Below are 72,089 nucleotides of genomic sequence, written 5' to 3' on the forward strand. Positions count from 1 at the left end.
AAACTAGACCATCAACTTACACCATACACAAAAATAAACTCAAAATGGATAAAAGACTTAAATGTTACCTGTGAATCCATAAAAATTCTAGAAAAAAATGTAGGCAACAAAATTTTGGACATCATATGGAGCAGAATTTTCACTGATACATCACCTAAGGCAACAGAAACAAAGGAAAAAATGAACACATGGGACTACATCAAACTGAAAAGCTTCTGCACAGCAAAAGAAACAATCATCAAAATGGAAAGGCAACCCACTGTATGGGAGAACATCATTGCCAATGATGTATCAGATAAGGGTTAATTTCCAATATATATAGAGTGCTCATACAACTCCAAAAAAGGAAGACAAAGAACCCAATTAAAAAATGGGCAGAGGAGCTGAATAGACACCTCTCCAAACAGGACATACAAATGGCCAAGAGACATATGAAGAAATACTCAACATCACTAATCATCAGAGAGATGCAAATTAAAACAACAATGAGGTATCACCTCACACCTGTCAGAATGGCCGCCATCAACAAATCATCAAACAACAAGTGTTGGCGAGGCTGTGGAGAAAAGGGGACTCTAATACACTGCTGGTGGGAATGCAGACTGGTGCAACCACTATGGAAAACAATATGGTGTTACCTCAAAAAATTAAAAATTGACCTTCCATTTGACCCAGTGATCCCACTTCTAGGAATATACCCTAAGAAGCCTGAAACACCAATCAGGAAGAATATATGTACCCCCATGTTCATAGCAGCACTATTTACAATAGCTAAGATCTGGAAACAGCCCAAGTGTCCATCAGTAGACGAATGGATCAAAAAGCTGTGGTACATATACACAATGGAGTACTATGCAGCGGTAAGAAAGAAAGATCTCTTATCCTTTGAGACTACATGGAGGGATCTGGAGAGTATCATCCTGAGTGAGGCAAGCCAAAAAGAGAAGGACAAGTATCATATGATCTCACTTATTTGTGGAATATAATGAACATAACAGTCTGAGGAATGGAGTAGTCCCAGAGACGTGGAAGTAGGGTACAGACTAACAACCCCCAGAAGAGGGGGTTGTGGGAGAGAAATAAACCACAGAACTTATATGCATGTATGCATTACCAATGGACATGGACAACTAAGCTGGGGATGGGGTGGGGGTGGGGTGGGGAGGGGGTTGCCAATGGGGTAAAAAAGGTAAAATATCTGTAACAAAAAAATAAATAAAAAATTATAAAAAACAGAGTACAAAAAAAATATCATATAATCATATCAATAGATGCTGAAAAGCATTTGACCAAATCCAGCACCTATTTCTTTTTTTTAATTAATTTATTTTTTATTAATTAATTTTTGTTACAGATATTTCTCTTTTTCCCCTCACTGATTCCCCCCTCCTCCTCCCTCCCTGCCCTTTCCCCAGTTTGTTGTCCATGTCCACTGTTCATGCATACATGCATATAAATTCTGTGGTTTATCTCTTCCCCACAACCCCCCTATTTAGGGGATTGTCAGTCTGTATCCCACTTCTGTGTCTCTGGGACTACCCCCTTCCTCAGACTGTTATGTTCATTATATTCCACAAATAAGTGAGATCATATGAAACTTGTCTTTCTCTGTTTGGCTTGTTTCACTTAGGATGATACTTTCCAGGTCGCTCCATGTAGTCTCAAATGATAAGAGGTCTTTCTTTCTTACAGCCAGCACCTATTTCTGATAAAAAACAAAAACAAAAACGCTCAGCAATCTGGGAATAGAGGAATCATAACTCGACATAATAAAGGCCATATATGAAAGACCTACAGTCAACATCATACTCAATGAGCAAAAATTAAAAGCATTTTCCTTAAAAACAAAAACAAGAAAAGGATGCCCACATTCACCACTCTTATTTAACATAGTACTGGAAGTCTTAGCCACAGCAATCAGACAGGAAGAATAATTAAAAGGGATCCGAATTGGAAAGGAGGAAATGAAACTGTTATTATTTGCAGATGACATGATATTATATGTAGAAAACCCCAAAGACTCCATCAAAAGTTTACTAGACTTAATAAATGAATTTGGCAAAGTAGCAGGATACAAAATTAACGTCAAGACATCAACAGCATTTAAACACCAATGAAGAACACACAGAAAGAGAAACTAAAATAAACAATCCGATTTACCATCGCAGCAAAAAAAATTAATATACCTAGAAAAAACTTAACCAAAGAAATAAAGAACCTATTCACAGAAAACTACAGGTCATTAAGAAATGAAATAGAGAAAGATATTTTTTTATCCTCACCTGAGGACATTTTTCCATTTTTTGTTCAGATAGAGCAGGAGGGAGAGAGAGGAAGAGAGAGAGAAAGAAACATCGTTGTGAAGGGACACATCGAGTGGCTGCCACCCGCACGACCAACCAGGGCCGGGGACAAACTGCAACCGAGGTACATGCCCTTAGCGGGAACCGAACCCGGGTCTCTCTGTACCGCAGGCCGACGCTCTAACCGCTGAGCCAAACCGGCCAGGGCGAGAAAGATATTTTTAAAAATGGAATTACATACCTTGTTCATGGATTGGAAGAATTAACATCATTAAAATGTCCATACTACCCAAAACATTCTATAGATTCAATGCAATCCCCATCAAAATACCAATGACATACTTCACAGAACTAGAACAAATACTTCAAAAGTTTATATGGAACCAAAAAGACCCCATATAGCCATAGCAATCTTGAAAAAGAGAAACAAAGTTGAAGAGATCACATTACCAGATTTCAGGTTATACTACAAAGCGACTGTAATCAAAACAGACTGGTACTAGCACAAGAACAGTCAGGTAGACCAGTGGGACAGAATAAAGAACTCAGAAATGGACTCAAGACAGTATGCTCAATTAATATTTGACAAAGGTGGCAAGAGCATACAGTGGAGTAAAGACAGCCTCTTTAATAAATGGTGTTGGCAAAACTGGACAGCTACATGCAAAAAAATAAAATAAAAATTGACCATCAACTTACACCCTACACAAGAATAAACTCAAAATGGATAAAAAACTTAAATGTGACTTATGAATCCATAAAGATCCCAGAAGAAACTGTAGGCAACAAAATTTCAGACATCATACACAGCGAAATTTTCACTGATACATCACCTAAGGCAACACAAACAAAAGAGAAAATGAAAACATGGGACTACATCAAACTCAAAAGCTTCTGCACAGCAAAAACAAAAAACAAAACAAACAAACAAAAAAACAACCATCAAAATAGAAAGGCAACTTACTGTATGGGAGAGCATAATTACCAATGATTCCTCAGATAAGGGGTTAATGTCCAATAAATATAGAGTGCTCAAACAGCTCAATAAGAGGAAGACTAAGAACCCAATTAAAAAATGGGCAGAGGAAATAGACACCTCTCCAAACAGGACATAGAAATGGCTAAGAGACATATGAAGAAATGCTCAACATCACTAATCATCAGAGAGATGCAAATTAAAACAACAATGTGGTATCACCTCACACCTGTCAGAATGGCCGCCATCAACAAATCATCAAACAAGTGTTGGTGAGGGTGGGGAGAAAAGGGGACTCTAGTACATTGCTGGTGGGAATAAAGTCTGGTTCAGCCACTATGGAAAACAATATGGTGTTACCTCAAAAAATTAAAAATTGAACTTCCATTTGACCCAATGATCCCACTTCTAGTAATATACCCTAAGAAGCCTGAAACACCAATCTCAAAAAAATATATGTACCCTCATGTTTGTAGCAGCACTATTTACAATAGCTAAGATTGGAAACAACCCAAATGTCCATCAGTACAGGAATGGATAAAAAAGCAGTGGTACATATACACAATGGAGTACTATGCAGTTGTAAGAAAGAATGATCTCTTATCCTTTGAGACAACATGGAGGGACTCAGAGAGTATTATCCTAAGCTAAGCAGAGAAAGATAAATGGCATGATCTCACTTATTTGTGGAATGTGATGAACATAATAGTCTGAGGAATAGGGTAGTCCCAGAGTTGTGGAAGTGGGGTACATACTGGCAATCCCCAGAAGAGGGGGTGGTGGGTGAGAGATAAATCACAGAACTTATATGCATGTATGCATGAACAATGGACATGGACAACAAAGTTGGGGACAGGGTGGTGAGGGTGGGGGAGGGGGTATCAGTGGGGAATATAGGAGAAATATCTGTAACAAAAATTAATTAATTAATCAATTAAAAAATAAAAATATATAAAAATATAATGAATGTCATAACCCGGTATTTATTTATTTATTTATTTATTCATTTATTTATTTTATTACAGATGTTCTTCTTTCTTCCCCCATTGACATCCTCCTCCCAATCCCACGACCCTCCCCCCCCCACAAGCATTATTGTCTATGTCCTGGTTTACCCATACATGCATATAAGTTTTGTAGTATCTCTTCCCTCCCTCCACATCTACATTTCCTGAGGTTTGTCAGTCTGCACCCCACTTCCATGTCTCTGTGTCTATTTTGTTCCTCAGCTTTTTTTGTTTATTATATTCCACAAATAAAGAAGATCATGTGATACTTGTCTTTCTCTGACTGGCTTATTTCGTTTAGCATAGTACTCTCCAGGTCCCTCCATGTTGACACAAAAGAAAAGAGATCTTTCTTTTTTTTTTGTTTTTACTCATCTCTATTGTTGAATGTATTACAGATGTTTCTCCCTTTCATCCCCATTGACCCCCTCCTCCACAATCCTACCCTCCTCCTGCCTTCCCCACACTATTGTCGGTGTCCATTGGTTATTCATATATGCATAGAAGTTCTTTGGTTTATCTCATCCCACCCTCCCTCTCCCCTTCCCTTTGAGGTTCGTCTAACAACCAATTTGTACTTAATTCCTTCATCTTTTTCACCCACCCCCCAGCCACCACCCATCTGGCAAGCAACAAAAAGTTCTCTGTATCTATTAGTCTATTTCTGTTTGCTCATTTTGTTTGTAGATTCAAATGTTGATAGAGATATGTATTAATTGCCATTTTATTATTCATATTTTTGTTCTTCACCTTCAAGAAGACTTTATATAATTTAGGTTTGGTGCTGATAAATTCCTTAGCTTTTTCTTGTCTGGGAAACTCTTGATATGCTCATCGATTCTAAATAATAGCTTTGCAGGATAGAGTAATCTTGGTTGTATGTAGGTCATTGCTATTCATCACCTTGAATATCTCTTGCCACTTCTTTCTGGCCTGCAAAATTTCTCTTGTGAAATCAGCTGACAGTCTTACAGGAGCTCTTTTGTAGACAATGGACTGCTTTTCTCTTGCTGATTTTAGGATTCTCTCTTTGGCATTTTGATGATGATGTATCTTGGTGTGGACCTCTTTGGGTTCAACTTGTTTGGGACTCTCTTTGCTTCCTGGACTTGTATGTCTGATTCCTTCACCAAATTAGGAAAATTTTCTATCATTATTGTTTCAAATATGTTTTCAATTTCTTGCTCTCTCTCTTCTCCTTCAGGCACCTCTATGATGCAAATGTTGGCACGCTTAAAGTTGTCCCAGAGGCTCCTTACACTATCCTCATTTTTTGGATTTTTTTTTCTTTTTGCTGTTCTGGTTGGGTGTTTTCTGCTTTGTTGTATTCCAAATCCATGATTTGCTTTTTGACTTTACCTACTCTACTATTGATTCGCTGTAAATTATTCTTCATTTCACTTAGTGCATCCTTAATTTCTGACTGGCCCTTTTTTATTTTGTTGATGTTTTCACTTAGTTCCTCAGAGGTCTCCTTAAGTTTCTTGAAGGTCTCCCTAAGTCCCTTGAATGTCTCACCAAGTTCCTTGAGCAACCTTATAAACTGTGTTTTGAACCCTGCATCTGTTAGATTGCTTATCTCTATTTTGTTTAGTTTTTTTCCTGAAGTTTTGTTCTTTTCTTTCATTTGGGACATGTTTATTTGTCTCCTCGTTTTGGCTGCTTCCCTGTGATTGTTTCTATGTGTTAGGCAGAGTCGGACTGTCTCCTAGGCTTTGTAGTGTGGCCTACTATTGTAGGTGTCCTGTAGGATCCACAGTGGCACAGTCTCCCTTATCATCCCAGCTGGGTCCTCAAGGTGCACTCCTAGTGTAGACTGTACACCCTTCTGTTGTATTTTATTGCTGTTAGCACATCAATGGGAGAGATTTACTCAAGCTGATCAGCTGCAAAGACTGGCTGTGCCCACTAGCCACTGGCCTCTGACTACCTTGGAGAATCAGCTGTGTAGGGGCCCACCACACAGAGAAAGACTTACTTCAGCAGGGCTCTGGTACTCAATGAGTCCACTCATTGAGTGTGCCACTTGAGGATGTGGTTGTGTAGTGGTGTTTTGATGTGGTCTGAAGCTATCCACCAGGTGTGCTGGCTCTGGGGCAAGGTCAGCCACTACCTGTGCTCTATCCAGGGTCACCCAGCATAAGCTACAAAGTGATCGCCAGATTGCTGCTTCTTGTGCTGGGCTTGGAGGTGTCCAGGAAAAGTTGTGAACCAAGGCTGTCTGCTTCTAGTGCCACACCAGGGGCCACTTAATAAGAGATATGGGGCTCACTGAGACCAGATGCTTCCTGTTCGAGAGATTTTAGGAAACTCTGAAGCAGGATCCAAAACAGGCCAATTGTATGGTAAAGCCTTTGGAAACAGCTTGGGTGGGCCTGAAAGTTGAGTGGGGTGGGGCCTCAGGGAATCACCAGGGTGGGGCCAACAGTGTGAGCCAGATTGCTGGAGTCCAGATATGGCAGCAGCCTGCCTGTCCTGTGTGGAATAGGGCTCACCAAAGGAACAATGACTTCCGCCAGCATGTCTGTCCAGGAGAAAGCTGCCCCTCCAGCCCTCATCTGAGGCCAAACAGCTTAGTTTTCCCCCATATGTTTCTGGTGCCCCTCAAGCTGCCTCCTCTCTGAGCCCAGAGGGAACAAGTCCAAGTTAAGTCTGTGTGCAGGCCCTTTAAGTGGAGCTGCCTGGGGCTCCAGAAACCTCAGCTTCCCTCTGCCTCAGTTCCCACTGGTTTTACAGCCAGAAGTTATGGGGACTTTTCTTCCTTGCACTGGGAACCTGAGCTGGGCGCCTGGTGTGGTATGGGGACCCCTCACTCCTCAGGGAGGACCTTCTCAGCCGAGGTGTCCCTCCTGGTTTTTATCCACCACACATGGGTGTGGGACAAGCCCATCAGCGCCTCCACCCCTCCTACCAGTCTCAATGTGGTGGCTGTTTTAATTTTGTAGTTGTAGGATTTCCATTCAGCTCGATTTCAGGCCATTATAAATGATGGTTGTGTTGTACTTTTTTTATAATTTTGATGTGGTTGTGGGAGGAGGTGATACCACGTTTACCTACGCGGGCATCTTGACTGGAAGTCCGAGATCTTTCTTTCTTATAGCTGCATAGTATTTCACTGTGTATATGTACCACAGCTTTTTTATCCACTCATCTATTGATGGACACTTGGGCTGTTTCCAGGTCTCAGCTATTGTAAATAGTGCTGCTACAAACATGGGGGTACATATATTCTTTCTGATTGGTGTTTCAGGCTTCTTAGGGTATATTCCTAGAAGTGGGATCACTAGATCAAATGGCAGTTCAATTTTATACTGGCTGCACCAGTCTCCATTCCCACCAGCAGTATACTAGAGCCCCCTTTTCTCCACACCCTCACCAACACTTGTTTGATGATTTGTTGATGGCAGCCATTCTGGCAGGTGTGAGGTGATACCTCATTGTAGTTTTAATTTGCATCTCTTTTATGATTAGTGATGTTGAGCATTTCTTCATATGTCTCTTGGCCATTTGTATGTCCTGTTTGGAGAGGTGCTTATTTAGTTCCTCTGCCCATTTTTTAATTGGGTTCTTTGTCTTCCTTTTGTTAAGTTGTATGACTACTCTATATATTTTGAAAATCAGCCCCTTTCTGAGGTATTGTTGGCAATTATGCTCTCCCATATAGTGGGTTCCCTTTCCATTTTGACGTTTGTTTCTTTTGCTGTGCAGAAGCATTTTACTTTGATGTAGTCCCATGTGTTCATATTTTCCTTTTTTTCTGTTGCTTTAGGCATTGTATCAGTGAAAATTCTGCTGCGTGTGATGTCTGAAATTTTGTTGCCTACATTTTCTTCTAGGATTTTTATGGATTCATTGGTCACATTGAAGTCTTTAATCTATTTTGAGTTTATTCTTGTGTATGGTGTAGGTTAGTGATCTAGTTTTATTTTTTTGCATGTAGCTGTCCAATTTTCCAACACCATTTATTGAAGAAGCTGTCTTTACTCCACTGTATGCTCTTGCCACCTTTGTCAAATATTAATTGAGCATAATGACTTCCCTCTCAGGACTGCTTTCACTGCATCCCATGAATATTGTGTTGTTGTGTGTTCATTTTCATTGGTTTCCAGGAAGTTTTTAATTTCTTCCTTGATCTCCTTGGTAACCCATTTATTGTTTAATAACATACTATTTAACCTCCATGTGTTTGAATGTTTTTGCATGTTTTTGTTGTAATTGATTACTAGTTTCATTCCATTGTGATCTGAGAAGATGCTTGATATGATTTCAATCTTCTTGAATTTGTAGAGATTTACTTTGTGTCCTAACATGTGGTCTATCTTTGAGAATGTCCTGTGTGCACTTGAGAAGAATTTATATTCTTCAGCTTTGGGGTAAAATGTTCTGTAAATATCAATTAAGTCCAGCTGATCTAGTTCATCATTTAAGAACTCGGTGTCCCTGTTAATTTTTTGTTTAGAAGATCTATTTAGTGGTGTCAGTGGTGAGTTAAAGTCACCTACTAAGATTGTATTGCTATTGATCTCTCCTTTGAAGTCGTCCGTAAGTTTTTAAACATATTTTGGTGCTTCTGTGTTTGTTGCATATATGTTTACCAGGGTTATATCCTCTTATTGGATTGTTCCCTTTAATATTATATAATGACCTTTGTCTTTTATTGTGGCCCTAGTTTTGAAGTCTATCTTATCAAATATGAGTATTGCTACACCAGCGTTTTTTCCATTTCCATTTGCTTGGAAAATTTTTTTCCATCCCTTCACTTTCATCCCATGTGAGTCTTTTGTTGTGAGGTGTGTCTCTTGTAGACAGCATATATATGGGTCATGTTTTCTTATCCATTCAGCTACCCTATGTCTTTTGATTGGGGCATTTCAGCCATTTATATTTAAGATTATTATTGATAGATACTTATTAGCTACCATTTTTATTTTATGCCTGTGTTCCTCTCTCTCTCTCTCTCTCTCTAAATATTTCTTCTTCTTACAGCAGTCCTTTAGCATTTTGCAGTGCTGGTTTGGTGGTGGTAAATTTCTTTAGGTTTTTTTTTTTTTGTCTGTGAAGCTTTTTATTTCTCCTTCAATTTTGAACGACAGCCTCGCTTGATAGAGTAGTCTTATTCAGACCCTTGCCTTTCATTATTTTGTACACTCCATGCCCCTACCTCTTGCCTGCAGTGTTTCTATTGAGAAATTAGCTGACAGTCTAATAGGAGCTCCCTTGTAGGTAACTTTCTGTCTCTTTCTTGCTTCCTTTAAAATTCTTTGTCTTTCATGTTTGCCATTTTAATTATGATGTGTCTAGCTGTGTGTCTTTTGGGGTTCCTCTTGCTTGGGATTCTGTGTTTCCTGGACTTGTGTGACTTTTTCCTTTTCCAAATTAGAGAATTTTTCTCTCATTATTTCTTCAAACAGGTTCTGTATTCCCTTCTCTGATTCTTCTTCTTCTGGTACTTCTATGACGCAAATGTTGTTGTGCTTTGTGTTGTCCCAAGGCTCCCTTAAACTCTCCTCCTGTTTTTTAATTTTTTCCCCTATTTACTGCTCTATTTGGGTGTTTTTTTCTACCTTGTCTTCTAAGTCACTGATTTGGTCTTCAGTTTCTTCTAATCTACTATTGAATCCTTCTAAGGTATTTTTTATATTAGCTATGTCATTCTTTATCTTCTCTTGATATTTATTTATAGCTTCTACCTTTTTTTTAAACTGCTGTAGTTCCCACTGAGCTCTATAATCTCATTAAGTTGCTTGTAGTTCTCACTGAATTGTTTGAGCACCCTTAAAATCATTGCAATCTGACAAATTGCTTTCTTCCATTTCATGTAGTTATTCTTCTGATGTTTCCTCCTTTTCTTTCATTTGGGTGTTATTTCTTTGTCTCCCCATTTTAGCCATCTGGTAGTTCTACACCTGGTGAGGGACATTGGGATGTGTAGGCAGGTCAGTGTGTATCAATTAAGGCTGCTGTGCCTCCCAGATAGTTCTGGTGTGTGTCGCTTCTTGCCTGCTGTGGGTCCTGGAGGGTTCACTACTGGCAGCTGGTATTGGTCTGTTCTGGTAGGTGCTGCTTCTGTATTTCAAAGGCCCCACTGAAGCCATGTTCCCCACTGGTGCCACAGGCAGCTGTATCGCACAGGCCCTGCTGTATCACGTGGGCTCCACTGAAGCTTGGGTCCCACCACTGGTGGCTGGGCAGTGCTGCTGCCTGGTGGAGTTCAGCTCCTGCTAATACTTTTGGGGATGAGTGTCAGCTGCCAATCTGTGCTGCTGCTGCCTGGGGATTGATGTCTGCTCCCAAGCCTCCATTGCTGGGGGTGTGTCTGGGCTCTGATCAGCCTGCTGCTGTGGGGGATGGTGCTGGGCTCCCAGCCGCTTGCAGCTTCTGCAGCAGGCACCTTGAAAGTGCAACTACTGTGCACTGGTCTGTGTTAACACAGCTGGGTCCATTGGTCCAATGGTGTGAGGTGCACTGGTTGCTGGGGCCCTAGCTGCTTCCACTGCCTCCTCCCAGAAAAGACTGGGGATCTTTCAAAATGGTGGGGCCGCCTGGCCACGCAGGGAGAAGTGCCCAGAAGAGCCACTTACATTAGCTGGTTGCTCCCAATCCACAGCACAGAAACCTTCTGCCCCATGTTTCTGCCCTGCTTGAAGTTGCTTGTCCACACTCATATACACTCATACTCTCTCTCACACTTGCTTACTCTCTCACACACTCACCCTCCCTCCAGTCCTGCCCACCACCATCTTTTAACCCAGTATTTAAGGGTATAAAATGGGGAATAAGAATGACATAGGAGTAGAATAAATTTCACCAAAAGAAAAAAAAGGGGGGATTTATGTCTTATGGGGAAAGGGTTGATGCATTTTATTCCTCTTCTTGAGAAAAGATTAACATGTTGGGGCTGTATATGAGATAAATTGTATCATGTTAAGTGGAAGGTAACTTGGTATTGTCTTTGTTTGAAGATTAACTATGGCTTAAAGAAGTGCATATGAGTGCCAAGTTTACACATAACAAAGCCACAATACTTATATATTTGGAAGCCATCAAGAGATATGTTCTGGGTAGATTTGAGAGCCTTCAAGTTACACACCAGGCTGATTAAGGTGGTATTATAACATTTAATTAGTCAATTTTTCCAATTAGCTCTTTATTTCTCACATGAATACTAATCAGAATGAGAGCTTAATCTCCATGGTGAAACCTAACTCAAAAAAATAATCTAAATAAATCCCCAAAATATCCACCCTATCCCTCTTTGCGTTTTTCCTCTGAAACATCATTACAGATCTTTATGCATTCCAGATTGCCTACTTACTTTTTTCAGATACAGAACTAAATGTATTCTTCAAAGTATAGACCATTAAGAAAAAGGTCACATTTACTACCTCTCTCCTTATTAATGCAGACTAGTATCTCATCGTTTTGGCTGTCTCCTCACACTATTATATCAAGCTCAGGTTCCTGTGAACTAACAGCCCAATTTTCCCCATGGTCCCCTGTTCATGTCAACCCAGTAGAGACATCCCCACATTTCCATTTTAGGTAAGTATCCATATACTTCCCTATCCTTTTCCTCATTAATTTCCATCTTTCTCTGTAAATCTCCAGGGAGTAAAATTTTTCATCATTGATTCATCTCTCTCTTTCTCCCTTAAGCAAGTTTTCTAATAACTTCCCATTCTGATTTGTACTCTCAAGTAATTTTTTTCCTCTGCTTTCTCAGGAAGATTTCCTCATGGACTGACCAAATATCACCCTCTGGCTTAAAGGATGGGAAAATATACTGATAATGCTAAAGGATGCCCTAGTTTCTAATCTAGTTCCTGGATACATCAATCCCTAATATTACCTTACCTGACATTTTCTCCACAGAGACTTATAGGCAGAACAAGTATATAAGTGAAATGGAAAGGGCAGGATAGGCCTACCCTGACTCATACATTGGCTACTGATGAGAAATTGCTCATCATTCTTCCTTCTCTGATCCTGGAAATCTCCATTTACTTGGAGAATGGCATAGAAGATATTGCCCATACACAATCATCATTGTTCACGCTAATTATCCTAATGACAGAGCATCTCTAGGAGTACATGTATACAGTACATGTGATTCTGTAATGTTCTTGCAGTCTGTGCTCAGATTTTGAATTCCATCAGCACATATCAGAACAGATTAAGTAACTGAATTTCTTTAACCTCTATTATTTGGGTTTTTGAATTATACATATACTTTCTCTGCCTCTAAACATATATATGAGCTGCCTCTGCATCCCAAAATAGCAATGAGAGCTTGGGCAATATGACTTCCCATTAATGTTACCTGATTAAAAAGCTAAATTTAATACTAGCTTAATCATCAATGAGTCCAGAGTTTAAAGAAAACCTATTTTGGGTTTTCTGCTATTTTGGACCACTCAAGGCACTGTCTTCTTAGCTTTACATCCCCTTCCCTACTTAATAAAATATGAATTTGGCTCTGGCACTGGTGTTTTTACAATAAACCCCTTTCTACATTTTTCCTTAGCAGCAATGATAGGGATTAGAGTGAGGACACATTTGGCCTGACGTGAGCAATCATGAAGGAAGAGAAGCACCATCCGTGAGAAATAAAACATTTCTAACCTTAACCCTGAGAACCTAAGGTGTCAGCTGGAGTGAATTGAGGACACTATATATTTGATTAGGGATTGCAACCCAGAGGACACATCCTAAATCTCTTCTGGAAACTATTTCTCAAAATGCCAATTAGGCTGTGCATTGAGATAAACATTCCCAAGGGGCTTTGTTTAGAGCTGGTTTGCTGGGGTCAGGGGAATGAAATATTTTGGGGAGTGTGGCTTTAAAGATAACATGGGATTATTATCTCCCAGGGCCAATTAACTGTGGAGAGAAACCATACTTAGGGCCTTATGGCTTATTTTTCATCTTGAAACCCACATTTCTCTAGCCCCTTTTCATCCAACCCTTTTGAGACAGTCTGAGGAATATCTAGTTTTGGATGTCCACACAACCCTTTTGAGGGTTTTCCCATATGCCATATCCATAAAAAAAGAAATCAAAGAATGGAGACAGGCAATTACCACTAGTATATCCCACCTTAGCTGTTCATCATACTCCAATTTTATAAACTATATTAATATAACATTAATAATGTCAAGAGATTTCAGATACAGAAGTAAAAAAAGAAAATGCGTGTCCCTATTATCTCCTTCTTATTTATTCTCATATCATTCTTATACCCTGCCATTCCTCACCATTATAAGGAAATGTTTAACTATTCTTTGTTTCTCTATCTCAACTCATATACTGAAATGTCATGCTCACTGAACTTATCTTGGCTTTATATTGCAGCTTAGTTCCAGGGCAGATTCCATGTATCATCACTTTCTTCAAAACCTACTATCTAATTCCTTTACCTGGTGCTCTCCTCACCAGACTTTAATATTTCTATATTATATTTATATAATTTACTCATTTATTTGACAAATATTTGATGAGTATCTGCTACATCTCAAGCACTATATTTGGTAGGTGGATAGTGCCCCAATGGTATTTACAGATAAAACAAATAAATATTGTATATCTAATTATGTTAAGAATTTGTATAAATCAATATTATAAATGAAAATGACATAAAGCAAAACTATACCATCTTAAAAGAAGGTTGTGAAGTTGTACAAATAAATGGGGTAGAAATGATCTCAAAATAAACTACATCCAGCCCGACTGATGTGGCTCAGTGGTTGAGCATCTCGACCCATTCACCAGGAGGTCACCAGTTCAGTTCCTCGTAGGGACACATGCCCAGGTTGTGGGACAAATCCCCAGTGGGGAGCATGCAGGAGGTGGCCAACTGATGTTCCCTCTCATTGATGCTTCTCTCTCTCTCTCTCCCTCTTTCTTCCTCTCTCTCTAAAATCAATAAAGAAAAAAATAAAAATAAGCTAGATCTAGTAACTTGAATGTCAGTGTCTTATTTTTTCCAACTCTTCATGTATTTCTTTTCTTTGATTTCTAATATTATTTACTTTGGTCCTCTCTTTTTGTCTTAATGAGTCTGGTTAAAGGTTTGTCAATCTTGTTTATCTTTTCAAAGAACCAGCTCTTGGTTTCAGAGCATGCATCATGGAAATGTACACTTGAAGTCTATATGATCATATTAACAAATGTCACCCCAATAAATTTAATAAAAATTGATTAATTAAATATAAACAAAGTATCTTTTAATGTTTCAACTTTGGAAAAAATAAAATAAACAGCGTGTGTAAAGTTTTTAGCATTAAATTTGGTACCCCAAATCAGTGAAAGCTGCTTTCTTCTTTTCTTCCTCCTACCTCCTCAATAGACTATGAGGTTCGATATCTTTTTGAGACAGAGACAGTGTTATGTGCTTAACAAGTCATTTCACTTTCCTCCTGATTCCTAGGAAGACTATACTTGTCAGCCCCTGTGCAGCTGGGTAGGGTCATGTGACTAGCTCTAGCCAATGGAATATGAACCAAACCAATGCATGTCGCTTCCAGATTGAGAGGTTAAGAATCTGATTTTCTCCTCCTCTATTGCTAATTACATGATATCAGGATGACACCGAAGCAAGAAGATGGTAGCTGCCTCATTCCCTGAGCCATTGTTTGGAGAAGAGTAGCCCCAAGAACTATATTAGATGGTGATTAAAAAGAAAACTCAATCTTTGTTGAGATTTGGGGGATGGTTTACATAAATTAGCATTAATTATGCCAATTAATTATACTGTTGGATGTTTAAAAACTTACATTTACCTTCTGAAAATTATATTTGTTATAATATTCTAAATATTTTATGATTTATATGAACTACAGGAAATACATTAGAAAGCATGCAAGCAATTCAGTAGAAGGCTATAGCATTAGGAGATATTCCTTTGTGGTGAATAAAACATTTTTTTCAAGCAAAAAAAAAGGAAACAATTGACACCACAAAAAATGCAAAGGATAATAAGAAAATATTATGAACAACTGTATGCCAACAAACTGGACAATCTGGAAGAAATAAATAAATCCCTAGAAACATAAATCTTCAAAAACTGAATCAAGAAAAAACAAAGAATCTGAACAAACTGATTACAACTAAAAAATCAAAGCACTAGTTCAAAACTCCCAACAAAGAGAAGTCCTGGGCCAGATGACTTCACAGGTGAATTTTACAAAGTTTTCAAAGAACTAACACTTCTCCAAAGAGGAGATACAGATAGTCAACTAGACATATGAAAAGATGTTCAACATCACTAATCATCATAGAAATACAAATTAATGCCCTGGCTGGTTTTGCTCAATGGTTAGAGCATCTGCCCATGGACCAAAGAGTTGCAGGTTTGATTCCAGTCAAGGGCACATACCTCGGTTGCAGTTCAGTCCCCGGCCCTGGTCAGGTTGTGCAGTAGGCAACCAGAGATCTCACCTCTCTCTCTCTCTCTCTCTCTCTCTCTCTCTCTCTCTCTCTCTCCCCCTCCCTCTTTTTGTCTCCCTCCCTCCTTCCGTCTCACTCTTTCTGAAGCTAAATAGAAACTATCCTCAGGTAAGGATTAAAAAAATAATTAAAGAAAACTTGTTCAACATGACTAATCATTAGGGAAATGCAAATCAAAACTACAATGAGATATCACCTCACACTTGTTTAGATGGCTATGATAAAAAAAAAAAAAAAGCAAAAGATTATGGTAAACATTACAGAGGTTCCTCAAAAAATTAAAAATGGAACTTCCATTTCTGACTATATCAAAAGGACTTGAAATAAGAATCTCAAAGAGATAACCACACTCCCATGTTCACTGCAGCATTATTCACAATTGCCAAGACATGAAAGAAATTTAAATGTTTATTATTAGGTGAATGGATAAAGAAAATGTATGTGCATACAGTGGAATACTGTTCAGCCTTAAAAAGGAAATGCCACCATTTGTGAAAACATGAATAAACCCGGAGGATATTAACTAAGTGAAATAAGCCAGACAAAAAGACAAATACTACATAGTATCATTTATATAAGGTATCTAACATAGTCAAATTCATAGAAGCAGAGATTAGAATGGTGGTTGCAGGGGCAGGAGGAGGGAGAAATGGGGAGGTGTTAGTCAAAGGGTACAAAGGTTTAGTTATGCAAGATAAGTACATCCTAGAGATCTCCTATACATAAATTCTATAGTTAACAATACTGTAATGTGTACTTAAAAATTTGCTAAGAAGAGATCTTATGTCATGTGTTCTTATCAATAACAACAATAATAATAGTAATAATAATGATAAAAAAGAAACTTGTATGCCAATCATACCTCAATAAAGTGGTTTAAAAATACCTTATTTCTCTTTTGATTTCTCCTTTGATACTGGTTATTTAGTTTACAAATATTTGGTATTTTTCAAGAGATATTTTTGCTATAATTTCTAATTCTATTGTGTTCTGAGAAAATACTTTGTATGACAAATTTTTTTTTAATTTATTGATACTTTTTTTTTGTTTTTTTATGATGTGTTCGTACATTTATATAAATTTCATTAATAGTCAATGGGATTAGAAGCATAAACAGTGGTTATTTGTGGCTGGTGGTTATGACCAGGAGTACTGAAGCAGGATTTCTGCAGTACTGGTAATGTACCAGTACTTTACACAGCACACTACTGTGTAAAGACAATAGTTACACAGGCGTGTTTGTTTTTTTAAATTTTTTGTTTATTAATTTGTTTTTGTTACAGCTGTTTCTCATTTTTTTCCCATTGACACCCTCCTCCCCTCTCCCCCCCTCATCCCCAGCTTTGTTGTCTATATTCATTGATACTTTTATTATGACCCAGAATATGGTCCATCTTGATAAGCATTTTATATGCACTTTGAGTGAAGTGTTCTGTGTCAAATGGGTTTAGTTAATAGTATCCTATTATTTCTTTGATATTTTTCTGTGCAGTCTGTCTCCACTATATCAGGACTTCAATTATATGTATGAAAGGCTGTTTGAGGTTGTCCTAAAACTCATAGATGCTCTGTTCATTATTTTTTTAGACTTTTTTCATTTTGAATAGTTTCTATTCCTATGTCTTTATGCACCAATATTTTCTTTTGCCATGTCCAATCTGCTGCTAATTCCTGCTAGTGTCATTCCAGACATTACAGTTTTAAATTCTAGAAAGGTGTGTGTGTTATCTTCCTTGTTTCTAATAACATGTTTAATCTTTCCTCTAGCATTTTGAATATATGGAATACAGTTGTAATAAGGGTTTAATGTCCTTGTCTGCTGATTCTGTCTGACCTAAACAACATAATCAATCTCAAATTAGTCTATTAAGTATCAGTTCTGGGTTGGCTTCAAGTCACAGATTTTTAAAATTAATTATGGGTAATATTTTCTTGTTTCTTCGCATGGTAATTTTATATTAGATGCTAGACATTGTTAATTTTACCTTGTTGTGTGCTAGATATTTTTGTATTACTCCATGTATTCTTGAGATTTGTTCTGGAATGCAGTTAAGTTATTGGGAATCTGATTCTTCAAGATTTGTAGGTAGAACCATAACAGGGTTTAACCTAGTTCTAATTATTCCTCACTACTGAGGCAAAACCCTTCTGAGTATTTCCCCCAGTACTTCAAAATTTTTTGGCTGGTGGGGCCAGGTACTGTTTCTGGCCTGGTCTAGGTCCACATCTGTTTCCTCAATATTTTCAGGTAGATCTTTTTTCTAGCCTTTGGAAATTTTTTCAAGCAAATGTGCTGATCAATACCCTGGCTAAATACCTGGGGGAGAACTCCTGCACAACTCTGCATTTCTTTTTCTGTGAAGCTTTCTTCTCTCCATGACTCTGCCCTGCAAGTTCCAGTAAGCTAGGAATTTGCAGACTCTTAACTCTATCTTTTCAACTCCGGGAGTTGGTTTGGTTCCACTGGTTTCCTCATCCCAGCCTGGAAACTCTCAAGGCAGAGATTATATTCTTTTTTTTTTTTTTTAAGTTCAGTGTTCTAAACTGTTGGTTCATACATTTGCACAGTTTTTTCTTTGTTCCAGGCAGAAGGGGAAATCTCACCCATGTTACTCCATTTTGGTCAGAAGCAGAAGTCCCTAATAGTATGTTTTAAACAATTATAAAAGGATTTGTTTCTCACATTTAAATCACCTCTTTCCCACTTGTTCTTTTACATTTTATTTTTCAATTACAATTTATATTTAATATTATTTTGTATTAGTTTCAGGTGTATAGCATAGTAGTCAGATAATCATACACTTCACAAAGTGCTCCCCTGGTATTTCCATTACCTTCCTGGCACAATACATAATTATTAAAATATTATTGACTATATCCATATTCCGTACTTTACATCCCCATGACTATTTTGTAACTATCAATTTGTACTTCTTAATTCCTTCACCTTTTTCACCCAGTCCCCCAACACCCTCCCCTCTGGCAACCATCAGTATGTTCTCTGTGTCTATGAGTCCATTTCATTTTGTTTCTTCATTTATTTTGTTCTTTAGAGTCCACATATGGGTGAAATCACATGGTATTTGTCTTTCTCTGTGTGACTTATTTCACTTAGCATAATATCCCGTAGGCCCATCCATGCTGTTTCAAATGGTAAGATTTCATTCTTTATAATGGTCAATAGTCCGCTGTATATACATATCACTACTTCTTTTATCTACTCATCTACTGATGGGCACTTGGATGGCTTCCATACATTGGCTATTGTAAATAATATTACAATGAACATAGAGGTGCATATATTCTTTCAACTTAGTGTTTTGGTTTTCTTCAAATATATACCCAGAAGTAGAATTTCCGGGTCATAAGGCTGTTGCATTTTTAATTTTTTGAGGACCCTCCATACCATTTTCCATAATAGCTACACCAATCTGCATTCTCACCAACAGTGCACAAGGGTTCCCCTTTTCCCCACATCCCCACCCATTTTTTTTTTGATTGATTTATTGATGATAGCAATTCTGACAGGTGTAAGGAGATATCTCATTGTGGTATTAATTTGCATTTATCTGATGATTAGTGACATTGAGCATCTTTTCATATGTCTATTGGTCACCTCTATGTCCTCTTTGGAGAAGTGTCTACTTAGGTCCTCTGTCCACTTTTTAATTGAATTTTGTTGTTGAGTTGTATGAGTTCTTTATAAATTTTGGTAATAAACCCTCTTATCAGATGTATCATTGCAAAATATCTTCTCCCATTCAGTAGGTTGTCTTTTTGTTTTGTTGGTTTACTTTGCTGTGCAAAAATGTTTTCGTTTGATACTTCCATTTGTTCTTTTTTTTTTTTTCTTTTGTTTTCCTTGACCAAGGAGATATATCAGAAAAAATATATATATTGCTAAGAGAGATGTCATAGATTTTACTGCCTGTTTTCTTCTAGGATTTTTATGGTTTTGAGTCTTACATTTAAGTCTTTAATACATTTTTAGTTTATTCTTTTATATGGTGTAAGAAGGAGGTCTAGTTTTTTGACCCCCATGTATCTGTCCAATTTTCCCAGCACCATTTATTGCCTAGACTGTCTTTACCTCATTGTATGTTCTTGTCTCCTTTGTGAGATTTTAATTGCCCAAATAGGCATGGGTTTATTTCTGGGCTTTCTATTGTGTTCCATTAATCTATGTGCTTGTTTTTATTCCAGTACCATGCTGTCTGACTATAGCCTTGTAATATAGTTTGATATCAAGTAGTGTGATACCTCCAATTTTGTTCTTCTTTCTCAAATTTGCTGTGGCTATTCAGGGTCTTTTGTGGTTCCACATAAGTTTTCGAATTATTTGTTCTAGTTCATGAAAGACACCATTCGTATTTTGATAGGAAATGTATTGAAGCTATAGATTTCATTGGGTAGTATGGACATTTTAACAATGTTAATTCCTTATTTTCATGAGCATGGCATATGATTCCATTTATTTGTATCTTTTTCCATTTTTTTCTTTGGTGTCTTATAATTTTCTGAGTATGGGTTTTTACGTCCCTGGTTAAATTTGTTTTAGGTATTTTATTTTTCTTGATGCAATTGTCAATGGTACTGTTTACTTTTTGTTGTTGTAGTTGTTAATCCTCACCCAAGGATATTTTTACATTGATTTTCAGAGAGTGAGGGTGAAAAGAAACATCAATGTGAGACACATTAGTTGACTGCCTCCCAAACACACCCCAACTGGCACTGGAGATAGAACCTGCAACCCAAGTATGTGCCCTTGACCGGGAAACAAACCCATGACCCTTAGATGCAGGCCAATGCTCTAACCACAGTGCCACACCAGCCAGGGCAAGACATTGTTTTCTTAGTTTCCCTTTCTGATTGCTCATTATTGGTATATAAAAATGCAACTGATTTCTGAATGTTTATTTTGTATCCTTATCATTTACTGAATCATTTATTAGTTCTAATAGTGTTTGGGTGGAATATTTAGGGTTATCTATATATAGTATCAAGCCATCTACAAATAGTGACAGTTTACTTCTTCCTTTTTCTGGCGGGGGCGGGGTGTACATGCCCCTAGTGGGAACTGAACCTGGGAGTCTCTGGTCCACAGGCCGACGCTCCAACCACTGAGCCAAACCAGCCAGGACTACTTCTTCCTTTCTAATGTAGATGCCTTTTATTTCTTCTTATTTTATTGCTGTGGCTAGGACTTCCAGTGCTATGTTGAATAACAGTGGTGAAAGTGGATATCCTTGTCTTGTTCTTGATCCTAAGGGAAACATTTTTCGTTTGCCCTGGTTGACTATAATGTAAGCTGTGGGTTTGTCATATATGGCCTTTATTATGTTGAGGTATGTTCCCTTTATTCCCACTTTGCTGAGAGTTTTTATAATAAATAAGTGCTGGATTTTGCCAAATGGTTTTTATGTATCTATTGATATGATCATGTGATTTTTATCTTTCATTTTGTTTATGTGGTATATCAGGTTAATTGATTGGCAGATATTAAACCAATCTTGCATCAGAAAGCATAAATTTTAAAAAGTTGATTTAAACTCAACTATACCATTTATGTCATTAAGTATAAATAGATCAGAGTTCAATTGAAAGCCAGAGATTTTTACAATGGATGAAGGAAGACCTGAAAGTGTGTGTGTCATGCTAAATGAAAGAAACAAAAACAAAAACAAAAACAAACCAGGATGGTCTTGTCAAGCATTCTGTAGGTCTGCACCATGATACCAATGATGGTAAAACTGTGAGGAAGAGCTGACAAACTGTGCTTCAGTTTTATTCAGAGAACCCTAATCCCTTTGACTCTGAAAATCATTTTCACTTTATAATTACCTATCTCCTACATTATTGAAGCCCAGGTCACCAAGAATTGAAGGCTGTACTAAGCACCCAGACTCCAGAGGAGCAGTGATTTTCTTGATCTTTCCTGTGACTCTCTCTTGGCTGCCTGAATGTAGTCTATAGCTTCTAATTCATTAGTGTCAGTATTCTATGATAAATATTTCCAAAATCTTCTTATAAGTCTTCAGTTACCTGGGTTTCTTCATTGTCTTTTTTCCACATTGTCATTTCATACTTCCTTATACTTTTCTATACTATATTTGTTTAAAGCAAATACGCCTTTAAAGTATTAATAGTAACAATGTGTTAATATTTATTACCTATTTATTACATATGTAAAAGTGAAATGTGTGACAATGAAACAAGGACTGGGAATCAAGGTCATATTGATTAATTGTTATAAAATCTTTCACCATACATGAAGTGACATACAGAGAGCTGAACAAAACACTAAATTGGAATCTGAATGGATAGTACGTACTGATTACTTCCAAGGACCAGTATGAAGTGAAAGAAGAGGGCCAAGAAATGGATGTCCATGGGCTGGAATATATAGGTGGGGATTCTTGGGCAGATGAAGAATAGCCTCATTTCCCACCAGTAACTGGTGGGATGACTAAAGATGCTAATGAGCTCAACCAAAAAAATGGCCGGAGACGTGAGACAAAAGAACAAGAAAAAGTGTGTAGGTGCACTCCATCCACAGCATTGTAGAATGAGATATCCCCAGCCCCATAATCTAGGAAAACTCCTACCCGGTGAAGAGCTGGCTCTGGCTTGGTGGGACTTATAGGAGAGTCTGTTAGGGGACAATAGCTGGTGGGACTCCAACAAATAGCCCAGATGCCCACACGAGGAGACATTTCTGAATTATCATCAATTCCCATGATGTCCTCCTGACATACCCCCACAGCAATCTCCAGGCTATCTCGGTTCTCAACTTCCCAGTAATGTTTCCCTGAAGTGAAAACATTTTTTCCCAAAACACACGGTAAGTGTTGAAATCTCTTCACAGAGTCGGTGGTCTGCTGAGGAGGCCTCCATCCAGTAAAGTAGCTCCATGCTGTAGAAAGTAATGGCCTAGAACTGGCTGGTACTCCATTTTTCATGTACCTCCCTTCCTGGGAGAAGACAAGTTGGGAATGAGCTGTGTCTTCAGCTACACTGATAGCCACTGCAGAGAAAATGAGAGCTGAGATAAATATGCAACAGTTTATCACCAGCCCTCCTCCAGAAATACCCATATTTTCCAGCTTCAGCTCCATCTTTCTCCTCCTAACAAGTACTGTCAGGGATGAGACTTCTCATTGCCTGCCAACTATTCCTCAGGTGGGCCTAGTGGGCCATAGTATGGCCTGCAGCAACCTGAAATACTCATTTCTCTTCTGCTACAAAAGACTAACACCTAGAAAATGGGGAGCTCATTAGATCATGGCCCTAACTCTTCAAAATCAGCACAAAATTTGGAGAAACACTAACAAATTCTAACTTGTTGAATCAGAACTAGAACAAGGCTGTTGACTGGCTGGTTCTTTGTACAGGTACACATGTATGTCATTATTAACAAGGTTTCCCTTCACTGGTTCCAGTTGCTCACTGGGCATTTCCACAAGCTCCCAAAAGATAACTTAAAACAGAACTTATTATCCTAAGTCCCCTTCCACCCACTTGGGACTAGTCCCCTGACAAATGTATATCATTGTCTTCTATGTTGTCTACGGTATAAGAGTATACCTCCACCCAAACACTCATACTTTGAAATCTTGAGGTTATTTGAGTCTTCTTTCCCTCTGAACCGCAATAACTAATTACTCACCAAGTCCTACCAATTCTACCTCTGATGTATCAGTCAAGTTATTTTTCTCCTCTCCATTCCCATGCCACTGCTTTTACTCAGACCTTCAGCATCTCTCACTTTAAGTCTGTCTATAACATTCTTCCCTGTCCTCCCTGCCTCCAAATTCTCTTCCCTCGGACTCTTATTTCTCTCTAGTTTGTCCTCTTTTTTTTTAATCAGGAATGGATGTTAGGTTTTGACAAATGCTTTTCTGCATCTACTGAGTTAATCATGGTTTTCCTTTTTTAATTTGCTAATGTGGTGGATTACATTCAAATGTTAAATCAACCCTGCTTTTCTGGGATAAATCCCATTTGGTTGTGATGTATTATCCTTTTAATATGTTGTTAGATTCAGTCTGCTAAAATTATTAAAATTATTCTATGTTCATGGGAAACACTGATCTATAGTTCTCTTCTCTAGTAACACCTTTGATTTTGGTATGGTAATACAGGCCTCATAGAATGAATTGGGAAATATTCTCTCCTCTTCAATTTTTTTGGTAAGAATTCATGTAGAATAGATATTTATTTCTTAAATGTTTGAATTCACAACTGAGGCCATCTGGGAAGGTTTTTAACTACAACACCAGTATCTTTAATAGAAGTTAAGTTATGCCAGTTATCTATTTATTTTTAAGCTTTGCTTATTTGTCTTTTAAGGACTTTGTCCATTTCACCTGTGTTGTCAAGTTTATCTGCATAAAGTTGCTTGTAATATTCACTTATTACCCTGTTAATATTGTAGAATCTGTAATGATGTTGCCTTTCTCTTTTTTTTTAATTGAATTTATTGGGGTGACATTGGTCAGTAAAATTATATAGGTTTCAGGTGTAGCCTCTCTCATTCTTGATATTAGCAATAGGTGTTCTCTTTTTCCTGGTCATTCTGGTTAAAGGTTTATTAATAAAATCAATCTTCTCCAAAAATCAGCTTTTGGTTTCATCAATTTTTCTGCTGTTTTTCTCTATTCTATTACAATGATTTCTATTTCTATTCTTTTGATTACTTGCTTAATTTGTTTGTCTTTTTCCAGTGTCTTAAGGTGGAAACTGTTCACTGATTTGAGAACTTTCTTCTTTTCTAATATAAGTTAGTGCTATAAATTTCTCCTTAAGGATTGCTTTAGGGCATCCCAAAAATTCTGATATGTTGTGTTTTCCTTTTCATTCAGTTCAAAGTACTTTCTATTTCCCTTTTGATTTCTCCTTTAATTCTTGGGTTATCTAGAAGTGTGTTATTTAGGTTCCTAACATTTATGAATTTTCCATGGACATTTTTGTTACTGATATCTAACTTAAACACATTATGGTCAGAAAACATACTTATGTAAGTTCAATTCTTTTAAATTTAGTGAGATTTGTTTTATAGCCTGTCTTGGTCTATCTAGTAAAAACGTTCTATGTACACTTTTTAAAAATGTATATTGTAGTGTTCTATATATATCAGTAAGGTAAAGTTGGTACCTAGTGGTCTTCAAGTCTACTATATCCTTGCTGATTTCCTGTCTACTTGTTCTAAAAATTACTGAAAGTATTAAAACTCCAGCTATACTTGTAGATTAGTCTTTTCCTCCTTACAGCTTTATTAGTTTTTGCTTAATATATTTTGAAGCTGCTACTAGGTATATAAGTGTCTAGAACTGTTATGTCTTCTTGATGAATTAACCTCTTTATCATTAGGAAATAACCTTTATCATCTCTGATAATATTCTTTGCTCTGAAATCTTTGGTGTTAATATAGTCACTCCAGATTTCTTTTGACTAATGTTAGCATAGTATATCTTTGTCCATTGTTTTACTTTTAACATATATGAATCTTTATTTTTAATGTATTTCTTGCAGAATATAGTTGAATCTTGCTTTTTTATCCAATCCAATTAATCTCCATCTTTTAATTAGAATATTCAGATAATTTTTATTTATTATGATTAATATGATTAGATTTGCATCTATCACCTTGCTATATGTTTTCTTTTCATTTTACTTTTCAATTACAGTTTACATTCAATATTAGTGTGTATTAGTTTCATTTCTAGTGTATAGTATAATGGTTAAATAATCATATACTTTACAAAGTGTTCCCCCTGATATTTCAGTACCCACCTGGCACACCATACACATTTACTACAGTATTAGTGATTATATTCCTATGCTGTACTTCATATCCACAATTTTGTAACTCTCAATTTCTACTTATTAATCCCTTTACCTTTTCACCCAGTCTATCCCCCAATACCCTCCCCTCTGGCAACCATCAGTCCATTCTGGGTCTATGAGTCTCAGTTTTGTTGGTTTTGTTTTTTAGATTCCACATATAAATAAAATCAAATGGTATTTGTCTTCCTCTGACTTATTTTACTTTGTATAATACCCTCTAGGTCCATTCATGCTGTTGCAAATGGTAAGATTTCATTCTTTTTATGGCTGAGTAATATTCCATTGTATATATGTACCAATACTTTTTCATCCACTCATCTATTGATAGGTACTCAGGTTACTTCCGTAGCTTGCTATTTAAATAATGTTACAATGAACATAGGGGTGCATATATTCTTTCAAGTTTGTGTTTTGGGTTTCTTTGGATATATACCCAGAAGTGGAATATCTGGGTCATAAGACAGTTCCATTTTTAATTTTTTGAGGACCCTCTACACTGTTTTCCATAGTACCAATTTGCATTCCTACCAACAGTGCACGAGGGTTCCCTTTTCTCTACATCCTCACCAATACTTGTTGTTTGTTGATTTATTGATGAAAGCCACTCTGACAGGTATGAGATGAGATCTCATTGTGTTTTTAATTTGCATTTCTCTGACAATTAGTGACACTGAGCATCTTTTCATGTTTTTGGCAATCTTTGGGATGACTGATTGAGTTGTATGAATTCCTTATAAATTGTGGGTATTAACCCCTTATTGAATGCATCATTTGCAAATATCTTCTCCTGTTCAATAGATTGTCTGTTTTATTGATGGTTTCCTTTGTTGTACAAAAACTTTTTAGTTTGATGTATTCCCATTTGTTCACTTTTTTTTCTTTTGTTTTCCTTGCCCAAGGAGCTATAGCAGAAAAAAATATTGCTAAAAGAGGTGCCGAGATTTTACTGCCTATGTTTTCTTCAAAGAGTTTTATGATTTTGATTCTTACATTTAAGTCTTTAATATATTTCGAGTTTATTCTTGTATATGGTATAAGAAGGTGGTCTAATTTCACTTTTTGCCATATATCTGTCCAATTTTCCCAACACCATTTATTAATAGACTGTCTTTACTCCATTGTATGTTCTGTCTCCTTTGTGAAATTGTAATTGCCCATATAGGTGTAGGCTTATTTCTGTGCTCTCTATTCTGCTCCATTGATCTCTATGTGTTTTTATGCCAGTACCATGCTGTTCTGATTACTATGGCCTTGTAGTATAGTTTGATATTAGGTAGTGTGATACCTCCAATATGTTTTCTTTTTGTCCTATTTATTCTTTTTTTCTGCCTTCTTTTTGATTTATCAAATATTTTTTTATGTTTCCATTTTATCTCCTTTGTTCTAACTTTTATTTTAGTGGTTGCTGTGAGGCTTACCAGAATCTACCTTTAAGTGATATTATATCACTTCATATAATAACTGTATAAATAGTATACTTCCATTCTCCCCTCCCAACATTCTTTTTTTTAAATTCTCACCTGAAGATACTTTTCCATTTTTCTTCAGATAAAGTTGGATGGAGGGAGAGAGAAACATCAATGTGAGAGAGACACATCAACTGGTTGCCTCCCACATAACCCCGATGGGGGCCAGGTATCAAACCTGCAACCCAGGTCTGTGTCCTTGACTGGGAATTGAACCCCGAGACCCTTTGGTCCTCAGGCCAATGTTCTAACCTCTGAGCCAAACCAGCCAGGGCAAGTCACTATAGTTTTTATGTCTAGAAGTTAGTTTGATCTGGGATTTTTTTTTTATATCTTCTATGTCTCCATATGCCTATTTATAGAACAGTTACAATGACTGTAATAATGCCCTATGTTTATACTAACCTGGTCAATCCTGGGTCAGTTTCAATTGCTTATTCTCATTATGAGTCATGTTTTCCTACCTTTTTGCATGCCTGGTAATCCTTGATTGGATGCCAAACATTGTGCATTTACATTGTTGAATATGTACTCATTTTTAAAAATTCTAATCAATCTTCTTGAGTTTGTCCTGGAATGCAGTATTTGGGAATAATTTGATCATTTGGGGTCTTCATTCATGATTTTTAGGGTGGGTCCAAAGCACTGCTCAGGGTTGATTATTCCCCACTAATGAAACAAGATGTTCCTGAGTACTCTATCCAGTAACCCATGAATTAAGAGTGTTCCAGTCTGGCTGGTAGAAACAGACACTGTCCCTAGCCCTGTGTGAGCACCAGGAACTATTCCTTAGAATCATTCTGGAAACTTCTTTCCTCAACCTCAGGTAGTTCTTCACAGGCATGTGCTGATCAGTACTCTGCTGAAAACTCAGGGGGTGCCTCTATAGATCATCAGAGTTCTCTCTATGTACAGCTCTCTCTTCTCCAGTACTCTGCAAATTCTAACTTTTTTTGTTCTCCCTGGGCTCTAAGTTCCATTGCTCAGCTCAGGGAGTCTACCTGGCTACGCCTCTGTTAACCCTCCCTAAGATGGCCTGGAAACTCTCTCAAGAATATAGGCTAGAACAATCATAGGGCTCTCCTTATCTGTTTCACATTTCTCAGGGATCATTGGCTGATGCCTGGTGTTTTGAAAACTGTTGTTTTGTTGTTTCTAGTGCTGTGTCTTTTTTTTTTTTTTAATTAACTAAAACAGTTTCAGGCAAAAGTCCCTGTTACTTCATTTTAACCAGACGGGAACATCCACAACATGGTTCTTAAGCAGGGATGTGCACGAGAATTGCCTACATAGCTTTCACAACATGTTCATGTTGGTACTTTCCTAGAGATCCCATAAGTTTACCTTCAGCTTTTCCTACACTCATCTTCTCAGCCTCAGTTCCTGCCTTTCCTCATGATGCACCTTATGGTTTAGACACAATGAATACCCTTCCCTTCATTTTCCACACCTTTAGCTTATGCTGCTACCTCTGTGTAAAAAGTACACTCACTTTTTCCACGTGGCAAGCTCCTACTCATCCTTCAAATCCCAAAAGTGTCACCTATGCTATGAAAATTTCCCTACTTCAACCCCCAACAGAGATCTTCCTCTGTAATTCTGTAATATGTTATTCATACCATTGATAAACAATGAATCACACAATATTACAGAGATATGTGTCTGTCTCTCCAATTTGCTTATGAATTCTTAGAAGGAATAGGTCTTTTTCTTTCTGTATCACTAGTGGCTTAAAAAAACAAATAGTATGTGTTAAATAAATGTTTCTTGAATGAAGCATATATTCATTTATTCCTAAGTAGTTACCATTTTTCCTGACCCTCATGTTAGCGGCATATCCTGTTTCCTCATTCCTTTCCAGACCTCTCTGTTTATTCTTATTTTAAAGATTTATAGGAAGCTCCAACTCCTAGATATTCTGCTCACCTTGGAATCGCTTCAGCATTTCCTTTAGCATTGGTATACGGCACAAAGTCTTCACCTCTAGAACTTCAAGGGAATAGTTTACATCCTGGTTCTTACTCCTAAAAAAAAGCACAGAAGGCTACTCTTCTTATGGGGGCAGCTAAGACCCCCAACTCCCATGTGAAGGTTCCAAGCCCAAAGCTTAGACAACTTCTCTTCTATCCCTTGCAAAAGTGAACAGAATTCCTCCTCCACAGACCCTTCCAGGTGTGCCCAGATCAATCTATGGAGCTGGGCCTTGTTTCCCCTTTGCTCAAGCTGTATCTTTATCATTCCACTCAGGCCCCCATAAGAAAGAAGGAGTTCATACCTGGTCAAAAGATCTTTTGGATTCTGTGAAAAGAGAAGAAAGAAATAAGTAAGTTACATACCTTCCTCTTGAGATCTGGTACTCAACTTAGGGAGCATGTATTTTTCTGCTTTTGTTTATGTCACATGTGATTTCATGCTGCCAAAGCTAGTGAACTGACACAAAGTAGTTTTTTTCTTATATGACCCCTCTGTACTATTTAATAATGTCAATCAATCCCTTTCTTAAAGCCCTATTCTTTCTCTTTTAGCACTATGACATTAACTCTCTCCTGTTTTTTGCCAACTTCTCCATCTCTCTTCTTTCAATCATAGACAATAACAAATATTGGTGAGGGTCTGGTAAGAATATAAAATGGTTCAGCCACTTTGGAAGAGTTTGGCAGTTTCTTAAAAAGTTAAATATAAGTATACCAGACAGCCCAGCAATTCTGCTCCTACTATCTACCCAAGAGAAATGAAAACATATGTTCATGCAAAGAATGGCAGACAAATGTTCATAGAAGCATTATTTATAATAGTCAAAAGGTAGAAACAACCCCAATGCCCAACAACTGGTGAAAAGACAAACAAAATGTGGTATATTCTACAATGGAATACTATTCAGAAATTTAAAAAGGAATGCAAATGCAATGCTAATACATGCTACAATATAAACGAAGCTCAAAAACATTATCCTAGATAAAAGAATACATACACAAAAGACCATATATTATATGATTGTTTGTGTGATACAGTCAAAAAAGTAAAATCTATAGAGTTAGACAGTAGGTTGTCTGAGGAGGAAGTAAGAACAGATTAACTGTAAACAAATACAAACAGATTTAATGGAAATGTTCTAAAGCTGGATTGTGGTAAGGATTAAACAACTTGATAAAATTATAAATATCACTCAATTGTACACTTAAAATGGGTGAATTATGTCTCAAGAAAACTATTTTTTTTTTTAAAAAGGAATATATCAAAAAGGTTAATTACCATTTAAAAAGGTACTCAATGATCCCACTTCTAGGAATATACCCTAAGAAGCCTGAAACACCAATCAGAAAGAATACATGTACCCCCATGTTTGTAGCAGCACTATTTACAATAGCTAAGATCTGGAAACAGCCCAAGTGTCCATCAGTAGACAAATGAATTAAAAAAGCTGTGGTACATATACACAATGGAGTACTACGCAGCTGTAAGAAAGAAAGATCTCTTATCCTTTGAGACTACATGGAGGGACCTGGAAAGCATCATCCTAAGTGAAACAAGCCAAACAGAGAAAGACAAGTATCATATGATCTCACTTATTTGTGGAATATAATAAACATAACAGTGTGAGGAAAAGAAGCCAGACACAAAAGAGTGCATACTGAAAGAATCTTATTCAAAAACAGGCAAAACAAAGCGTGTTAGAAGTCTGAAAGGAGAATTGCTTTAAGGAGGAGGTAAGGGATATTGACTGGGGGCATGAGGAGAGCTTCTGAGATGCTACTTGAGCTTGCTCTACTTCTTGACTTGGGTGGTGGTTACATGGGTGGGTCACTTGGTGATAATTTGTCAAGTTTATGATTTACTTATTTTTCTCTGTGGATTTTATACTTAAAATGTTTTAAAACATGTTTATTTTACTATCACAATAAAAATAATATTGTCAAAATCTGTGGACACAGTTAAGCAATACTTAAAGACAAAAGTATAGCTTAAATATAGCTATGGTATCTAAATGTAATGATCTCCAAGAATTGTCTAGAATTTTTATAACTTGCTTGAGTAAGGAAGTTCCAATTACAAACCCAAACATGTACTCTAGCAGAATCTTTGAAATAATACATTTAAATACTTTTAAAAATACAGGTTTAATATCTATTTAGAGTCTGAAACCTCAAAGATATACATGAGCCAGCAGAGTGCTTACAAAAAAATGTATCAGCCAACATACGTGCAAAGTTAGACAAATGATTAAAGAAGATATAATTGGATCATAGAATCTTAGAGCCTCAGAGAACTTATTTTACTGACACTCATCCCTCCATCCTTTTGTTTTTCATTTATTCCTTCATTTTTAGCTCATAACTCACTTCCATTCTTCTTAGAAACATTGAAAATAAAAACCATTTTGTTGTGCTTAATATTTTTAAATGTGTTCTTGCAAAATACATAGTATTGCTTAGGTTTATATATTTTTAATTTATACAATGAATTAGAGTTCTTATTGCATTCTGTTCCTTGCTTTTTTTCCATGGGCATTATGTTTTTAAGATCCATTCCCATCTCTATGTATACATTTCATCCATCTGTCCACTTTTTGCCAGTCCCCTCTTTGAGTAGTGGATACCCGGGTTGTCCCCAACACCATTACCACTACAAATAATGTTACAGTAAAATCATTATCTGCCCTTATAATTTTTTTTTCCTTACTAGTTCTTGGGTTTGCTCTGTAGCTCTTCCTCCCACCCTCCCTTCTTGAGTTGGCATGCTTAGCTCATTTATATTTATCCTTTTGTTTGCTGGTGAATACAAGGTGGGGCAAAAGTAGGTTTACAGTTCTGAGTACAAGAAACACAGTTTATCCTTGTATTACAAACTGTAAACCTACTCTTGCCCCACCCTGTACAAATGTGTAAATAAGACAAATAGAAAAGTCTTAGATGTGCTTCAGACCCTAGATAACCTATTGGACCAAGTGAATCATATCTATATTTTACATTAATTTCCTTTGAATAGTAAATCCTTGATTCTTACATTTGGGGGGGGGGGGTAATCCTTACCCAAGGACATTTTTCCATTTATCTTCAGGTAGAGTGAGAGGGACGAAGAGAGAGAGAGACATCAATGTGAGAAAGACACATTGATTGGCTGCCCCTGGCACCACCCCAGCTGGGGCTGGGGACAAACTGCAATGGAGTTAGTTACATGCCCTTGGCTGGAATCGAACCTGTGACTTTTTGGTCTGTGGGCCAATGCTCTAAATGCTGAGCCAAACTGGCCAGGGCTCCATTGACTTTTAGATAGAGTGGAAGGGAGGGAGGAAGGGAGAAACATCGACATGAGAGAGACACACATCTATTGGTTGCCTCCTGTACGACCTTGACTGGGGCCAGGGATCAAATCTACAACCCTTGAGCAGGAATTGAACCTATGACCCTTAGGTCCCTGGGCCAACACTCTAACCACTGAGACAAACCAGCCATGGTTGATTCTTTCATTGTAAAATGACAGTAGTAATACAATCATCAACAGAGGGAAAACATTTCTTCTATTAAACCCACTCACCAAGAAAGTCAATCAGCTCTAAAGACAACAGAGTTCAGTTAGTAATATTAACTAATCCCTCCCTTGCCTGTCTCACCTGAAGCAACTCCAGGGTGGAGCCCTGGCTCTTCTCCTTGACTTCTAAGATGAGCGTCTTCAAGGAAGTGATTATTTGATGGAGCCGTAATGTATTCTCAGTCCGTTTCTTCTTAGTCTCTTCTTCTTCTTTGCTCAGCCTCTGAAGAAACAATTGCTCTTCTTCATCCAGGAAGTTGTGCAGCTTTGTAAACTCTGCACGGAATCTCAATTTCTGATTCTTCATCTTGTCCTAGAGCCACATGAGATTTGCTCAGTCCTTGTTTCTGCCTAGTCTCACTCGAAATTCCTAGCACATAACATCCCAAAAATTCACAGTCCTTCCATTTTAATCACCACCTCCAGAAAAGCTCCAGCCCACTCCCTACACTTTTCCACTACTCCTCTATCTACACTTATTTAATATCTTTATACTAGTCTTTATAGTATTCATTCATTCTTTGTAACATCTGAGTCTCTACTATTGCTAGCAATGCCTGTTTGTATACTTTTTAAACTAAACTGCACTTTCACATCTACTATTTACTTTAGCCCTTAGAACACCTACTGTTCAGTTTTGTTAAATCTTGAGATGGGTGTGTGTGTGCACATACATCATGTCTCAGAACTAGATTAGCATCTCTGAAAACACAGTCCATTTAATTTCTACACTGCCATAAACCCAAACCAATTCCAACCTTAGAAAAAAGTGGGAAAGAAGGCAGCACTACCTTAAAGTAGAGATGGGGATGAAGTATATGGAACAGGTCAGTAGGGACAGATACGTACTTCTGTTCTATCACCTCATCTGCAAGGGACCTGACAACTGATGGCATCCTATAAGCTCATCCCAGTGAAACTACATAAGCAGCTGCAGATTGAAAGGGCCTCAGGGACAAGAAATGTCCAACCACTTCTGCTGTTACCTTCCATTCTGTAGCATTCTTCCTTTCCGTGTCCTGTAAACACATGGCTGTCTTCAACTTTTCTGTTAGACTACATTGAGTCTCAAGAAGTTTGTCCTGCCAGCAAAAACACATATTAGACAGAAATCATCTCTCCAAGCAACTTCCTTGTTCAAGAGCTAAAAGTCACCTAATCCAAACAGGCAATGATATTGAGAAAATGTTGAAGACTGTCACAGGCCATCTTCAGAATAAGAAATACTCTGGTCTTAAATCGTCACAACACCATATAGAGTTTGCCTATTAAGTTAGTAAAAACTGAACATTCTTAGATGATTAATAAATACCTAGTTTTGGCAAAGTAGAAAAAGCCTCTGGCACTGGAATAATAGGAAAATATAAAGTTGCCATCTTTTTGAAGGGCACTGGCAAGATGTAACAAAACTTAAAATGTGCATAATCCTATTTTTAATAATCTATGCAACAAAACTCTACTAACATGTACAGGAATATATATGAATATTCACTGCAGCATTATTCATTATCCATCAATGGGAAATTATTAAATAAACTATGATATATTAATATGCTACATCAATTTCAGGTAGTTCTCTATATATTGACATATTAAGTTAAAACTTAGCTGTAAAACAACAGTATTGTATAATTCTGTTTCACAAAGAATCTATATGCATATGTGTATACGTGTTTGAAGAGAAGGAAAATACTGGAGTGTATACACCAAAGTATTATCAACAGTGGTTATTTCTGAAGGATAGAAATGGCTTGAAAGTTGGGGGAAGGGGAGACCAGAAATTTTATAAATTTGTTTTGTTTGAATTTCTATAAGAGGCATATACCATTTTTGTCATTTAAAAACCCGAATAAGCTATTAAAAAATAAAACAAGTCAGTCAGCATTAACAGAGTGGGCTGTAGAGGGGAAGCACCTGACAGCAGCATGTCAGACTTGGCCTTAGAGACAGATGCAGGCAGGTTAGAGACACACACAAGAAGAAAGCCAACAGGAACTGATGAACCAAATGGCTACAGAAAGAAGTCCAGACTTAGCCCCTGGGTTCTGGCTTGAATAACTAGATAAATTGTAGGTTATTGACCAAATTAGAAAATACAGGAAGATGAGCAATATGTAAATGAATGGAAAGAAAATAAATTCAACTTGAATAAATTAAGCTTCAGATAACTGTGGAACACCCAAGTAGATATAGTTAGAGGTCAAGAATCAAGAAAGATCTGAGCTAAAGAAGCAGACTTAGGGGTTAGAGCACAGGTAGTAGTTGAAGCCATGGGTATGAGTAAAAAAAGCATCAAGACTAAAATTCGGAAGAACTACAAGGGGTCTGCAAAGAGTGAAGATCACGCAGAGAAGCTGCAATGAGTGACTGGTGAAAAACCATGAGATAATGATGTCTTATACACAAAGCAAAAGAATATGTAAATTAAAAACTGGTAAAAACTGTCAAATGCTAAAGAATGGTCTAGGACAGCTTTCTGTAAGAAATCTGCATGTATGTCAAAAGTTTAAAAGAAATTAATAGAACAAAGAAATAAGCAGTATAATTAATTTTTAATTCTTCCCTAGGAGAATAATAAAAACGAACAGGTATCTCTTTTCTTCCAATCACTTATAAATGATGATGCTTAAAGTTAAATGATTTATAAACATTTACAACACCAAAGTTGACAAGGACATGGGGCAACCAAAACTTTCATACAATGTGTGTGAAATGGTACAACCACTTCAGAAAAAGGTCTAGCATAAAACTAATCATATAGTAATCCTAGAGTCCAGCAATTCTACTCCTTATCCCAGAAAAAATTAAAACGTGTCTACAAAAAGACTTGTACGAGAATATTCATAGCAGCTTCAGAAGAGCCAAAAACTAGAAACAGCCCAGGTATCCATTAACAGAAAGATAAACAAACTGAAGTATGGTCATATGAGGAATACTATTCAGCAGTAAAAAGTAACAGACTACTGATACACACAAATGGATGAATTTCAAAATCAGTATGCTGAGCAAAAGGAGCCTGTATAGAAGAGTACAAACTATATGATTCCAGATCAATACAGATTATATGAAGTTCTAGAACAGGCAAAACTAATCTGTGGTAAAAAAAAAAACAACAACAACAAAAACAGAATAGTGGTTGCATTGGATAGGGGGAGGGAGCAGAGACTAACTGAGAAGGAGCATGAAGGAGCTTTCTGGAGTGATGGTAATGTTCTTCATCTTGAGAAGGGCTTTGTGGTATGCATTTGTCAAAGCTCAGCAAATGTGCACTTAAGATGTGTGTATTTAATTGCATTAAATTTTACCTCAAAAAATACTATAAACAAATGTTAACTCTGGTTAATGATAGGCATGCTAAAATATAGGAGGAAGTGTACTATCTGCAATTTTAACTTTAAAATGATTCAAAATGAAATAAGAATTGATGGATGCAGAGAAGATATAGTCAGATGAATAGATAGGTGATAAACAAATAGAATAAAATGTTAATGACAGGACCTAGATGTGGATATACTGGTGTTATTATAAAATTCTTCCAATTTTGATGTATACTTGAAAATTGCATAGTAAAATGTTGGGGGAAAATAACATTAGGTTTTAAAGGAATTTATATACTAGTTCTGTTATAGATCACAAAGTCCCTTGTGCTATTTTCTAACACAATATTTCTAGCATTATAAAATCCACTTATTACCCCTAGCTGTTCACTTAAATAGGTATATAATCTTGCTACTCAGTAAGCAAGTTATCTCAATTAACTTTATTCCTTTATTCAATCATATAACTGCCACTTTGTGATCACTGTCTAATTTGATAAATTGAGGCTTGTAATGAGTTAAAAAGCTCCTTTGTATGTGACCAAGATTTTTTTTAAGTTTTCGCTTTTGTTTGATAATGAAAACAAATTAAATAATCTTTTAAATAAAATTTTTCAATTTTTAAAAACCTTTAACAATTCTAGTATGCATGAATTATCCTGCATGGTTGGTTCTATTATCCAAGACTCTAAGTCTTTCTGAATCTTGCCAAAGTTGGGATATAAACAGGGTCCCTGAGTAAATTTGGGAACCCTTTGGGGAGATTAGAAAACTCCTTCCCTGCAATAACAGAAACTGTCAGGAGGTGGCAGGAGGGCAACATCAAGCATTCCAAAGCTGGCTAGTTTTGTTTTGTTTTGTTTTTAATAATTTTCTCTTCATTTAACATCAGAAAATTTTATGTATACAAAACCATACGTATAATAAAAGTGCATACACTTACAGAGTGAAGATATTTGCTGCTTGTTATCATGTAGTTCAAATAACATTAAAATTCACATTAGATATGAGTTTGAATCTAGACCTTCACAAACTAGTTATATATCTGAGGAAGTCAGCCTCACATATTTCCTGGGTCACAGCTGAAGACAACTGGATCAGATGGTCTCTTAAATACCATCCCAGCTCTTATGTTTGGTATATTTTAGTCACTGTAACCTCCGCATTTAAGCCAAGCAGGTAGATGTACCTCCAAAACAGACATCAAATCAGCCCACTTACTGTCTCCACTGCCACCCTCTAGTTCAAGTCACCATCATCTCATGTTTGGATATCTATAATAACCCCATGACCGGTTTCCTACTTCCAGCCTTGTCGTTCTCTCATCCCATTACCACAAAGCAGACAGAATACTCTTTCTAAAAATCAAGCAGATCATGTCACTACCCTGCTTAAGTGTCTTTCTTAATTTTTTTTCTTTATTGATTAGAGACAGAGAAAGGGAGAGAGAGAGATAGAAACATCGATGAGAGAGAACATCAACTGGCCACCTCCTGCATGTCCCCTATCAGAGATCAGGCCTACAACCTGGGCATGTGTCCTGACCGGAAATTGAACCGGTGACCTCTTGGTGCATGGGTCCATGCTCAACCACTCAGCCACACCAGCTGGGCCTGCTTAAGATTCTTCATTGGCTTTCCTCATCACCAGGATAATTCAAACACCCTATTATGGCCTGATATAACCCCACCCTTGCCTACATCTCCCAACTCATTTTATGCTACTTTTCCCCTTGCTCATGATGCTCCTGGCACCTGTACCTTCTTTCAGTTCCATAGATATGTCCAGCTCTTCCCAGCCTCAGGGTCTTTGAATTTGCTATCCACTGCATGGAATATGTTTTCCACTCTTCCTCAGATGGCTGGATCCTTCTCATCCACCAAGTCTCAACTGAAATGTCATCTCCTCAGAGAAAGCTACCCTGTTACTTCTCTGGCATGGAACATTATTTCGTTTATAGCATATCACAATCTCATTATTTCACTTATTTGTCTGTCTACTGTCTACCTCCCACCCCTAGCCCAACTAGACTATGTGCTCCATGAAACGATTTACCTGTCTTGTTCACCATTCTATTCCAAGTACTATGTCTCATGCTGTAGTACACACACACACACACACAAAATGTGTTCAAGAAATATTTGTTAAATGAATTAATAGCAACAAAGGGATTAGCACTGAGAATCAGCAGACTAAATATTGGCATAAGGGTAAGAAGACCAGTGCTTGAAAGCCTTTTTCGTGGAAATAATCTGCTCCCTCACGTTTATGAAGCTATTTCTCTTTCTCTGTTCTCTCTTTCTCTTCCACCACCAATGACTCTCTTAAAAACAACCTGTGTTCTACCCTGTTCGTGGATTGGAAGAATTAACATCATTAAAATGTCCAAACTACCCAAAGCAATCTATAGATTCAACACAATCCCCATCAAAATACCAATGACATATTTCACAGAACTAGAACAGAAATACTGCAAAAGTTTATATGGAACCAAAAAAAAACCTCGAATAGCTACAGCAATCTTGAAAAATAAGAACAAAGTAGGAGGGATCACAATACCAGATACCAGGTTATACTGTAACGCCACAGTAATCAAAACAGCCTGGTACTGGCACAAAAACAGGCATATAGACCAATGGAACAGAAAACCCAAAAATTGACCCAAGTCATTATGCTCAATTAATATTTGACAAAGGGGGCAAGAGCACATAGTAGAGTAAAGACAGCCTCTTCAATAAATGGTGTTGGGAAATTTGGAGTGCTACATGCAAAATGAAGCTAGACCACCAACTAACACCATACACAAGAATTAACTCAAAATGGATAAAAGACCTAAATGTGACCCATGAATCCATAAAAACCCTAGAACAAAATGCAGGCAACAAAATTTCAGACATCACATGCAGCAGAATTTTCACTGATACAATGCCTAAGGCAATAGAAACAAAAGAAAAAAATAAAATATGGGACTACATCAAACTCAAAAGATTCTGCACAGCAAAAGAAACAATCATCAAAACGGAAAGAAAACCCACTATATGGGAGAGCATAACTGCCAACGATACATCAGATAAGTAGCTAATTTCCAAAATATATAGAATACTCATGCAACTCAAAAAAAGGAAAACAAAGAACCCAATTAAAAAATGGGGAGAGCCCTGGCCGGTTTTGCTCAGTGGTTAGAGCATTGGCCCATGGACCAATGAGGCCCAGGTTCGGTTCCCGCTAAGGGCATGTACCTTGGTTGCAGTTAATCCCCGGCCCTGGTTGGGGTCGTGTGGGTGGCAGCCATTTGATGTGTCCCTCTCATATCAATGTTTCTTTCTCCCTCTTCCTCCTTCTCTCCCTCCTGCTGTATCTAAAGATAAATGCAAAAAAAAAAGGGGGGGGGGAGGACCTAAATAGACACCTCTCCAAAGAGGACATACAAATGGCCAACAGACATATGAAAAATTACTCAACATCACTAATCATCAGAACTATGCAAATTAAAACAACTATGAAGTATCACCTCACACCTACCAAAATGGCTACCATCAACAAATCCTCAAACAACAAGTGCTGACAAGGGTGTGGAGAAAAGGGGATTTTAGTACACTGCGAATGCAGACTGGTGCAGCCACTACGAAAAACAACATGGTGTTTCCTCAAAAAATTAAAAATTGAACTGCCATTTGATCCAGTGATCCTACTTCTAGGAATATACCCTAAAAAGCCTGAAACACCAATCAGAAAGAATATATGTACCCCTATGTTTATAGCAGCACTATTTACAATCACTAAGATCTAGAAACAGCCCAAGTATCCATCAATAGATGAGTGGATAAAAATCTGTGGTACATATACACAATGGAGCACTGTGTAGCCATAAGAAGAGAAGATCTCTTATCCTTTGAGATGACATGGAGGGACCTTGAGAGTACTAAGCTAAGCGAAATAAGCCAGTCAGAGAAAAACAAGTATCACATCATCTCACTTATTTGTGGAATATAATGAACAAAACAAGCTGAGGAACAAAATAGACCCAGAGACAAGGTAGTGCTATACAGACTGACAAACCTCAGAAGAGGTGGATGTGGAGGGAGGGAAGAGATAAACCACAGAACTTATATGCATGTATGTGTAAACAAGGACACAGACAATAATGCTGGGGGAGTGGGGAGGACAGGGTTGGGAGGAGGGTGTCAATGGGGGAAAAAGGAGAAACATCTGTAACAAAATTAAAACATAGAAAAAATCTTGTGTTCTAAAAGACTTTTTGAGATTTCCCTCTGTTAAGAGTATTAAGAAGATGTAGAACTATGGTTCTGAACCCTACATGTAAATTAGAATCATTTAGAGAACTTTTCAATAACGCTGATGTCAAGGGCCCTACCAAGTGAATCAAAATGCCTGGAGGTTGGGGGGCACAGGGGAGCCTGGCTTTGGTGTTTCTTAAAATGTTCCCAGGTCATTCTAATGTGTATCCTGAGCCATTGCTGTGGCCCAAGAGAGAAGCAGAGTGGACTAGGAATTCATCAAAGCTGGTTTTCTGGATGCCGTGCTCAGGAGTTCAGATCCTGAGAGGAAGGATCTGGCACACTGTGGGGCTCAGATGTAGGCATAGGATGGGGGATATTTTCCATGGATTAGGGAACTCCCAACTTTTTTAAAAAATATTTTTTATTGATTTTTTTTTTTGAGAGAGAAACATTGATGAGAGAGAAACATCAATCAGCTGCCTCCTGCACGCCCCCTACTGGAGATCAAGTCCAAAACCCAGGCATGTGCCCCGACTGGGAATTGAACCCAGACCTCTCAGTCTATGATACAACCCTCAATCCGTTGAGCCACGCTGGCCAGGCAGGGAACTTCCAACCTTCAAGACACAGTACACCCATCTGAGTATGTGCTAGAAATGGTATGCTTGGAAACAGGGTAGCTCCACCCAAGAGCAACTTAATGTTTTTCTAACTAACTGGGGATAGGGATGGAGTTGTAGATGGCTAAATACAGCAGTGACTAAGCAGAGAGTGCAGAGGAGGACAGATACCAGGGAATTGCACCTAATGATTGTGACTCCTGAACACCCACCTAGTCAATTTCGTGATATTCAGGCCATCCCAATGTTACTCTAACCTACTCACTCCCCACCTGTTGGACATTTTTTAATTGGATCGTTTGTCTTCCTTTTGTTGAGCTGTATGAGTACTTTACATATCTTGGATATTAATCCCTTTGTCTTCCTTTTGTTGAGCTGTATGAAAACTTTACGTATCTTGGATATTAATCCCTTATCCAATTGGACATATTATTTAATCCTGAAATCCCACCTCTTCCAAGAAGTCTTCTCAGCTAGACTAGATGTGACATAGTGAAAAGTGCATTGCACTAGGAATTAGAGGACCTCAATTTTTATAGTATTTTTAATCTTTATTGTTGAAAAAAATTATAGATGTCCTCTTTCTTTCCCCATTAACCCCCTCCTCCCCACTCCCACCCCCTTCTGCCTTCCCACACTATGGTCTGTGTCCATTGGTTATACATATATGCATTTAAGTTCTTTGGTTTATCTCTTCCCACCTTCCATCCCTTCCCTCTGAGGTTTGTCAGTCTGTTCCCTACTTCCATGTCTCTGGATCTATTTTGATCGTCAGCTTATTTTGTTCATTATATTCCATAAATAAGTGAGATCATGTGGTATTTGTCTTTCTCTGACTGGCTTATTTCACTTAGCACAAATACTCTCCAAGTCCCTCCATGTCATCTCAAAGGGTAAGAGATTCTTCTTTCTTACAGCTGCATAGTATTCCATTGTGTAAATGTAACAGTTTTTTTTATCCACGCATCAACTGATGGACACTTGGGTTGTTTCCAGATCTTAGATATTGTAAATAGTACTGCTATAAATATAGGGGTGCATATATTCTTTCTGATTGGTGTTTCAGACTTCTTAGGATATATTCTGAGAAGTGGGATCACGAGGTCAAATGGCAGTTCCATTTTTAATTTTTTGAGGAAACAACACGTTGTTTTCTGTAGTAGCTGCACCAGTCTGCATTCCCACCAGCAGTGTACTAGAGTCCCCTTTTCTCCACACCCTCGCCAGCACTTGTTGTTTGATGATTTGTTGATGGCAGCCATTCTGGAAGGTGTGAGGTGATACCTCATTGTTGTTTTAATTTGCATCTCTCTGATGATTAGTGATGTTGAGCATTTTTTCATATGTCTCTTGGCCATTTGTATGTCCTGTTTGGAGAGGTGTCTATTCAGGTCCTCTGCCCATTTTTTAATTGGATCGTTTGTCTTCCTTTTGTTGAGCTGTATGAGTACTTTACATATCTTAGATATTAATCCCTTATCCAATTGGCAAATATGTTCTCCCAAAGAGTGGGTTCCCTTTTCATTTTGATGGTTGTTTCTTTTGCTGTGCAGAAGCTTTTTAGTTTGATGTAGTCCCATTTATTTTTTCCTTTGTTTCTCTTGCCCCAGGCAATGTATCAGTGAAAATTTTGGCTCAGTGGTTAAGCATCAACCCATGCACTAAGAGGTTGCCAGTTCAGGTTTGATTCCCAGTCACGACACATGCCTAGGTTGTGGGCCCGATCCCTAGTGGGGAGCATGCAGGAGGCAGCCAATCGATGTTCTCTCTCATCGATGTTTCTCTCTTTCCCTCTCACTTTCTCTCTCTCTAAAATCAATAAAGGAAAGAAAAGACACAGAGACATTATAGAGAGAAAAGCTGGGGCCAGGTGGGACATTGCTCTCTGATTGAGAAACAGTGAACCTGAGCTAGCTCAGCATGTTTATTATATAGCAATAATGAAGGGGGGAGTTCAAAAGCTTCATTATCTTCAAACACCAGATGTTTCCACCAGCCTCTAAGATCAAGGTCGAGACTCAGACTCGATACATTCTTGCCCGTGGCTCAGAAGGCTCCTGTGTGGGCCTTGCCAGCACACAGGATCAACAAGAGGCCTTGGGCAGAAAGCTCCAGGGTGAACCTTGCATACACCACAGGACCTTGTTCCTGGGTAAGCCTTGTAAACACTACAGGGTCTTGCCCCTGGCACAGAATGCTCCTGGGTGAGCTTTGCAAACACCACAAGAGGAACAAGAGACCCTGGTTCAGCTGCCCTCCACAATTAATATTATTATTATTGCTAAAGATTTAAGATTAGGAGCTATGTTCCCCTTTCATACCCATCCACTTTATTTGCCTCAGCCCTCATCCACAAATGTATTTTCCCTTCCATTTCTCTAATGGATCCTTTCAATCTCTTTTGCTGGTTACTAAGCACTGGTATTTCCCAAGCTTCTCTTTATGTCCCCTTTTTCTATGTGGTTCTCCTGAGGGAATTTCATCTGTTTACTTCTATGACTTTAAGGATTGCCTGACAATTCTAAAATAGTGTTTCGAGCCTCTGATGCCCTCTGCCTCCTGTCCTTCTTCTTTGGACTTCCTGTCACAGTTATTTCACACTCAATATGTCCCAAAATGAGCACTAGAAACTTGGACTGCCGTCCTAGACTCTTTTGTTTCCCTCACCCACCAAGTTCAATTAGTCACCACATCATTCAACTCCAGTGCTCATAAAGAATCCATCTCCTCTTCGCCATCCTCCCTGCCCTGCACTAATTTAAGCCCTTGTTACCTCCTGCTTGAAATGGTGCAACAGCAGTCTAATTGGTCTTCTCCATCCACATAGATACCAAAGTGACCTTTCTAAAGCAAAAAAACTGACGGAGCCATTCCCTCCCTTTAAATCCTTCAATGACTCCCCATTGCTCAAAGAGAAAGCTGTAAACAAGATATTCATTACATGGCCCTTGGCTCTTTCTTCAGCCTCAACTCCCATCATCCTCCCTCCCATGATTTACACTTCAGAAATACCAAGCAACCTCGAGTCCTCTTACATATCACATAATATCACATATCACATATCACATATCACACTGAATATGCTGTTCCCTTGGCTTGAATATCCTCTCCCCTCCCTTGCTGTTCTTGCCCTTCAAGACTGAACTCATGTTTAACACCTCTGCAAAGCCATCCCTCACTCCTCACAGATCACTCTGACCTCCGACTTTCTGTGTATTTGGTACGAACTTGGATAATTGTCACATAATGAAATTACTGGTGTGCATGCTTATGTACCCTACAAGACAAGGCCTATATCTTTCTCATTTGTTTATATCCAGATTTTAGAACAATGCCTGGCATACCGTAAGCATCAATAAATATTACTGAATGAAGGAATTACTGTATACTTCATTGTCCAGCTTTAATCTGTTTCCTGTTTATAGTCAGCTGATAAAACTGTACAGTATTTTATAGTTTACAAAACACTTTAACTTGTATCACTAAATTAGTACATTCAACCAGTACTTACTAGATACCAATTCTGTTGGAGACCACTGGAGTTACACCATCAGTAATGGAAGAAAGTAGGGCTACTCTGGAAAAGATGATCAAGGAAGGTCTTCGATCTAAAAGCAAGTAAGATCTAAAGGATGGGAGGTATGGGTAGAGAAAGAGAACAGCCTTGAAACAAAAGCAGGAAGACCAGTGTGGCTGGAGCAGAGTAGGATAAACTGATTTATTAAACTGAAGCTTCTTAACTAACTCATGAGATAGTACAAATAATCTACAATTCAAACATTAAGTGATTTTTCCCAACTGATGAAGGATGCTAGTAACAAAATCCAGCCTCACCACTATAAACCATGCTTTTCCCAAATCATCGGTTGTCTATGACATCCATGGGATAGACCTGCACTGTCCAATACAACATCCATTAGCCACATGAACACCTGAAATGTGGATAATTTGAATAGATATGTGCTGTTAATGAAGTATACACAGATTTTAAAGACCTACTATAAAAAAAAAAAGTAAAATATCTCACTGATAATTCTTCATAACAGTGTTAATCAGTATTTTGGATAATTGGGCTAAATAAAATACATGATTAAAAATGAACATTCTTTTTACCACTATACAAATGTTTAATTGTAAATATGGTTTGCCTGTTTCTATTGGACAGCACTGGTATACCAACCCCCCTCAGTGTGTTTGTCTTAAACTAGAAGATCCCCAGGGCCAGTTGCTTGAAAATTCTGCAGTAGTGATGAGCCTTGCACCGTTCCTCCCCACTCCCAGTTTTAACTTCTGCTCTAAGATTCGAGTAGCAAAACTTCTTTGGGCCTCGAGGAGGGTGTTTCTTGCTTCCAATGGCACTAGGAGCCTCCCCGTGGGTCTTTTATGAGAAAGTTAAGTAAACGGTAAACATTCCCGGGTGGCAGCCCCCTATCGGCCAGCTCACCAGGTAGCTCTCGAAGGCCTCGTCGACCGGCGCCATGGAGTGGTCCTGGTGCTCCTGGGACTCTCTACACACCAAGCACACGGGCAGCTGGTCGTCCTCGCAGAAGAGCCGCAGCGGCTCCCAGTGGCGGCCGCACAGGCCGGAGGGCCGGCGCCGCGTCCGCTCCGTCAGCCGGGCCAGGGCCCTGTTGGGCCGCAGCGAGGCGGGCGACGACGGCTGCCGGCACTCGGGGCAGGGGAACGCGCCGCCGTCCGGGGCCCAGCTGCGGCGCAGGCAGCTGCGGCAGAAGTTGTGCCCGCACTCCATGGACACCGGATCTTCAAAATACTCCAAACAGATGGGGCAGGTCAGCTCCTCCTGAAGGTCCTTGGATTCCATGGCGTCTCCTTCCCCAGAACCCGAATCGGGTCCGGCACGAGGCGCGGAAGTGGCCGGCAGGCTGCGGGCGGGCCCAGGCGGGGGCGGCCTTGGGAACGGCGACCTCACTTCAGGGGCTGGGGACTCGGTCGGCGCGGTACGGCCCGGAGGGGAGGCGGCGGTTCCCCCCGCGGAGGTCCGGTGCGTGACTACCCAGGCCTGACGGGCGTGGGCTGCTCCGGCAGACAACAGAGATGCGGAAATCCGGGGAAGCTAGAAAGAATGCGAGACAATTTGAGGTTGGGGGGGGGGGGCGCCCGAGGGCAGCGACTGCGCCTGTGCAGCCGGAGCTGGTGGCACTCAGCCCTAGGCGCTAACGAACTGAACTTGGCTGTCCGTGGGGTTTGAGAGAGGGAACTAGGAGTCGCTGGCTGCTCGGGCGATTTAATGCTGGGGTCCTAGGCGAGCTGCACCCAGAAGGGTGTAGTGGCGCTCCGGGAGGACTGTGTAGCTGGGCCCTGGATGGGACTAAGGAGGCGCTGGGCCCGTTAGGTTTGCTCTCCCAGAAGTTCCTTCTTCTTCAGCCTCATTCTCCCGGGAAAGAAACCAGTTCTCAGCCTCCAGCCCTAAGGTCTACTTGAGTTTCTAGAAAAGCAGGATATCCTGCTCCCCACCAAAGCCCCACCAACTCTCGGGGGTCTGGTGAACCTGAGAGCCGTGATGTGAGAAGGGCGTGTTTAGCCCCACAAGCTAGTGGAGAGCTTGTCATCCTGATTTCCCTCTTTCTTCCCAAGCGTAGGAAACGGACTCCAGGCCGAGGAAGCCCATTCTCATGACGGGGCACACTCACCCGGTGCTGAGAGGGGTTCTAGTAGTTAAGTTAGGGGAAGGAATTCAGGGTTAGAAAGTCTTCCCCAGATCTGACTTCTCACAAGTGTTTTCAGATAGTTCAACTCCCAGGAGGTCTGCGGACTATAAGATGTACTTAGCCAACTCTGGGTGATCTCTTATGAGTGGCTGTCATCTAAGATGCTGGGAAGGAGCAAATCCGGTAGCTGCTGGTGCTGGAACAGTTTCTGATCCTCCTACCTGAGGAGGTCAAGACTAGGGTGTGAGCCCTGGCCGGTTTCGCTCAGCGGTTAGAGCGTTGGCCTGTGGTCCAGAGAGACCGGGGTTCGGTTCCCGCTAAGGGCACGTACCTACCTGGTGCCTCCGCTGCAGTTTGTCCCCGGCCCTGATTGGGTCGTGCGGGAGGGAGGCAGCCACTGGATGTGTCCCTTTCACACGGATGTTCCTCTCTCTCTCTCTCTCTCTCTCTCTCTCTCTCTCTCCCTCTCTCACTCTTCTCTCTCCCTCCCACTCTATCTGAACAAAAAATGGGAAAATATCCTCGGGTGAGGATAAAAAAAAAAGACCAGGGTGTGAAAGCAATGCTTCGAGAGTGCAGCTGAAGCTGTAGTAGTTGTGCAAACATTGTGAAAGAACCGGAGAGTGGGTGAAAAGCATATGAAGTTTGTTAAGTGAGAGTGGTTAAGATTCAGAAGCACAGATACATTGCCTTTTGGTATCCAGCTTAAAGACAGCAACCATTTTGCTATCCCAAGGAACATCCTTGAGGCTTTCAACAAATAATATGCTTGCCTGTTTCAGGGAATTATTTTTTTCTCTTCAATGGATTTTTGATCTTCTGTTTCTGAGGTGGTTTGTTTTTTAGTCTTCCCACTTTATTTCTTTACATATGAAGTCTTTACTTTTTCTTGTGCCCAAGATCAGACACTGCCTTTCCCATAATATGCTCAATGAGTATTTATTTACTGGATGTACGATTAAATAACTTGAAAAGGTGGTTTCTGCAATTTCTGTTTTGGGGGTTTTTTATAGAAGTCCCGTAGAATATCTAGTTTTAAAATGTTTAAATTATAGTCCTGCAGGGTAGCTTAGTTGGTTATCCCTCTGTGTCTAGGTTGCAGGTTTGATCCCTGGTCAGGGCACATACAAGAATCAACCAAGGAATGCACAAATAAGTGGAACAACAAATCTCTCTCTCACCTCTCAAAATAAATTAATTAAATTAATAAAATGTTTAAATTATCCAACGAATAAGTGTATGTCTTTGTAAACTGGGATACTATATTGAAAAGGACTCCAAGTCTTAATATGGACCAAGAAGGAAGAAGTGCTATTTTCACTTACTGATGTTTGTCATGAGTGTTTGTGGTGGGAGTGTGTGTCTATATGTCTGTCTATGTATTGAGTGACAGAAATGAGGCCCTGTGTCTCATTAAAGTCCTTATGTCTTCAATCCTGCCATACTCCTAAGATGAATGTCCTTTTTTACTGAAAATATTGAGGCTTCCTAATTCACCATTTTATTCATCTGGAATTTCACGGGGCCCCAAATAGCCAAACAATCTTGAAAAAGAAGAACAAAGTAGGACTCACACTTCTCAATTTCAAACGTGTTACAAAGCTACAATAATCAAAACATGATACTGGCATACAGATAGACACATACATCAATGGAATAGTGTTAGGAAAGTTTCCTGGGGCCAAGAGGCTAGAGAAAGAGGCTGACAACTCCAGCATTATATTAAGAGCTTATTAAGGGAACTTACATACAAGACATATCTTGGGCAGCAGCAAGACAACATGGATATCCTCCATGCCACATGGCAGGTACTAAAGGGCATATAACACAGAGCAGTATGAATATTGGTACTGGGGTTTGACCAGCTCCAGATAAGGGGAAAATGTATTACATGCTTGTCCAGGGCAGGGCAAAGTCCTGTTCCAGGAATCAGCATGCTGGGGCATAGGGTAAAGGTTGATCACTCTCTGAGGGGATTTATGGGAAGCATTCTCTGTTCTGGCCTGGATCTAACTGGATCTAGCTAAGAGTCCACAGCTGTCACATCATGGGACAGTCTCTCCTCCACAAATAAAATTGAGAGTCCAAAAAAAAATGTCACATAACTATAAGCAATTGATTTTCAACAAGGTGCCAAAGCAATGTTGGGGGTTATAGCTGAGGGTCAGGGTTTCCTTTTGAGTTAATGAAAATACTTTAAAATTGTTTGTGTTAATTGATGCACAACTCTGACTATTCTAAAGCCATTGAATTGTATACTTTAAATGGGTGATTATATGGTACACGAAATTATACACACACACACACACACAGCTGTTTACAAAGGGATGCTATCAAGTATCAAGGAGGAATTTCAAATGCTGGCATTTGCTTTTTTCCATCTTTTGTCACTTGGCTAGGCTGTAGCTATAGCAGATAAGGGATTCTTTATGAAAACTTCTGTAGCAGAAAGAAAAATTAGTAGTGGTTTGTTACTAGTTATTGCCAAAGTGTCTCTTGAGGAACCAAATATCTTTCCTTAGGGATGCAGCTTCTTAATTTATTTGGGGATAATTTGGGATTCAAGAGAAAACAAAACTAGCTAACTGCTTTTGCTGAGAATTTGAGGGCAAGGAAGAACTGAGGAAAGAAGTGTTTCTGCAAAAAGTGGGAGGCTAGAGTGCTCTTGGACAGAAATGACTGAAAGACTCAAGAAAAGAGAAACCTACCATTCAGTTTTAAATTATCTCCAGAATCACACTCTGATGTAAGTACCCCTTCCTGTTACCTCTGGATCAGCAGTAGAACACTACTGTCTTTTCTGTGTGTATTGAAGGGTATAAGTTTAAAAAGTAGGAACTTAGCTTCACATTTAAGGTGCTGTATACTGGAGCCAAGAGAGCAGCTACCATGAACAAAGAAGAAAATGAGAATTGAGCAGAAATCAGAGCTGTCAGTGGTTCAGGGGACATAAGCCTCTGAATTCACAGTAATCTTACTAAAGGATGTGGCCAAGTGTTTGAATAGATCTGATCTATATATTAAAGGACACTGGGTTATATATGCTTGGAAAGCCAGTGTATATATATGACATATACTGCAAGGCTGGGGGTATTCAGGGTTACAGGACTTTGAAACTGGGGTTGCAGAGAATGTGGAACAATAGGAGAGAGAAGTAGAATTACTGAGACAGGTAGGAGGATTGTCTTTAACAACAAGAATGCTACCAACAGTAGTCGATCTTTATTGTGAAGGACAAGGGTGAGGCATAGTTTTATGGAGGTTGCTGCTGGCTGATTCTGGAACAAAGCCCATGAAAATTGTGATACTGACACCAGAGATTTCTTAGGAGAAGGCACAAGCAGGAGTTCTTCAAGGAAATGCTTTAGGCAGGATGGCCCACTATGGCCCTTAGAGATGCTTCAACAGCCTCTAACTTGTCACGGACGTGAATCTCCACTCACTGGATGTTGGGGGAAAGATCCAGTCACAGGTTTTCTTCAGAGTTGAGCCAGGTGTCTTTATAATTCTGCAAAGTAGAGAATTGAGCAGAAGCTGAGACTTTTTCTAAATGGGAAGAGATGTCAGTGAGAGGACAAGAAGGTACAACCGAGTGAGCACTCTGGCCCTGGTGCATCAGAAGGAGCTGTCAAATTGACAGGGATGGGGTTTGGGTTGGAAGTAGTGGTCAGAACATCTACCTAGAACCTGGTTTTCTCTTTTTTTTTTAATTGAATGTATTGGAGTGACATTGGTTAATAAAATTATATAGGTTTCAGGTATACAATTCTATAATACATCATCTGTATATTGTATTGTGTGTTCACCATCCCAAGTCAAGTCTCCTTCCGTAACCATTTATCCTCCCTTTACCCTCCTCTGCCTGCTCCCATCCCCCTTTCCCTCTGGTAATCACCATACTGTTGTCTGTCTGTGTCTAGAAGGTGTTTTTTGTTGTTGTTGTTTTGTTTAATCCCTTCACTTTTTTCTATTTTGTAACATGTGGGAATTATACTTCCCAGAGGGTAAGGGACCTGCCAAGAGGGGATCATCAGGACAGAGACCTTAGGCAAAAAAGAAAGAGGGATATCAGTGCCCTTCTCACCTGCTACTTGGAACTGATCTTTTGATTCCACCACTGGAAAATTATCAATTGGTTCCTTGTGTTTTCTGGTGCTCTCTGAAGTTGTGAAGTAGTTAGAAGAGGAAGATTTTTGCTTCCACATCTGCCACCATCTCCCCAGGCCCAGGAGCACAAGTTCCAAAAGAGTAAAGAAGAGACAGAGCCCACTGACTCCAAACATAGTCTTTAGGAAGATGGTCTTCTCAGAGGGGCGGGACAGATGACAGGTTATACTACCAAGGCAAGGCTCTCGACGACATGCAAAGGAGCTGGGCATCTTGAACCCATATAGGTGGTACTGCCCTCCCAAGGCTGCCCCTTCAAGGACCAGTCGTACCCCCAGCTGTGTCACATAGGCCCAGAGCAGCCTGGGGCTTTCCGCCCCTGAGGCATCTGTGCTGCCCTGTGTTTGTTGGATCAGGGTCTCCTCCTCCTTCTTTACTTTTCTTGAGTCTTCCCAATGCCAGATACCATGATACATGGTGAAACCCATGTAGAGGACACTGGGCACTGCCACCAAGATGACCTGGAAGGCCCAGAAGCGCAGTGGGGAGAGGGGGTGGAAGGCATCATAGCAGGCAGCCTTGCAACCTGGCTCCTGGGTGTGACACACAAATTCGCTCTGCTCATCACCATAGACTCCTGTCCCACTGGCAGCCAGCAGCACGAGGCGGAATCCCAGGAGCACAGGAAGAAGGAGGCGCCCCACAGGGGTGGAGTGCCAGCTCTCCTCAGCCACCAGCCGCCTCAGGAACCTGCCACACATCCTGTTATGAAGCAGAGGACAATGATGAGTGTAGGTGTGGTGCTCGCTGTCCTTTTGGAGGAGCTGTGGCCACCTCGTCACTCCTAATCCAAAGATGGGTAAGGCAAGCCTTCTTGCTCCTCTCCAAGGATCTGGTTGATCAAATACTAAGACTCTGGTTTTCTTATTTATTGAGTTAATGGACTCATCTATGTAAAATAATAATAGTAAGTATGGGTATGACTCTCTTCCATCCTCCTCTGTCCCCTGGTGCAGTGGAGAGGAACTCTCAGTGTTGGTTAGAGACCAGGGTCTGTCTTTATCTCTCTTTCCCTCCTTCCCTCTCACCCTAAATAGGCTGACTAGTAAGAGACCAGTGTCCTCTGAAAACTGATCTATCCCCAGGTGATGGCTGCCAGATTTGGTGCTACTGTCAGCATCAACTGAACAAAATTAGTGCTTACCTTGGGACAAATTTGCATTCTCTTGTTGTCTGCTTCTCTCTGGCTCCATGCCCTCAGGTGCTCACAGGTGTGTTGGGCTGCCCTCTTTCCCATTACAAAGTAAAACTGAGATGTGGTTAGGTTAGGGGGCTCCATGGGGACTAAGTGAAGAGAGTGAGCATCAAGGTTTGCTTTAGACTAATGTTCTTTAGACATAGGAAAGGAGAATGTGGTGTGGTTTTTGTTTTTTGTTTTTTAAGAAAACAGCTGAATCTACTAGTTAAATATAATGGGGTTGGGGTTTGAGGTCAAAGCCAGAACAGATTGGAAAAAAAATGTAAATTTGACTCTCTTTTGCCATTGTTCCTTGGGTTCATATCTCCCTCACAATGAGAGGTGGCCATGGTCAGTAACAGCTTTCAGCAATTCCTCAATTCTTGAACAAAATGTTACATACTACCAGGCCAGTTTGTCATCTTTACTTTTGTTCCAATTAGCAGCCTTTCTCAATGCCCAGTTATTATTTCTAACCATCACCATGAAGCCCAAACTCTTACACCTGGTCCCCCTCACTCCTAGAAGACCATGCAAACTTTTTATTCTACAGAGGAAATAGAGACTCTTGGTGTGAAACCTTGAAGCTACTACTTCTCTTATCTTCATAGTCACTTCCTTCTATAGCAGTGGTTCTCAACCTTCCTAATGCCGCAACTCTTTAATACTGTTCCTTATATTGTGGTGACCCCCAACCATAAAATGATTTTCGTTGCTACTTCATAACTGTAATTTTGCTACTGTTATGAATCGCCATCGGAAATATGTGTTTTCTGATGGTCTTAGGCAACCCCTGTGTAAGGGTCATTCAACCCCCAAAGGGGTCGCGACCCACAGGTTGAGAACCGCTGTTCAATAGCATCTTAGAAAAAGAAGCAGCCCTACCCTTGTCCAAGGCTACTTTCCTTTCCAAATCTATGTCCTTGGGTCTCTCCTTTCTGGTTTCTTCAAGGATTTGATCTCTAAATTATCTTTCCTATAATTCAGACCACCTTATTTTCTCTCTGATTATGAACTTGCTTAGGTTTCTCCCTCTTAACTCTAATAATAGTAACCTAATTCTTATATTAATATTGGAAGTAAATGAAACATGCTTAGCCTTGTATCAGCTTCCCAATTATAATACCCACAAAGATGCACAAAACAATTTTAAATGGGCATTAGAGTCAAATTATATATAACAACAGGCTACATGCCAAAAACTTAGGCAGAATGGTCACTTCTATGCAATTGGAAGAGACAAATTAAAAGCTTCCAAAGATTTCAAGTTGACCAGAAAAAAAATATGTCTCCATCCACCAACTGTGAGAAACTGTATTTTGAGCCATTAGGAATCAAAAGTTTGAACCTCTGCTCACTCCTCCATCATATTGTGAAGATTCAAAAGTATATCAGGCTGCCCTGGCCGGTTTGGCTCAGCGGTTGGAGCGTCCGCCTGTGATCCGGAGAGGCCCGGGTTCGGTTCCCGCTAAGGGCATGTGCCTCGGTTGCAGTTTGTCCCCGGCCCTGGTTGGTCGTGCGGGTGGCAGCCACTCGATGTGTCCCTTTCACATCAATGTTTCCCTCTCTCTCTCTTTTTCTCTCTCCCTCCCACTCTGTCTGTGCAAAAAATGGAAAAATGTCCTCAGATGAGGATAAAAATAAATAAATAAATAAATAAATAAATAAATAAATAAATAAATAAATAAAGTATATCAGGCCACTAAAAATTCTCTATAATATTGGGTTAAGATTTTTAGAAGAAACTAATTTTCAGTCTCTAGAAAGATGCAAAATTATCCTTATGAATAGAGATGGAAAATTGAAGATAGAGATTTATCTCCTCTCAAGACTCTTCAAAAATGAGAGTAAAGGGATCCTTAAATTTATAAACCCACCAGGAGTAGAGTAGGAGAAAGATCATCAGTGGCACAGCTAAACTCTACAGATTCTGAGGGAAATCAAATTGTGGTGCTAAAAGCACACTGGGTAATTCTTCAGAATTCAGGAGAAGAGGCTGACTAGTTGAAAATAATAAAAGGTAAATAGATAAACAAAATCTGTTCTCTACCTTGAAAATTAAGACAATAAAACGAAATCACTAGCTTACGTAATGGATGAAAAAGCACTTAGTGAAGTGCCTGGGAGGTGGGGGGGAGGGAGGGGTAACAGTTTTTCTCCAGTCCATGGGCCGCTCCAACCGATGAGCCAAACTGGCCAGGGCAACAGTTTCTCAATCAATGTTTAATAAAATTTTGTTTGGAGAGATATTGAACTCCATAGAGACCAAAAGGAAGGTCAAGTTCCAATGCAGGTTCTGGGTTTCTCAACCTTGGCACTACTGACAGTTGGGGCCTGATAATTTTTGTTGGGGGGCAGAGGGGCTGCTGTCCTGTGTGTTGTAAGATGTTTAGCAGCATTCCTAACCTCTGCCCACTAGGTGCCAGTAACACCTTCCCTCCCACCCACAAACGTCTCTAGATGTTGCTAATTGTCCCCTGAGGTCAAACTCACTCTGGTTGAGAACCACTGCTTTGGGGTAGCACCGGTCCGCCACCTCTCTACTCCTAGCTTCAGTCACCAGCTCGGTAAAGGAAGATGTCTGTACCAGAGCATCTCTAAGGGCCTGTATTGGGTGGGACATGATAATCTACCCATTTCCAGGCTGGTTGGGAATCCTCCCTCAACCAGCTCCATCTGTGAGGATGCCTGCAACCCTTCCCTGCCTCATAAGTCTAGGGGTTCCCTGTCCTGGGGAGGCAGCCTGGGGCTCTGAGGGTTTAGCCTGGCTCCCCTGGAGAGTTATCAGACTAAATTCTAACTTGGTGAATTCTCAAGTCTTGCTCTCAGCCTCCTCATTTCCAAGTGCAGGCCCAGCACCCTCTATAGACTTCTGGCACATTCCCAGCAGAACTGCAATTTAACACAGGGCAGGCCTGGCAAATGTTAAGTGTTGGGAATTTGAAGTTTCCAGAGGCCCTGTCTCTGGTTCTTCTCTGTGTGTCCCGTGCCCACCCCAGACCCATAACCAGACACCCAAATGTCCTTTGAGGCTCTGGGAACTGAACTGGGGTCTCCAGAGCTCACCACAGTGCTTTAGAGGATTGGAAGGGAGAGCAGAAAAAGGAGGACAGAGGACTTACCTGAGAACCCCTTGGTTTAGAACCCCCACATCTAATTCTGAGTCTCCTTCCTGTCCTTTGCCCCATGGCTGTTATCACCAAAACAACACATTCCACACACATTCTGGGGCTTCACGTTCAGACAAAATTGTGTTCCATATCCCAAAGTTTGCAGACCAAACCAGGTTTCCTATAGGCCAGAGCCAAAACACAGTCCTCCCTCCCCCCTCATCCCCTGCTTTCCTGGGACTCTGTGATCGTGCCCCTCCCCCTGCATCCCCCCCCCCCCCCCCGCCCCGTCTCATTCTCTGATACCTACATTCTCCTCCTATAAACATGTCTGCAGCTTTGCCCACAGGGACCAGAGCCCCCAGGCTGAACTTTAAGACCTAGGGAGCTGAGGGCTTAGCATTGCTGACAAAATTCAGCTCAAGGGACACCGTTCTGTTTCTAAGACTGGAGAAATAGTTTGCAGATAAACCTGTCTGGGAGATAATTGCTTAGATCTGAGTCCTGTTAAGATTTTAGTTGGTGGAGTAATATCTGTGAGCTCAATTGTTAGGAGAGGGAGGAATGCCCAGAGCTTGAGGGGATTTTCAAATATGGAAATATATTTTTTAAATTCCATCACGAATTTGGTAAGAATTTTTGTAAGCATCTCTATTCTTTTGGAGAAAAATTTCAGGATTCAATTGGTGGCAGAATCCATCTCAGACAGTCAAGGTGTGAATGAAGGATGTCCACCGAGGATAGTATTGGACCCAGCTCACTGCTCCCATCTCACCCCACCTGACCTGGAAAACGTGCTAGATTCTTCTAGTCTTCTAGGTCCATGTGAAGCAGAACTGGCATCACCAAGTATGCAGAATCCCAGGCCACATCCCCAGCTTAGCTAATCAAATCTGAATGTTAATAATATCCCTGGGTCATTGGTGTGCACATTCGAGATGGAAAAGACACTATAGAGCCCCAGGCAGCCCCCAGCACTGTGCTAGCCTAGCTGCCCCCTGCTTCAGCATGAGCACTCACCTGGCAGCTCTGAACAGAAGCACGAACAGGAGAGAGAAGCAGCCTCCAGCTGGAGCCTGCAGGGTCCCTGCTCACCCCCAGGCCCTGCCTCCTGCCACCGCCCACTTCTCCTCCTCCCCTCTTCATTCCTGGCAGCCTTAGTGAAGGGTAAAAGAATTGCAGCTGGAGGAGCAGGCAAGCCCTGCTGTTAAAGAATGGGCTGTGGAGAATAACCTTCTGTTGTTGAGGGTGAAAGTACGTGTCCTAAGTGAACTGAAACAGAATTTTCAGATGGTCAGAAAAGGAGCAATGATTTCAGCATGTTTCCAACATGCGAGCTTGCCGGCAACAATAGTTAGATTTTCCTTAAGTTTATCTCAGGATGTCCTCTCCTCTTGGCTGAGAAAACTAACACAAGCTTCCCCCCACAACAGCCATCTGCTCCATGTCCCCTCAACAACCCTGGGAGGCCAGGTCCTCTCCACCAGGCCCAATGAGAACTGTGACACCTGCCCCCACACTCATTCCTGCCCCCATTGCTAGAGCCAAGATCCCCTTCAAAAAATGGGAAGGGACAAAGCTAGGAGAGCAGGTGGGTGGGAGAGAACTTACAAGTGCAGAGTGAGGGATCTGTTTACTCTGTGGCAGTTCCCAGAGCCAACATTGCACTCTTCAAGGAGGACAGTTGGAGGGAACCTCCGTTCCAGATTCTGCCCCTGAGGATATTTGGGGCATCATTTTACTGTTTTGTAGCATTTACTATTGTTATGGAAAAGTCTAAGTCCTGGATAGTCTTCATCATTTAAGTGATTTGATCTTTTTGACAGTTTGTCAAATGGATTCTTTTTTTTTTTTAATCTTTGAGTCCTGTTCACTTCTCCAGGGATTCTATTCTATTAAGCACAACATAAAATAACCTCACACTGGCTCCCTCCTGGGCATGCTCACATCTGGGCCACAGACAGTTATGCATCCTTAGGGCCCACAAACTGTGGGCAGGCAGGCCTATTCCAACGCAGCCACATCTCCCTCCGTTTGTTTGCTGGATATCCTACCTTTTGCCGTTTTGATTTCTAAAGCAGAAGTCAATAGGCACATTGGAACTCCTCTCACTAGGCTTGAGCTGCAGGAGGCAGCACCCTCATTCCTTTCTCTTGGGGAGAACTAACAGCACATCTCTTTCCAAAGTTATCCTCTCTCCCAAGTTAATGCTCTTGCTCTCTAATTTTCAACAACTCTGCCATTTTATACAACTTTGATGTGGGTATAGCATTTAAGAGTGACATAACTGTTTTTGTTTGTTTTTCCTTTGGAAGCGTGCATCTCAAACTAACAAATCACTTTAGAATGTTATATGTGTTGTATAGTCTAAAACATTGCGTCTCAAAATCCCAGTCAAGCCCTGGCCAGTTTGGCTCAGCAGTTAGAGCGTTGGCCTGTGGACCAGAGAGTCTCAGGTTTGGTTCCCGCTAGGGGCGTGTACCTCAGTTGCAGTTTGTCCACGCCCCGTTGGGGTCGTGTGGGTGGCAACCACTCGATGTGTCTCTCTCACATCGATTGATGTTTCTCTCTCTCTCTCCCTTCTTTCTCTCTCTCCCACTCTATCTGAAGATAAAAGCAAAAATGTCCTGGGGTGAGGATAAAAAAAAAATCCCAGTCAAGCCCTGGCTCGTGTTGCTCAGCGGTTAGAGTGTCCGCCCATGCACCAAAGGATTATGGGTTCAATTCCTGATCAAGGACAGTACCTGGGTTACAGGTTCGATCCCCAGCCCTGGTCGTAGGTGTGGGAGGCAACTGATTAATGTGTCTCTCTCACATCAATGTTTCTCTGTCTCTCTTTCCACCTCCTTCCCTCCCATCCACTCTCTCTAAAAATCAATAGAAAAAATAGTCTCCAGTGAGGATTAACAACAACAAAAATCCCAATCAAAATTTCCAATTTAATATTTTGTTACACTAACATATTTATCCAGTGCTTAATAAATAAGGGAAAGTCTAAGTGTCTATGGTTATTAACTCGCTTATCTCTCATAACCACCTTTTAATGTAAGTACAAAGGAGAGAAGTAAGGAATAGAGAAGTCGACCATCTAATGAGTGGATAAATTGAAATTTGAACCAGCAATCTGATTGCAGATGGTAAACTCTAAATACTACTATACTGTTAGCTTCCCCATTATCCAAATTGCCAGCCTTTAAAGAACTTTTTATTGTAAACCCATTGTAATTTCATACCCTCAAGAAAATACAAATTCTCTGCCTACATGTTCCACATTTTAATGACTAATTCCACTGTCCATCCTGGATTCTAACCAAAAAATTTGGATGCCATTACTGACATCTTCTTCACTACCTCATCTCATCGATCTATCAATTGTACAGCTACTGTCCTTTGTATTTAGAAGGTACCTTAGTTCAAGGCTGAATTAATGAAACATCATCCTAGTGTCTCTGCTTCTAGGCTTGTCCACCTCTAATTCATTCTTTGCAATTTGAAAAGAATATTTAATTCAATTCTTATTTAGATTTCCCAACATGTTTACCAGAGTCTTTGCTCAGTGCTGCTCCTTGAATTCCATACCTTTCTTCTGGATTATTGTCTTCTTTTTTGTTTTTTTAACCATTGACACCTATTTTATATGTTTAGTAGTGTTAAGTATATTCACATTGTTGTGCATCAGATCTCCACATGTCCTCCATCTCTCAAAAGTGAAACTTTGTACCCACTTCTCTTTCCCCTTAACCCTCAGAAACTAGTATTCTTCTTTTGTTTCTATGAAGTTGACTGTTCAGATACTTCATATCAGTAGAATCATAAGGCATTTGTTCTTCTGTGACTGGCTTATTTTACTTAGCATAATATCTTCAAGGTTCATTCATGTTCTGGCATCTATCAGAACCTTACTTTTTTTAAGGTCAAATAATATTCCATTGTATGTATATACATGTGCATGTACCATGTGTTGTTTATCCATCCATCCACTGGTGGACATTTAGGTTGCTTTCACTTCTTGGATATTGTGAAAAATCCTGCTATTTGCACGGGTGTGCTAAGTTTTCTTCTTCTTGGAGTACAATCTTCAGTAGTGCCTCTAAAAGGGAACTGTTAGGGACAAACTCTTGATCTTTACATTTTTATCCTCAACTTTGAATTGTTATTTAGTTGGGCATAGAACTCTAGAATGACAGTCATTTTCCCTCCGGACTTTAAAGATATTATTCATAATAAAGACCATATATAAAAGACTTACAGCCAACATCATACTCAATGGGCAAAAACTAAAAGCATTTCCCTTAAGAACAGGAACAAGACAAGGATTCCCACTTCTGCCACTTTTATTTAACATAGTACGGAAGTCCTAGCCACAGCAATCAGACAGGAAGAAAAAATAAAAGGGATCTGAATTGGAAAGGAAACTGTCATTATTCACAGGTGACATGATACTATACATTGGAAACCCCCAAAACTCCATCAAAAATTTACTAGACTTAATAAATGAATTTGGCAAAGTAGCAGGATACAAAATTAACATCAAGAAATCAATGGCATTCTTATACACCAATGATGAACTCACAGAAAGAGAAACTAAAAAAAAATCCCATTTACCATTGCAGCAAAAAAAATTAAGATACCTAGGAATAAACTTAACCAAAAATAAAGGACCTATTCATGGAAAACTGATGGTCATTGAAAAAAGAAATAGGGGAAGAAATAAAAAAGTGGAAGCACATACCTTGCTCATGGATTGAAAGAATTAACATCATTAAAATGTCCATACTACCCAAGCAATCTATACATTCAATGCAATCCCCATTAAAATACCAATGACATACTTCACAGAACTAGAACAAATACATCAAAAGTTCATATGAGATATACATAGAAAACCCTAAAGACTACATGAAAAATTTACTAGACTTAATAAATGAATTTGGCAAAGTAGCAGGATACAAAACTAACGTCAAGAAATCAATGGCATTCTTATACACCAATGATGAACTCACAGAAAGAGAAACTGAAAAAACAATCCCATTTACCATCACGGCAAAAAAATTAAGATACCTAGGAATAAACTTAACCAAAGAAGTAAAGGACCTATTTGCAGAAAACTACAGGACATTGAAAAAAGAAATAGAGGAAGATATAAAAAAGTGGAAGCACATACCTTGTTCATAAATTGGAAACATTAACATCATTAAAATGTCCATATTACCCAAAGCAATCTATAGATTCAATGCAATCCCCATCAAAATACCAATGATATACTTTACAGAACTAGAACAAATAATTCAAAAGTTCATAGAAAACCAAAAAAGACCCCGAATGGCCACAGCAATCTTGAAAAAGAAGAACAAAGTAGGTGGGATCACAATACCAGATATCAGGTTATACTACAAAGCGACTGTAATCAAAACAGCCTGGTATTGCACAAGAATAGGCATATAGACCAGTGGAACAGAACAGAGAACCCAGAAATGAACCCAAGACATTATGCTCAATTAATATTTGACAAAAAAGGCAAGAGCATATAGTCAAGTAAAGACAGCCTCTTTAATAAATGGTGTTGGGAAAATGGGACAACTACATGCAAAAAAAAAAATGAAACTAGACCACCAACTTACACCATACACAAAAATAAACGCAAAATGGATAAAAGACTTAAATGTGACCCATGAATCCATAAAAATACTAGAAGAAAATGTAGGCAACAAAATTTTGGGCATCATACACAGCAGAATTTTCACTGGTATATCACCTAAGGCAACAGAAACAAAGGAGAAAATGAACACATGGGACTACATCAAACTCACAAGCTTCTGCACAGCAAAAGAAACCACCACCAAAATACAAAGGTAAGCCACCGTATGGGAGGACATAATTGCCAATGATATATCAAATAAGGGGTTAATTTAAAAAAATATTTAGAGTACTCATACAACTCAACAAAAGGAAGACAACAAACCCAATTAAAAAATGGGCAGAGGAGCTGAATAGACACCTCTCCAAATAGGACATACAAATGGCTAAGAGACAATGAAGAAATGCTCAACATCACTAATCATCAGAGAGATGCAAATTAAAACAACAATGAGTTATCACCTCACACTTGTCAGAATGGCCTTCATCAACAAGTCATCAAACAAGTGTTGGCGAGGGTGTGGAGAAAAGGGGACCCTAGTACACTGCTGGTGGGAATGCAGACTGGTGCAGCTACTATGGAAAACACTATGGTGTTACCTCCAAAAATTAAAAATTGAACTTCCATTTGACCCAGTGATCCCACTTCCAGGAATATACCCTAAGAATCCTGAAACACCAATCAGAAAGAATATATTTACCCCCATGTTCATAGCAGCACTATTTACAATAGCTAAGATCTGGAAACAGCCCAAGTGTCCATCAGTAGACGAATGGATAAAAAAGCAGTGGTACATGTACACAATGGAGTACTATGCAGCTGTAAGGAAGAAAGATCTCTTATCCTTTGAAACAACATGGAAGGACTTGGAGAGTATTATCCTAAGCGAAATAAGCCAAACAGAGAAAGACAAGTATCATATGATCTCACTTACTTGTGGAATATAATGAACATAACAGTCTGAGGAATGGTTTAGTCCCAGATGTGGAAGTGGGGTACAGACTGACAATCTCCAGAAGAGGGCTGGTGGGGGAGAGACAAACCACAGAACTTATATGCTTGTATGCATGAACATGGACAACAAAGCTGGGGACAAGGCGGGGAGGGAGAGGGAGAGAGAATCATTGGGGGGGGGGGGAGAAACATCTGTAACAAAAATAAATTAATTAATTTTAAAAAAGAATAAAGGTATTATTTAATTGAATTCTATCTGGGTTTGTAAGTCTGATTTACAATCCTTTTATGCAAGTGCCAGCAGACTCTAAGAATATGGTTATAAATACAGTTGATGGAATCATTGAGTATATATTAGCAAATATCATAATCATCATGTTTGTGAAACTGCTAAAAAAAAAAAAAAATAGAGAGCAATTAATGATCTTGTGTTCTTTACCAATGCTTGTTGGTTTAGTTGTGGAAGAGTTTTGCTAGGATTTACTAACCTGATAACTCCAATGCAAGATTTTCTTGAAACAAAAGAAATGCTACTATGTGTTCAATGATCAAAGAAGCCAAAATTTGAAGTGTGATTTATAGTTCCTCACTAATAACACACTGTAGATAAACAAAGTAAATTTGAAGTTCCAAAGAAAAGAACTTATTTGTGAACTAGCCAAACAGATATGAGAATAAATGTTGAAATTTAAACTTTTTGAAATACAAATGAGTAATAATGATTTTATACATTGTTCTAATAAGAAATCAGTATGCACATCAATCAGATCAATAGCTACTTACCATATAACAAAGGCTGTGTTACTTCGCTGTACTGAATATACTACATCTGGCCTAGTGGCTAAACACTGAGGTTCCTACTTGGTTAATTCTTCAGTTATCCATCTGCCATGATCCATTCTGTTGTGCAAAGCCCGGGCTGGTGAATTAAATGGAGATACGCTGGAGACCACCACCATGCATTCCTTAATTATTTGAAGATGCCGCTGATTTCTTCCATTTTTCCTGGGATGCAATATAATTATCTATTTAGTCTCTTACCCTAGTTAGGGGTGAAGGAGAGCTCACTTGCCCTTTGCTATGTAACAACTTTACTTTAGTGGTCATGGAATCTATGTGGGATTCAGCCATCTGCTAAGTTCATCTATTCTGGCTGTTCATTCTAGAACATGGGGAATGAACACCAGATGAGCCTGTAGAAGCAGTGACTGTAAGCTATAACTGTGAAAGGGAGCTTGGACAGGGCTCCATTTATCACCAAACTTCCACATGCACTATGATGGAGCTTTGGATCCTCAGGATTCTCGTGCCAGCTCAAATCATGTATGCAACCTCAAAAGATCTCAATATTCCCCTTCCCCATTGTATGATTATTTGAGTAAATGTTTGTAGGTTACTTTGGGGAAGAACTCAGGAAATCACTACAGCATGCCCCTCACATGGTTTTGGAGGGGACTTCCAGATGGAGAGCCAACCCGTTAATTGATAGGTTTTCAGTCTAACTTACTTAAAACTAACTAACAATTTTCTTTGGAAAACGAGAGCTCTGACCCCACAGGTGGTCCAGCCAGAGTGACCAAAGTCCTTGTCTAAATGTCTGAAGTGGGGGTGAAAAGTGGGAAGATGCACAGGGCCCAGGGAATAGAGATACTTTTCAAAGTTGCATGAATTTCTCCTGATTTTTCAATGGCCCCATTTATAAATGTCCACAGTGTCTGAATCAGTGTGGGTATCAGGGGGGAGGAGGCCAAGGTTGATGCTGGGGGCTGGGGGGAGGGTGTTTCTGCTTAATTATTTCTAAGCTTCTGACAGGACCCTAAAGCACCAAGACAAACTTCTCTTTCACAATAAGTTTTTGAGGACTGGTGCCAGGAAAGAAGCCCCCAAGGGTAAAGAGAACTCTCATCCCACTTCTTTAGTTCAGCAGACAATACCTTCTTTGTCCCTCCTCTTCCCACCAGATGAGACCAGCCTCCTCCCACAGCCATATGTTGACGACATGTGCCAAGACATGGAGCAGCAGGACACCCAGCGTGCAAGGATCACCCAAGGTTAGGAGTAGGAAGAAGTGTGGAGGCCTGGCATCTCTGTACCCCACAATGATGCAAAGAGATATCTTTCTTCTCTCCCTCCCTCTCTCCCTCTTTTCCACAGATGGATGTATCTATCTAGTTTGAGAGTTGAGGAGGGGTCAGCAGAACAAAAAGAAAAACATCAGTATGACAACTCAAAGAACTGTTGATAAAGAAACAGCATCCTGGCTTTCTTCCATGCTGATCCCATCTGGTTCATTATCTAAATTTCTAGAAAATTCTCCTTCTTTCACTTTCTACCAAATAAAGGCAAATCTGCCCATGTGAGCATGCAATGTTGTGAAGCAGCTATTAATCCCAATGACTAGGTCTTCCTTCTTGACCCTGTGCTGCCCTACAATAGGACTCACAGTTAACCCACTACTGTAAGTCCTCTCCACTTTTGCAGGTCCTTGCTCTGTGACTTCCTTTACATCAGGTTTCCCATGCCTAGTGAAATGTTCCCCAGGTTTTAGGCCACTGGCCAACCCAACAATCAAACCTTCTTTATCTATGATTGTGAAGATACAGTAGTAAGTCCCTGGGACCCTAGAGCCCAGCGATGGGAATAGGGGATAGGAGGAAAGCCAAGTGCAAAAAACCAGGAAGGAGACTTCTGGTGAAGATGGCGGCGTAGGTAAACAGGGTATCGTGTCCTCCCACAACCACATCAAAGTTACAACTAAACTACAGAACAACCATTATTCAAAACTGCCTGAAATTGAGCTGAATGGAAGTCCTACCCTACGGAATTAAAGCAGCAGCCACATCCAGACTGGTAGGAGGGGCGGGAGCGCAACGGGCTGGTCCCACACCCACGTGTGGTGGATGAAAAACAGGAGGGAACCTCATCTGGGAATGTCCTCCTTGAGGACTGAGGGGTCCCTGTCCCACACCAGGCACCCCACTCAGGGTTCCAGTGCCAGGAAGAGAAGTCCTCATAACCTTTGGCTGGAAAAACCAGTGAGAACTGAGGCTCAGGGAAGCTGACACGGCTGGAGCCCCAGGCAGCTCCTCTTAAAGGGCCCGCGCACAAACTTATCAGACTCACTCCCTCTAAGCTTGGAGGGGAGGCAGCTTGAGGGGAACCAGAGACATACAGGGAAGAACTGAGCTGTTTGGCATTGAAGCGAGGGCTGCAGAGGAGGCTTTCTCTGGGACAAACGTACTGTCAGAGGCCTTTGTTCCTTTGGTGAGCCCTTCCATGAGGTGGCAGACAGTCGCCATATCTGAGACTCCAGCAACCTGGCTCACACTGGTAGCTCTGCCCTGGTGATTCCCTGAGGCCCTGCCCTACCCAACTTTCAGGCCCACCCAAGCTGTTGCCTGTTGCTTCACCACAGGGCTGGCCTGTCTTGGATCCTGCTTCAGGTGTTCCTAAATTCTTTCAAACAAGCAGCATCTGGTCTCGGATAGCCCCATACCTCTCGTTAAGTAATACATAGAAACAAACACAGGGAGGCAGCCAAACTGAGGAGACAAAGAAACAGGTCCCAAATGAAAGAACAGAACAAAACCCCAAGAAAAGAACTAAGCGAAATGGAGATAAGCAACCTAACAGATGCTGAGTTCAAAATACTGCTTATAAGGATGCTCAGTGAACTTAGTGAGGGCCTCAAGAACATAAAAAAGGACGAGGCAGAAATGATGGATGCACAGTTAGAAACAAAGGAGGCTTTAACTGAAATGAAGAATAATTTACACAGATTCAATAGTAGAGTACGTAAATCCAAGAAGCAATTCATTGGTTTGGAATATAAGGAAGCAAAAAATGCCCAATCAGAATAGCAAAAAGAAAAAGAAACCCAAAAAAATGAGGATAGTGTACGGAGCCTCTGGGACAACTTCAAGCATGCCAACATTCGCATCTTGGGGGTGCCGGAAGGAGAAGAGAGAGAACAAGAAATTGAAACCCTGTTTGAAACAATAATGGCAGAAAACTTTCCTAACTTGGTGAAGGAAACAGACATACAAGTCCAGGAAGCACAGAGAGTCCCAAACAAGAGGAACCCCAAGAGGTCCACACCAAGATACATCATCATCAAAATGCAAAAGGTTAAAGACAAAGAGAGAATCTTAAAAGCAGCAAGAGAAAAGCAGTTAGTTACCTACAAGGGAGTTTCCATAAGACTCAGCTGTTTTCTCAAAAGAAACTGCAGGCCAGAAGGGAGTGGCAAGAAATATTCAGAGTGATGAAAAGCAAGAAACTACAACCAAGATTACTCTATCCTGCAAAGCTGTCATTTCGAATTGATGGCCATATAAAGAGTTTCCCAGACAAGAAAAAGTTGAAGGAGTTCATCACCACCAAACCATTATTATATGAAATGATGAAGGGTCTTTTTGAAGAAAAAGATAAAATATATGAACAAACAAAATGGCAATGAATACATATCTATCGACAATGGAATCTACAAACAAAATGAACAGGCAGAACAGAAACATTCTCATAGATACAGAGAACATTTTATTGGTTGCCCGATGGGAAGAAGGTTGGGGGAATGGGTGGAAAAGGTGAAAGGATTAAGAAGTACAAATTCATTGCTAGAATGACAAACCTCAAACGGAAAAAGGGTGGGGGGGGTGGAAAGAAATAAACCAAAGAACTTATATGCATAACCAATGGACACAGACAATAGTATGGGAAAAGGTGGGAGGGGGGCGGGACAGGGAAGGAGGGGGCTAATGGGGGAAAAATGAGGAACATCTGTAATACATACAACAATAAAGATTTAAAATAAAAATTTAAAAAAAAACAGGAAGGACATCTTCATGATGACCTCAAAAGACATCATGGACTATTCCACAGACAGAGAAAGCCAGTGGACTGAGTGTTGTGGATGGAAGGTACATACAGTGCTAGACAAAAGTAGGTTTATAGTTGTTCATATGGAAAAATATATAATACAAGAAAATAGCCCTGGCTGAGTGGCTTAGTTGGTTGGAGCGTATCCTGTACACCAAAAAAGTGTCAGGTTCAATCCTCGGTCAGGGTGTATATGGGAGTCAACCAATCAATGTTTCTCTCTCACATCGATGTTTCTCTCTCTCTCTCTCTCTCTCTCTCTCTCTCTCTCTGTTTCAAAAAGTCTCAAAATCAATTTTTAAAAAACATATTCTTAGATGAGAATTAAAGAAGAATAAATAATAATACAATAATAAACTCTGCTTTGCACACTCATAACTGTAAACCTACTTTTGGTGTTTTCACAATATAAAGGGGCAGTCCCAATTAGGCATGAAAAAAGGAGTTAGTGGGAAGAAAATATCAGATCCCTAAAAGATCAACGAAAGACATAAAAATACACAGAAATTTCTGCATCCCCCTCCCCCACAGCAGTAATTACCTGGAACCCTAGAGCCCAGTGATGGAAATAGAGGATAGGAAGAATGCCAAGTACAGAAGATCAGAAAGGACATCTTCATGGTGACCTTCAAAGACATCATGGATTATTCCAAAGACAGAGAACGCCAGTGGACTGAGTGTTCTCTCCCCATGACTTCCCCACCCTCACACTCAGACCTCAACTCTCATGGAAAATGATGTCGCAGTCAGCTCTTTTTTTTTTTTAATTTATTTTTGTTACAGATGTTTCTCTTTTTTCCCCGTTGACACCCTCCTTCCCATCCCACCCACCCCATCCCCAGCTTTGTTATCCAAGTCCATGGGTTACGCATCCATGCATATAAGTTCTGTGGTTTATCTCTACCCTCTCCCTCCCCACCCCCTTCTTCTGAGGGTTGTCAGTCTGTACCCTACTTTCACGTTCTGGGTCTACCCTGTCCCTCAGACATATAATGTTATGTTCATTATATTCCACAATAAATGAGATCATGTAATATTTGTCTTTCTCTGCTTGGCTTGTTTCGCTTAGGATAATACTCTTCAGGTCCCTCCATGTTGTCCCAAAGGATAAGAGATCTTTCTTTCTTGCAGCTACATAGTACCCCATTGTGTACATGTACCACTGCTTTTTTATCCATTAGTCTACTGATGGACACTTGGGCTGTTTCCAGATCTTAGCTATTGTAAATAGTGCTGCTATGAACATGGGGGTAAATATATTCTTTCTGATTGGTGTTTCAGGATTCTTAGGGTATATTCCTAGAAGTGGGATCACTGGGTCAAATGGAAGTTCAATTTTTAATTTTTGAAGGTAACACCATAGTGTTTTCCATAGTAGCTGCACCAGTCTGCATTCCCACTAGCAGTGTACTAGAGTCCCCATTTCTCCACACCCTCGCCAACACTTGTTTGATGACTTGTTGATGAAGGCCATTCTGACAAGTGTGGGGTGATAACTCATTGTTGTTTTAATTTGCATCTCTCTGATGATTAGTGATGTTGAGCATTTCTTCATTGTCTCTTAGCCATTTGTATGTACTATTTGGAGAGGTGTCTATTCAGCTCCTCTGCCCATTTTTTAATTGGGTTCTTTGTCTTCCTTTTGTTGAGTTGTATGAGTACTCTATATATTTTGGAAATTAGGCCTTTATCTGATATATCATTGGTAATTATGCTCTCCCATACAGTGGATTCTCTTTTCATTTTGATGGTTGTTTCTTTTGCTGTGCAGAAGCTTTTGAATTTGATGTAGTCCCATGTGTTCATTTTCTCCTTTGTTTCTGTTGCCTTAGATGATGTATCAGTGAAAATTCTGCTGCATATGATGTCCAAAATTTTGTTGCTTATATTTTTTTCTAGGATTTTTGTGGATTCACAGGTCACATTTAAGTCTTTTATCCATTTTGAGTATATTCTTGTGTATGGTGTAAGTTGGTGGTCTAGTTTTATTTTTTTGCATGTAGCTGTCCAATTTTCCCAACACCATTTATTAAAGAGGCTGTCTTTAGTCCATTGTATGCTCTTGCCAAGTTTGTTAAATATTAATTGAGCATAATATCTTGGGTCCATTTCTGGGTTCTCTGTTCTATACCACTGGTCTATATGCCTTTTCTTGTGCCAATACCAGGCTGTTTTAATTAAAATAGCTTTGTAGTATAACCTGATATCTGGTATTGTGATCCCATATATGTTGCCCTTCTTTTTTAAGATTGTGGTGGCTATTCAGGGTCTTTTTTGGTTTCATATGAACTTTTGAAGTATTTGTTCTACTTCTGTGAAATATGTCATTGGTATTTTGATGGAGATTGCATTGAATCTATAGATTGCTTTGGGTAATATGAAAATTTTAATGATGTTCATTCTTCCAATCTATGAACAAGGTATGTGCCTTCACTTTTTTATATCTTTGTCTATTTTTTTTTAAATGTCCTATAGTTTTCTGCAAATACATTGTTTACTTCTTTGGTTAAGTTTATTCCTAGGTATCTTAATTTTTAGCCATGATAATAAATGGGATTGTATTTTTTTTAAGTTTCTCTTTCTGTGCCTTCATCATTGGTGTGTAAGAATGCCGTAGATTTCTTGACGTTAATTTTGTATCCTGCTACCTTGCCAAATGTGTTTATTAGGTCTAGTAGATTTTTTATGGAGTCTTTAGGGTTTTCTATGTATAATATCATGTCATCTGCAAATAATGACAGTTTCACTTCCTCCTTTCCAATTTGGATCCCTTTTATTTTTTCTTTATGTCAGATTGCTGTGGCTAAGGCTTCCAGTACTATGTTAAATAAGAGTGGCGAAAGTGGGCATCCCTATTTATTCCTGTTCTTAAGGGAAATACTTTTAGTTTGTGCCCATTGAGTATGATGTACGTCTTTCATATATGGCCTTTATTATGTTGAAATATGATCCTTCTATTTCCACATTGCTGAGCATTTTTATCAGAAATGATGCTGGATTATGCCAAATGCTTTTTCAGCATCTATTGATGTGATCATGTAGTTTTTATCCTTCATTCTGTTTCTGTGGTATATCACATTTATTGATTTGCAAATATTGTACCAGCCTTGCATCCCTGGGATGAATCCCATTTGGTCATGTTGAGTAATTTTCTTTGATGTATTGCTGGATCTGATTTGCTAGTATTTTGTTCAGGATTTTGGCATCTATGTTCATCAGGGATATTGGCCTGTAGTTTTCTTTCTTTGTAGTGTTTTTTCTGGTTTTAGAATTGAAATTATGCCGGCCTCATAAAACAAGTTTGGAAGTTTTCCTTCTTGAATTTTTTGAAATAGTTGGAAGAGAATGGATTTTACCTCTTCTTTGAATGTTTGGTAAAACTCCCCTGTGAAGCCATCTGGGCCTGGGCTTTTGTTTGCTGGGAGTCTTGATTATCTCTTCAATTTCTTCTATTGTTATTGCTCTGTTCAAGTTTTCCATCTCTTCCCAGTTCAGTTTTGGAGACTGTGTTTCTAGAAATTTGTCCATTTTGCTTAGATTGTCGAATTTGTTGCCATATATATGTTCATAGTAACTATTAACAATCTTTGTATTTCTGTGGTGTCAGTTGTTACTTCTCCTCTTTCATTTCTGATTTTATGTATTTGGGTTCTCTCTCTTTGTTTCTTGGTGAGTCTAGCTAACGGTCCATCAATCTTGTTTATCTTTTCGAAAAACCAGCTCTTTCTTTCATTGAAACTTTGAATTGTTTTTTGGACTCTATGTCATTTATTTCTGCTCTGAACTTTACTATTTCCTTCCTTCTACTTGCTCTGGGGTTTTCCTTTTGTTTGCTTTCTAGTTCTTCAAGTTCTGAGGTTAGATAGTCTATTAGAGATTTTTCTTGTTTCTTGATGTAGGCCTATAGTGCTGTGAACTTCCCTCTCAGAACTGCTTTTGCTGCGTCCCATTGATTTTGTGTTGTTGTGTGTTCATTTTCATTGGTTTCCAGGAAGTTTTTAATTTCTTCCTTGATCTCTTCAGTAACCCATTCATTGTATAATAACATGCTATTTAGCCTCCATGTGTTCCAGTGTCTTTTCATGTTCTTGTTGCAATTGGTTTCTAGTTTCATACCATTGTGATCTGAGAAGATGCTTGATATGATTTCAATCTTCTTGAAGTTGTAGAGTTAGTTTGTGTCCTAATATGTGGTCTATCTCTGAGAATGTCCCATGGGCACTTGAGAAGAATGTGAATTCTGTAGTTTTGGCGTGTAATTCTCTGTAGATATCTATTAAATCCATTTGGTCTAGTGTTTCATTTAGGGTCTCTGTTTCCTTGCTGATTTTTGTCTAGAGGATTTATCCAGTGATGTCAGCGGGGTGTTGAAGTCCCCTGCTATGATTGTATTGCTGTTGATTTCTCCTTTGAAGTCTTCCAGAAGATTTCTAATATATTTTGGTGCTCCTATATTGGGTGCATATTTGTTTATCAAGGTTATATATTCCTATTGGATAGATCCTTTCAATATTATGTAGTGACCTTTTTTATCTCTAGTTATGGCCTTCATTTTGAAATCTATTTTATCAGATATGAGTATCGCTACCCCAGCTTTTTTTTCTTTCTGTTTGCTTGGGAGATTTTTTTCCATCCCTTCACTTTCAACATATGCGAGTCTTTTGTTGTGAGGTGGGTCTCTTGTAAACATCATATATATATGAGTCATGATTTTTTATCTGTATTAAAAAAATTATCTGTCACTATTTCTTCAAATATATTTTCTAACCCTTGCTCATTTTCTTCTTTTTCGGGGACTCCTATGATGTGAATATTATTACATTTCCAGTTGTCCCACTGTTCTCTTAAGCTGTCTTTCTGGTTTTTAATTGTTTTTTCCTTTTGGTTTTCTGATTGGTTGATTTTTCTACCCTGTCTTTTAATTCACTGATCCGATCCTCAGCTTCCTTTACTATGCTGTTTAGTCCTTCCAATGGGTTCTTAATTTCTGCTATGTCATTCTTCATTTATTCTTGGTGGTTTTTCATTTCCAATTGGTTGATTTTCAATGTTTTTATGTCTTTACTCATGGTGTTGATGTCCTTACTCATACTGTTGAGTTTTCTCAAGATCATGGCTCTGAATTCTAGCTCTGTTAACTTGCTTTACTGCATTTCATTTGTCTCGTCTTCAGAAGAAATCTCTTGTTATTTCCTTTGGGATTTGTTTCTTTGTTTCACCATTTTGGCTATCTCAGTGGGTTTTAGAGCCTGCCAAATTTTCCCTGTGGGTGTTGGTGTTCTGCTGTTTGTGGCTCCCTCTACTGGGTTTGGATGAGCGAGGGAAGACCCACATTAAGCACCACTGTCAAATCTTACTTTCCTGGGCAGAGTTGCAAGGAACAGTTCAGTTATCCTCTAGCTTTTTGCCGGAAGGCTATTAGTCGAGGTTACTTGAAGAGCCTTGGGTTCTCAGTTGAATGAAAAACTCCCTCAGGTGTTCAGCGTAAGGGGATTTCCCCAGGGTGTGACAGATGCTGATTGTTAATGAGCCTCAATTTTCATTTTAATTGCCCACCTGGGTGGGGTTGAATCTCTGCAGGAGGGGCCGTGGCCTCTCCCTAGAGCCCTGGAAGTAGTAAGATAGCCAATGTCCTGCATGGCCGCAACTCAGCAAAACTTTGAGTGCCCTCTAAATCCTGACTGTCCCCACACAGTTCTAGTCCAGTCCACCCTCCCTCTGCCAGAGCTGAAGGTGAGTGGCTGTG

General features: G+C 39.5%; 2 protein-coding genes across 3 annotated transcripts; both read right to left on the reverse strand.

Moving 5' to 3' along the window:
* Nucleotides 1-21,907: 21,907 nt before the first annotated feature.
* Nucleotides 21,908-45,602, reverse strand: TRIM4 (tripartite motif containing 4). 2 transcript variants are annotated; one of them, XM_036280747.1, is made up of 6 exons: nucleotides 45,195-45,602; nucleotides 33,559-33,654; nucleotides 32,655-32,795; nucleotides 29,319-29,341; nucleotides 28,970-29,067; nucleotides 21,908-22,755 (listed from the first exon to the last, which is right to left on the reverse strand). In XM_036280747.1, the coding sequence occupies exons 1-6, from the start codon at nucleotides 45,570-45,572 to the stop codon at nucleotides 22,169-22,171; spliced, it is 1,323 nt and encodes a 440-aa protein (XP_036136640.1). In that variant the 5' UTR covers nucleotides 45,573-45,602; the 3' UTR covers nucleotides 21,908-22,168. The 2 variants fall into 2 exon arrangements, with proteins under 2 accessions (XP_036136640.1, XP_036136639.1); XM_036280746.1 differs by having other exon boundaries at nucleotides 32,655-32,885.
* Nucleotides 45,603-49,874: 4,272 nt separating this feature from the next.
* On the reverse strand, nucleotides 49,875-51,287 carry LOC118642734 (gap junction gamma-3 protein-like). Its single transcript, XM_036280667.1, has 2 exons — nucleotides 50,504-51,287; nucleotides 49,875-49,927 (listed from the first exon to the last, which is right to left on the reverse strand). Exons 1-2 carry the CDS (start codon nucleotides 51,285-51,287, stop codon nucleotides 49,920-49,922), a joined length of 792 nt encoding a protein of 263 aa, XP_036136560.1. The 3' UTR covers nucleotides 49,875-49,919.
* Nucleotides 51,288-72,089: the final 20,802 nt, after the last annotated feature.

The sequence above is a fragment of the Molossus molossus genome, unplaced genomic scaffold (genome assembly GCF_014108415.1).
Source record: "Molossus molossus isolate mMolMol1 unplaced genomic scaffold, mMolMol1.p scaffold_m16_p_3, whole genome shotgun sequence".
NCBI classification, from domain to species: domain Eukaryota; kingdom Metazoa; phylum Chordata; class Mammalia; order Chiroptera; family Molossidae; genus Molossus; species Molossus molossus.

What these genes read in the sequence shown, in the direction of transcription:
- TRIM4 (XM_036280746.1), bottom strand. Translation starts at nt 45,572, where the DNA reads ATGGAATCCAAGGACCTTCAGGAGGAGCTGACCTGCCCCATCTGTTTG. An exon ending in CCACCCTGGAGTTGCTTCAG is followed by an intron (nt 29,342 to 32,654) that starts GTGAGACAGGCA and finishes CTCTTTTCACAG; the next exon opens with AATCCAAAAGATCTTTTGAC. An exon ending in CCAAAAGATCTTTTGACCAG is followed by an intron (nt 29,068 to 29,318) that starts GTATGAACTCCT and finishes GCTTTTTTTTAG; the next exon opens with GAGTAAGAACCAGGATGTAA.
- LOC118642734 (XM_036280667.1), bottom strand. Translation starts at nt 51,287, where the DNA reads ATGTGTGGCAGGTTCCTGAGGCGGCTGGTGGCTGAGGAGAGCTGGCAC.